This window comes from Myotis yumanensis, unplaced genomic scaffold (assembly GCF_028538775.1).
Source record: "Myotis yumanensis isolate MYYU_CA2020_CCGP unplaced genomic scaffold, mMyoYum1.0.hap1 SCAF_17, whole genome shotgun sequence".
NCBI classification, from domain to species: Eukaryota; Metazoa; Chordata; class Mammalia; order Chiroptera; family Vespertilionidae; genus Myotis; species Myotis yumanensis.
Window position 1 is genome coordinate 39,516,465 of NW_027223768.1, and position 66,567 is coordinate 39,583,031.

The following is a 66,567-nucleotide window of genomic DNA, read 5'->3' on the forward strand; positions in this document are numbered from 1 at the left end:
AACTAAGGTTCAGAGAGGTTAAGCGACTTGTCTAAGGTCACACAGTGATTAAGCAACAGTATTTGGGACCAGCCTGTCTGATCCCAGAGTCCAAGCCCTGACCTTCTGATCCATGGCACAGAAGACCGCCCGGGGGTGGGGAAAGGACACTGGCTTCTGAAAGATGTGAGTCAAGTGCTCAGCACAGGGCTGAAGGGGCCTCTGGCCTCGGTGAACGCTGCTACAAAGGCAGGTGTTGCTACTTTAAGGAACATGATTAAGCTGCAGTGGGAAGGGGGTGCTGAGGGGAGAGCTTAGGGGTCCTGCTCTGACTCAGGAATGAACCGTGACAGGGTCCATCCTAAGGGGCCTCTCTTAGGATGTGGGTGGTGCAACCTTCCAGGGGAGCGTCGTGCAGAGGGGAGCAGGAGGGGGAGGCCGGAGCACCCTGTTCCCAGCCGGACCAGGAGGCTAAGTCCCAGCCGACACGCTCCAGGTGTGCCTTGGGTGAGGTCCCCTCACCTGGCCCGCCACAGCTCCCCGGTCAGGAAACCCGGATTCTCTATCAGTCACAGCAGCAGGATGGAGGTTCACTGAGCATGTCTGGTTAACATGTGAAGCAAGGAGGAGTTTTGACCTTGCAGCTCTGGAATGGCTGGGACACAGACAGCCAAGCTGCTTCTCCAGGAGGCTGACTGACCCAGGGCGGCCCAGGCTGGTTTAGCGTCACCAGCGCCAGCCGGGCCTTGCCGTTACAGTATTGCCTTGCGGGAAGGAACAGGGACATGGCTCTGGCTGGCCGGCTGGGGCAAGGCGGTTTCTACCAGGCAGCTTAGAAGGAGGAGGCAGTGAGTACAGGACCTGCTGGAGGGCAGCCCCGCTCTGCCTGGGGACCACAGCCTGCAGGGGGGCTCGCAGGCCCCCAGGTACCGGGCGAGGGTGCGAGAGCAGGTGCATGCCTCTCACGGCCTCCTGAGGCCTCAGACTTTCCGTAGCTCACCCCGCCTTTGAGCAGGGCACCCACCCCTGCTGGACAGCTCACCTCTGTGTTTCTGCCGGGTGAGCAGCGGCCCTCAGGGGCAGCTTCAGAAGACAGAGAGATTACAATTTCAAACTGAATGGAGCCCAAGGGCACCAGGGCACCAGCGTTTATTATTCCTCCGGAGCCTTGAGTTCTCCTGTAATTTGCAATTAATGTTGCCAGTGACCTTGACTGAGTGAGCCCGGGAGCCTGACTTTGAGATGCACACCGGGGACCGGGAACCAGCTCTCCTGCTTAGCTCACCGGACCCCTGATTCCAACAGCCCGGCTGTAGTTGGCAATCACGTTCCTGTAGCCCCGATGCCGAGGAACAAACGCACTTTCCCTAATGCCTGGCCCTCGTTAGATGCTGCACAAATGCCACCACCAGCCCCCACCCCACCCACCGGACCGCTGGCAGCCTGCTCTCATCGAGGAGTCTGTCACCATTTTGCTTGTTAGTTCATTTTGTTCCTTAGATTCTACATGAGTGAGATCATATGGTACTTGTCTTTCTCTGACTGGCTCATTTCACTTAGCATAGTGCCCCCGAGGCCATCCATGCTGTGGCAAAGGGTCAGAGGTCCTTCTTTTTTACCCCCAAGCTGGGGGCGTGGGAGGAATGGAGGAGGGACTGATTAAAAAAGAAAAGAAGAAAAACCTCCCGGACATGGATAACAGTGTGGTGACTGCCGAGGTGGGGAGGAGGGAGGTGGATAATTCTGTTAACCACTGTTACCCCAATAAAATGAATAAAAATGGAAAAAGTGCCCCCAGTGTAACGAGTGGTGGAAAAGTGACAGTACCAACGTGGTCCTTGGGGTGAGAGTTTGGGGAATGACCTTTGGCATCCAGACAGGTGGCCGCTCTGTGGCTCGGCAAAGGCACAGCTGTTGGGGCGTCCGCATCGGAACTGCTCTACCGAGAAGGACTTTTAACTTCGCTGTCAGATAGCTCAGGGTGTTGGGGATCATTTCATTTGTTCCACAAGCATTGTCCCTGCCTCCCATGTGCAAAGTTTTCAAAATGAAGTCACTGCCACCCTGAGAGGAGAGGCGCAGCAGGGCTTCCTCACCAATTAGAATGATTGGGGGGGCGGGGGAGGTGGGGGAGGAGTTTGCCCTGCACGTTCTCCGGGGTTCTCTCCGCATTCTCCCCGCTCCCTCTCCTTCCTCCACGCCCCACTCCAGCACGGTCCTTGGTCTCCATGTTCCTGACGTGAATCAGCTCTTACCTGCCCTGGCCCATCGTCTTTAGTTTCCTCAACTCCCAGCATTTGCAACACACCCCCAGGTGATGCTGATGGTCCTAGAAGCACTTTGAAAACGACTGATTAAACCTTAGTTCTTAAAGGCCCAGGGCCTCTCGAGCAACCTGCGAACAACAGCAGAAATCCACACTGTGAATTCGTTACGCGTGTGTGTTAATATAGATTCCCTTATACATAGTTTATTGGGCAATTGTTTCTAAATTGTTATAATTTGTGATGGCAGTTTTGATGACGTGATGAGAGAAATCGCAGAATAGGAATCGGAAGAGCTGGGCTCATACCCTTCCAGCTCTAAGAATTTGAGCCAAAAAAGTCACATCCCAGTAATGCGCCACTGATGTACATTACAAGGGCGTGAGAAAGAGACTATGACGAGCCAGTTGAAAACGCAGAGTAAATTGTGACTGTGTCGGCTTGGGGAGCCGTGCTCTGCGGGGCCTCGGCAGCTCGCCCCAGGCCTCAGAGTTCGGGGCCCTGAGACGCTGCCTGAGTGAGCGCCCGTTCCGCTCTATGTCACTGGAACCTGCACCCAAACCAGCTTCAACGACCAAGATGCTTCCTCTGCACATTACCAGGCGTCCAGCCACCGGAGCGCTAGGCTGTAAGATGAGAGTCTGCAGGGAACGGGACAGGCAGGGCCAGGGCGTTGCTGGGAAATGAATGTGTAATAGAGACGGTGTTTACGATCATTTGCATTGTCTCTTGGAGCTCTTTAAGGTTAAGATGACTCAGAGCCAGACCCAGGACAGCATGTAACTAGCTGGGGAGCCTCAGGACCATGCATTTTAAACCCCAGAGCAGTGGGTCTCCGTGGGGGCTGCACGTGGGAACCACAGGCAGGTTTTAGGGTCCCCTTGTCTGGGCCCTGCTCCTCTGGTGGGTCTGGCTGGGCCTCAGACACTGGTGTTTTGCCAAAGTTCCCCAGGTAATTCTTTTTTTTAAAAGATTTTTAAAAATTAATTTTTAGAGAGAGAGGTTGGGCAAAGGGTGGGATTCATAGGGGGATCCCCCATCTTCACCCCCTTTCCATAATCCCTTTGAAAATCAGTTCTTAAACTTTGGTGTGAATAAGATTCACCTGGAAAACTTTTTTTTTCTTTCCAATTGCAGACACCTGGGCATCTCTCTGAGGTCTGATTTAGTAGGTCTGGAGTGGAGTCCAAGAGTCAGCACTTTAAACAGCTTCTTAAATGTTTAAGATACAGTGGACCTCAGTTCTCGAACTTAAATCATTCAGGAAGGCTGTTTGAGAAGCGATTTGCTCAAAAGCCAAACCATTTTTCCCATTAGAAATAATATAAATTGAATTAATCTATTCCAGACCCCCAAATGATCCCCTGTTAACCTTCCTTATATGCAGTACATGTCTAATGGACTGTTTAATCTATGAACAAACACTTCTTTTCTTACATTGATGGAACCACCCCTACCGGCCTCACAGGACTCATTTCCAGCGTTCATTCCAGGGGTGTCTCTCAGGCCAGCATGCAGCATCTTTGCTTGTTCACATATCACTGCTTCAGAAACGCTGTCATCTGCTCACTGCTTCTCCTTTATCCAAAGCAACAACAGACTTTCTACCTCGTCCAGTGCCTGTGACCATTGCTTCTTTCACACCCTGAGCAACATTAGCACTCTTAATGGTCTCTATGTTTTAAAATTGTGCTAATCCTTGATTTCCCCAGCAACAAAAGCATCTTCTCCTTTGTTGCCTGAGAGACACTTTTTGTCATGCTGATGTATCAGGAAGAAAGCGTTGTCCGGTTGAAAACCGAAGTTTGGTTTGACAACTGAGACATCGACATTTTTTCTATGAACAATTTGGTTAAGAACTGAATTGTTCGAGATGGGAGACATTTGAGAAATGGGATTTGACCGTAATTGATCTACCACCATTATATTAGTAGACTTCCTCAAGGACAACCCTCATGAAAAATGGAAATGATTCAGACTTAGGAGACTACCAAAAAACTCAAAAGATTAAACAGCCAAAGACATATAGTTGTCCAACAGACACACATGAAAAGTTGCCCAAAATCATTAGTCATTATGGAAATGCAAACCAAAACCTCATTGAAATACCACTAAAAAACTATTAACTTATTAAATGACTAAAATTTAAAAAGAGATTATGGCAGTTTTGGTAGGGAAACACAATGGCTCAGCCTCTAGAGATATCAGACAGTTGCTTAAGAAGTTAAACATACACTTACCTTATCACCCAGCAATTCCGCTCCCAGGTATTTGCCCACATGACATAAAAATTTGTTCATACAAAAGCCTGTTCCTGTTCCTCTAATCCTCCTCCCCCAACCCTCTGCTTCTGGTAACCATGCATCTGATCTCCTTTTTTAGATTTTGGTGGTCAAAGGGTTATAAATGTCCAGTAATAATATAAAAGATAAATAATACTAGGGATGTAATGTACAGCAAGCATGTCAAACTCAAAGGCTAATGTGGGCCAAATAAACAAGGCATGTGGCCCATGGGATGAGAGTTTGACATGCTTGATGTACAGCATGGTGACTATAGCTAAGTGCTGAATGACGAATAGGAAAGTTATTAAGAGAGTAAATCCTAACATTTCTCATCACAGGGAGGAACTCCCCCCCTTTTCTTCTTTCTCCTCTTTTTATTGTATCTACTAGAGTTCTGGTGCATGAAATTCGTGCACGGTTAGGGTCCCTAGGCCTGGCCAGCGATCAGGGCCAATTGGGGCCTTCCAGCTGATTGGCTGGGGCCTTCCTTCATTCCGTACCACCTCCTGGTGGTCAATGCACATCATAGTGAATGATTGAACTCCTGGTCTCCCGGTCAAATTCCCCAGGGGAACTTTACATATTAGATATATATATATATGAAGATGGATCTTGGCTAAGCCTATTGTGGTAACCATTTCACAGTATACGTAAATCAAACCATCATGTGATATGCCCTAAACTTATACAGTAATGGATGACCATTATTTCTCAGTAAAACAAAAATATATGAAGTTTAAGTATTAAAAATGCATACATGGATGTTTTTAGCAGCCTTATCCATAATTACCAAACACTGGGAAAGCCCAAATGTCTTTCAACAGGTAAATGGTTAACATGGTTAACACCTGTAATACAGCCGCACCATACCATATGTTCAACACAGAAGGAACGAAGAACCAACTGCAACAATGTGGATGGATCTCTAAAGCATTCTTCTATGTGAGAGGAGTCGGACACAAAAGACTACATATTGTCCGAATCCATTGATTTGACATTCTGGAAAAGGCAAGACCATAGTGACAGGAAGTAGATGAGGAGTGACCAGGGGCTGGGTATGGAGGACAATATGACCACCAAGGGGCATAAGTGGGCTTGGGTAGCTGATGGAACTGTTCTCTGTGTTATTATGGTGCTGATTGCATGGCTGTATGCTAAACATTTAAAAAGATATATCATACCTCGGGGGGAATGCTTAACGTGAAGGAAAAGAAATCACATGGAAGGTTAAAAAGTAGCTTCGCTCAGATTAAACTCATTAAGTATTTGAGAGCCGAGCCCAGTTCCTAGGGTGTGTGTCTGGCAGCTTGTGTTGAGAGATAATGGTCCATTGGCCTCCCAGGGGCCCACATCCTTCTGAAGGTGACTTGAGCATTAACAGAGCAGCCCTGCGCCCCGGGGGCCACGCCCATCAGCCACCAGGCTTCCAGCCTTGCCCAGATCGGTCCACCTGGTGCTTGAAATTACTCCGGACACCTGTGCAGTCCTGGGAGGCTACTTGGAAGAACAAATACCAGGGCGTGCTGGTGGGGGTCGGTGGGGCAGAGAGAGGGGAGGGGAGGGAAGGGGCCCAATGCACTGCTTCCTCAGGTGAGTGTTTCTAAGGAGTGTGAAGCCCTCGCTTTTATGATCGATCTGCAAGTCTGTTCTTTCTCCAAGGAGGTCCTTCCATTTGTGTGTTCCTGACATTTTCCTAGAATTCCACCTTAAAACGCGCTGGATGCACTAAGGCCAGCGCCGCGCAGAGCTTTGCCGAGACAGTGACGGATTGCAGTTGGAGCCGGCCCCGCACATCTGGAAGCCACATGTCGGCGGCAGCTGCATAAAACGGCCGGCCCAGCAGACCTGGGGTGACACTTCTTGCCAGGAGCCCAGACAGCATGAGCCTCGCTCTTCTGTGGGTGTTTCTGCCCCTGGTCGCCGTGGCTCGGGGCCAGTATGGTGGCTACGGGTACCCGTACCAACAGTACCATGACTACAGCGACGACGGGTGGGTGAACCTGAACCGGCAGGGCTTCAGCTACCAGTGTCCCCACGGGCAGGTGGTGGTGGCCGTGAGGAGCATCTTCAGCAAGAAGGAAGGTTCGGACAGACAGTGGAACTACGCCTGCATGCCCACCAGCCAAAGCCTGGGGGAGCCTACGGAGTGCTGGTGGGAAGAGATCAACAGGGCCGGCATGGAATGGTAAGGGGGTGCAGGGGACCAAGGGGATGCCCTGCCGCACTTGGGTAAGGGACGCCCCTGCACTTGGGTAAGGGACACCCCTGTACTTGGGTAAGGGACACCCCCTGCACTTGGGTAAGGGACGCCCCTGCACTTGGGTAAGGGACGCCCCTGCACTTGGGTAAGGGACGCCCCTGTACTTGGGTAAGGGACGCCCCCTGTACTTGGGTAAAGGACGCCCCTGTACTTGGGTAAGGGACGCCCCTGCACTTGGGTAAAGGACGCCCCCTGCACTTGGGTAAGGGACGCCCCTGCACTTGGGTAAGGGACGCCCCTGCACTTGGGTAAGGGACGCCCCTGCACTTGGGTAAGGGATGCCCCCTGCACTTGGGTAAGGGATGCCCCTGCACTTGGGTAAGGGACGCCCCCTGCACTTGGGTAAGGGACGCCCCTGCACTTGGGTAAGGGACGCCCCTGCACTTGGGTAAGGGACGCCCCCTGTACTTGGGTAAGGGACGCCCCCTGTACTTGGGTAAAGGACGCCCCCTGTACTTGGGTAAGGGACGCCCCCTGCACTTGGGTAAGGGACGCCCCCTGTACTTGGGTAAGGGACGCCCCTGTATTTGGGTAAGGGACACCCCCTGTACTTGGGTAAGGGACGCCCCTGTACTTGGGTAAGGGACGCCCCTGCACTTGGGTAAGGGACGCCCCTGTACTTGGGTAAAGGACGCCCCCTGCACTTGGGTAAGGGACGCCCCTGCACTTGGGTAAGGGACGCCCCTGTACTTGGGTAAGGGACGCCCCCTGCACTTGAGTAAGGGACGCCCCCTGTACTTGGGTAAAGGACGCCCCTGCACTTGGGTAAGGGACGCCCCTGTACTTGGGTAAGGGACGCCCCCTGTACTTGGGTAAGGGACACCCCTGCACTTGAGTAAGGGACGCCCCCTGTACTTGGGTAAGGGACGCCCCCTGTACTTGGGTAAAGGACGCCCCCTGTACTTGGGTAAGGGACGCCCCCTGCACTTGGGTAAGGGACGCCCCCTGTACTTGGGTAAGGGACGCCCCCTGCACTTGGGTAAGGGACGCCCCCTGTACTTGGGTAAAGGACGCCCCTGTACTTGGGTAAGGGACGCCCCTGCACTTGGGTAAAGGACGCCCCCTGCACTTGGGTAAGGGACGCCCCTGCACTTGGGTAAGGGACGCCCCTGCACTTGGGTAAGGGATGCCCCCTGCACTTGGGTAAGGGATGCCCCTGCACTTGGGTAAGGGACGCCCCCTGCACTTGGGTAAGGGACGCCCCTGCACTTGGGTAAGGGACGCCCCTGCACTTGGGTAAGGGACGCCCCCTGTACTTGGGTAAGGGACGCCCCCTGTACTTGGGTAAAGGACGCCCCCTGTACTTGGGTAAGGGACGCCCCCTGCACTTGGGTAAGGGACGCCCCCTGTACTTGGGTAAGGGACGCCCCTGTATTTGGGTAAGGGACACCCCCTGTACTTGGGTAAGGGACGCCCCTGTACTTGGGTAAGGGACGCCCCTGCACTTGGGTAAGGGACGCCCCTGTACTTGGGTAAAGGACGCCCCCTGCACTTGGGTAAGGGACGCCCCTGCACTTGGGTAAGGGACGCCCCTGTACTTGGGTAAGGGACGCCCCCTGCACTTGAGTAAGGGACGCCCCCTGTACTTGGGTAAAGGACGCCCCTGCACTTGGGTAAGGGACGCCCCTGTACTTGGGTAAGGGACGCCCCCTGTACTTGGGTAAAGGACGCCCCCTGTACTTGGGTAAGGGACGCCCCCTGCACTTGGGTAAGGGACGCCCCCTGTACTTGGGTAAAGGACGCCCCCTGTACTTGGGTAAGGGACGCCCCCTGCACTTGGGTAAGGGACGCCCCCTGTACTTGGGTAAGGGACGCCCCCTGCACTTGGGTAAGGGACGCCCCCTGTACTTGGGTAAGGGACGCCCCCTGCACTTGGGTAAGGGACGCCCCCTGTACTTGGGTAAGGGACGCCCCTGTACTTGGGTAAGGGACGCCCCCTGTACTTGGGTAAGGGACGCCCCTGTACTTGGGTAAGGGACGCCCCTGCACTTGGGTAAGGGACGCCCCTGCACTTGGGTAAGGGATGCCCCCTGCACTTGGGTAAGGGACGCCCCCTGCACTTGGGTAAGGGACGCCCCCTGCACTTGGGTAAGGGACGCCCCTGCACTTGGGTAAAGGACGCCCCTGCACTTGGGTAAAGGACGCCCCTGCACTTGGGTAAGGGACACCCCCTGCACTTGGGTAAGGGATGCCCCTGCACTTGGGTAAGGGACGCCCCCTGCACTTGGGTAAGGGACGCCCCTGCACTTGGGTAAGGGACGCCCCTGCACTTGGGTAAGGGATGCCCCCTGCACTTGGGTAAGGGATGCCCCTGCACTTGGGTAAGGGACGCCCCCTGCACTTGGGTAAGGGACGCCCCTGCACTTGGGTAAGGGACGCCCCTGCACTTGGGTAAGGGACGCCCCCTGTACTTGGGTAAGGGACGCCCCCTGTACTTGGGTAAAGGACGCCCCCTGTACTTGGGTAAGGGACGCCCCCTGCACTTGGGTAAGGGACGCCCCCTGTACTTGGGTAAGGGACGCCCCTGTATTTGGGTAAGGGACACCCCCTGTACTTGGGTAAGGGACGCCCCTGTACTTGGGTAAGGGACGCCCCTGCACTTGGGTAAGGGACGCCCCTGTACTTGGGTAAAGGACGCCCCCTGCACTTGGGTAAGGGACGCCCCTGCACTTGGGTAAGGGACGCCCCTGTACTTGGGTAAGGGACGCCCCCTGCACTTGAGTAAGGGACGCCCCCTGTACTTGGGTAAAGGACGCCCCTGCACTTGGGTAAGGGACGCCCCTGTACTTGGGTAAGGGACGCCCCCTGTACTTGGGTAAAGGACGCCCCCTGTACTTGGGTAAGGGACGCCCCCTGCACTTGGGTAAGGGACGCCCCCTGTACTTGGGTAAAGGACGCCCCCTGTACTTGGGTAAGGGACGCCCCCTGCACTTGGGTAAGGGACGCCCCCTGTACTTGGGTAAAGGACGCCCCCTGTACTTGGGTAAGGGACGCCCCCTGTACTTGGGTAAGGGACGCCCCTGCACTTGGGTAAGGGACGCCCCTGCACTTGGGTAAGGGACGCCCCTGTACTTGGGTAAGGGACGCCCCCTGTACTTGGGTAAGGGACGCCCCCTGTACTTGGGTAAGGGACGCCCCCTGTACTTGGGTAAAGGACGCCCCCTGTACTTGGGTAAGGGACGCCCCTGTACTTGGGTAAGGGACGCCCCTGCACTTGGGTAAGGGACGCCCCTGTACTTGGGTAAAGGACGCCCCCTGCACTTGGGTAAGGGACGCCCCCTGCACTTGGGTAAGGGACGCCCCTGCACTTGGGTAAGGGACGCCCCCTGCACTTGGGTAAGGGACGCCCCTGCACTTGGGTAAGGGACGCCCCCTGCACTTGGGTAAGGGACGCCCTGCTGCACTCAGCCTGGGACTGTCACAGCATGTCCCTCCCGTGGGGGCTGCCTGACCCTCACTAACAGCACCCACTGAAGCCTGGGCAAGTCCTACAGGAACCTCGCCACTGGAGCGCTGGGTGGGTTTGCCAGGCTGTAGTCCACTGCAGTTTGGGGAAATAGACAACTGGACCCTCACCAGACAGTTTGAGAAACGCTGATGTAGAGCAATGGATGGGGGCAAGGGGACAAGAACCAGGCAAAGAGAAGTGAAATCGTGGCTCCCTGCTACCCCGTTACACGTGCTCTCAGTTGCTGTGATGGAGGGCATGCCCGTCCGTGACTGGAGCGCAGGTCACCAAAGGCTTCTAGGGGAGCTGTTGCTCCCACCTGACTGGGCTCTGCCCCAGTCAACGGCCCGGGCATGGTCCCAGCCTGTGCTTCACTCGCTGTGGGTGTGACTGGCCCAGTCCTGTGCTCAGTCAGGAGCCCATCCCAGTAGCTACTAGGTGTGAGGCTGGTTACTCATGGCAACCTGGATGGAGGCAGGGCCACCTGGATGGAGGCAGGTGTGCGGATGGATGGAGGGTGGGGGACCCTGCCCAGGGAGGAGGAAGCCTGGATGACATGTCATGTGGTGCAGTGGGTTTGGGGGAGGTCAAGCATAACACCCTTGCAGGGAGGGGGGGTCACACTACCAGCAGACCGAAAATGATGGGCCATCAGGGGGAAGACGCTGCTGGGAGAAGGAGCCAGGCAAGAGAGGGGACCTCTGAGTCATACACACAGCGGCCATTTACTGAGCACGTACCCTGATTCTCTTACTTAATGCTCAGAGCAAATCTGCAGGTGACTTTGGTGGACGGACTGAGGTTTAGAGATCAGGGGTTTCCTCAGCTGGAAAGTGGCAGAGCCAGGATTTGGGTTCCAGGAGTCTTAACTCCAAAGCATTGGTGCTTAACCACAGTGCTGGGCCACTGAGGGCCTGCGGCCTGCCCCAGAGCCAGGGCCGCGGGACAAGGTCAGGACCACAGGGCTGGACTGAGGGCCACAGGACAAGGTCAAGGTCACAGGGCTGGACTTAGGGCCACAGGACAAGGTCAGGACCACAGGGCTGGACTGAGGGCCACAGGACAAGGTCAGGACCACAGGGCTGGACTGAGGGCAACAGGACAAGGTCAAGGTCACAGGACAAGGTCAGAACCGCAGGACTGGACTCAGGACTGGACTCAGGGCCTCAGGACTGCACTCAGGGCCATAGGAAAAGGTCAGGGTCATGGAACAAGGTCAGAGCCACAGGGTTAGACTCAGGGCCTCAGGACTGCACTCAGGGCCACAGGACAAGGTCGGTCAGGGCCGTGGGACAAGGTCAGAGCCACAGGGCTGGACTCAGGGCTGCAGGACTGGACTCAGGGCCGCAGTTTTCATCCTGGGAGGCCGGGATCTCAAGGTCACAGCCAAGCGCAGCTCTGGAAGGTTGAGGACCAGCTTGGTTACCATGACTGAGGAGGGGCTCAGCCAGCCAGTGGAAGAGTGGGGAGAGGGTCACACAGGCAGTGGAAGGTGGGGGACTGTTTACTGGGCCTTCGTCCTCCACCCCACTGCCTGTGGTGAGCAGGCATAATTATCCGAAACCCCTTTGGACCACTGCCTGCCTCAGAGACTGGCATCTCCAGGGACTCCCAGAAGCAGGGCCCGTCACTGGCACGGAGCCTGGGGAAGGCCTAGTTAAACTGTCCCTCTAGTCGCCCATCCAGGGGTGTCCTATGAGAGGGGCCCTCTTAGAGCCACAGCAGAGCAGCGCCCAGAGATGGCTCCTCACCCCCGAAGGAGGCGCCCGGGCGCTGAGTCAGGAGGCCTGGGTCAGGATCCTGGTTCTGAAGACAATTTGCCGGTGACTTTGGGTCAGCTGCCTGCTCACTTGGAAAATGAACATCCAGACGCAGGCCTGGGAGGGCACACCCCCGCTCTGGCTCTGCTGGGCCCTCACGGGCACTTGGACTTTCTTGCCTCTGCTGTTCTTGTTTGTCCTTCTGTTTAGAGAAGGCAAGTGATGTTTGCTTTTCAACTTGACAACTTGTGACTGGTTTGTCATTAACTCCCAAATGCCTTGCAGAGAAGGGAGTGGTGATAACATCATTTCATTTGGCAAGTGAGACGCTGGCTGGCAGGCTCTCCCTCCCCCTCCGCTCCCTCCTCACGTTGAGTGTGCAGAGTTAGAGTCCCCGCTGCTCCCCTGGGGAGCCCCCCTTGCTAATCACAGAGCACAGAATGCACAAACCTGAAACAGCCCCTCAGGATGGACACCCGCCACCCACAGGCTCTTTGTCCCTTAGATAATTATTGCTTTGACTTCAGACTCCAGTCTCAGTAGAAAGTCTGGAGGGAAGGACTGCTCAGTGGCTGGGAAGCAATTATCTCTCCCGTCCAGGCTCGTAATCTGTTCTGGGGGAAGAACGGACGATTCTGTGCAATTTGGCTGCCTCGTATAACTAAATTAGCCTGCAGGGTTTATGTTAAGAGGGGAGAGGAGTCTAGAACACCAGCAAGAAAAATCCAAGTGCATTTCCAGGGCCAAGTAGAGCTCAGGGACCGGGAGGCAGGGAGCCTTCTGGGACCGGCAGTCTGACCGCTCTTTTCTCAGCTTGGACGACAGTGCACAGGGTTTGCTGAGGACACTGGCTGAGTGGGCAGAGCTCTAATGGTGCTTCCACCGAGGCTGAGGGGCCCACGAGGCTGAGGGCCCATGAGGCTGAGGGCCCATGAGGCTGAGGGCCCACGCGGCTCAGGGGCCCACGCAGCTGCTCAGCTGAGACAGGATCCTGAAGTGTGCAGGCTGCTCAGCTCAGACGTGGCAGGAGGCTTTCCTGGGTCCCAGATGTGCCTCGGCAGTTGTCTGGAATCTTCTCTAGCTTGAGAGGCACAGGCTGTGGGACATGTGGACCTGCGTGGAACAAGATGGGGCTGGAATTTTCTAGGAGGTTAAGCTCTGGTCTTAGAACCAGGAAACCTAGCTTCACAGCCCGTTTCCAGCACCGAGTGGCCCTGTGGCCGTGGGCAGTTGGTTTCTCGTTCCAGAAAACAAGAAAGGTGTGGCACCACTCTAGAAGCTGTTAGGCTGCTGCTGGGACGCTCACAGGAGAAAGAGCAGAGCCTAAAATAAACCCCGATCTAAACTAAGTGCCCATGAAGGGATCCATCAAATAAAAACAAAACCCTCATAGACACAGACGCAGTGTGGTGACTGCCCAAGGGAAAGAGGTGGGGAGGGTCGGAGAGGGTGCAGGGGCGATAAACGGTGATGCAAGGAGACTTAACTTGGGGTGGACACACAGTGCAACACACAGGTGATGTGTTATAGAATAGCACCCCTGAATCTACATGATTTCATTAACCAACTAGCGGCCGGGAGCACGGACTCATGCACATTGAAAGGAAATTAATTAGAAGAAAGATTCGTGCAGTAATTACGTGACTGCAAAAAATTACATGTCAAAGTAGTATATATAATACAGAATTATAAAATTAAAGCAGTCATGCAATTGGAGCCAGAGAGAGCTTTATAGGTATCGCACATGTGCAAGTCAACATTTATTTTTAAATTGCCAGTGCGCATCATATGTACTGGCCTGTGTGTCAGTTGGACATACGTATGGTCAGTCACTTAGCCTTTTATATATGTAGATGTCACCCCAATACATTCAATTTAAAAAGAGACAGTTTAATTTCCTTATATTTTCAAGGCTGAAAACAAGCACAATGAATGCTGTAGAAGTCACTAACAGGTATCTGCTCTAACAGGTATCTGCTCCAGAGCAACTGGTAAATATTGAATAAATAAAAATAAATAAATAAATAAATAAATCTGACACCTGGCCCCTCACGGGCGGGAAGGCAGCCTCAGGGAACCCAGGATTGGAGGAGGCTGACTGGGCCCAGGGTCTCAGCGATGGAGGGACTGTGTCCTGTCTGAAGGCACTGCCTTTCCCCTGGGCTTCGGAGAGTCACCAGAGGCAATTCGATGGCAGCTCTGAGACCAAGGCGAGATGTAGGCAGAGTGACAGGTGCCCTCCATCCAGGCTACCTCCTCTCAACACGCCCCCCACACACCTGCTCAGTGTTTCCTGGGGGCCCCCTGTCATGTCCTGCTTGGTTTTGCATACTGTTTGTCTCCTCCCACGCAGAAGCCTGGTGAAGTTAGGAACTCTGTCTCATTCGCCCTGTGTGGATACTCCCCCAGTGTGTAGGATAATGCTGGCTCGTGGCGGGTCCCCCAAATGCACAGTGAAGACCAGGCCAGGCCAGCGGGAGCTTCAGGGGTCCTGTCCTGCCATCCTCCTGCAGGGGCACCACTTTGCCACACCTTTGGTCTCAGGGTTCCAGTGTCTACAATGAGGGCTCAGCTTTATGCTCACACCTCACTCTTGCTTGTTGCATTTGCCGCTGGGCGGGGTGGGCTTGTTAGACCCCCAGAGCCTCTGAACCATGCACAGAGCATGGCTGGCACCCTGTTATTAGGTTTCTGTGAGCCCTGAAATCTCACTGTCCCACTGAGGTTAAACTCCACTAGTAAACGTCTTATTTCAAAATCATAACGGCTGTGTGCCATGTGGTGTCCTGGTGCGTGTCCTGGAGCAGAAGGGGCATCAGTGGAAAACCGGTGGGTCTAATTCCAGCCTGGAGCTGAGTGGTGTCCACGTTAACTCCTGGGTGTGCGTGCAGGCGCCCAAGCTGTGAAGGCCGACCCTGCGGGAAGCGAGGGGGAGGTTCACAGGTCCTGTATGACCTTCACACATCTGTGAATCTTAACTTTTCCAAAATGAAAGGATTTAAAAGCAAACAAGGATGCCAGTGGCGGGGTGCATATTGGGAGTTAATGCAAACAGAGCATCACAGAATCAGGCTCTGCACTGCGGGGAGGGGTGGCAGGGGGCTCCAATTCACCCCAGAGCAAGGCCCTTTCCCCATAGACTAGGATTTAAGGCCAAGAGAGCGAAGCCATTGGAAAGCCAGGGGAATGTCACGTTAACTAGAGGTGCTAGTACCCCCAGCCCTCATTTCCGTGGTGCTTCGGAGTCATTAAATATTCCTCCTTCACGCATTCCTCTGCCCCTTAATTCACTCCCAGGTGCTTATTCTCTCAAACTGCCAGACCCCAGGGCAGTGACGATGAGGGACATACAGTCTCTGCAGAGTCACTCACAGTCGAATCGCATTTGATCTTCGCAGCCGTCCTGGGGGCAGGCACTGCTGTTTTCTGTGTGTTTGGTACGAGGGGCGAGGGGCCGCAGCTCAGAAGTGTTGGGGCTCCCTGCTCACAGCGCAACCCGCAGAGCCCAGGCCGGCGGCTGGGGCCACAGCGCTGTGGGCAGAGGTTACTATTACTCTTGGATCCCATAGTGGGTGCTGCGCTAAAGAAGCATCACGTGCACGTAGGGTGACCCCTGAGGACCAGGAGGCTGAGTGCGGGAGAGCAGCCAGCCTCCCCTCCACCGCCCTCCCCTGAGGACAGGAATCAGCTGCCTGGGGGAGCTCCGCAAACATGGATCCTGGCTATGCCCGAGAGCACGGCTGAGGCTCGAGGCTCCAGAAGGGGATTTGAGGGGATTTGTTCCTGTCTGGGTGCTTGTCAGACACAATCTTTCCAATCAGTTAGGTACTGCCAGAGCCAGGATACCTCTGTGTGTGTGCCTGTATGTGTGTGCGTGTGTGTGCATGTGTGTGCATGTGTGTGTGTGTGTGTGTGTGTGTTTCTTTGAGGTACTGTATACTGACGTAATGGAAAGATTATGAATTTTGGAGTCAAACAGAACAATTCCCAAAGGCAGCCCCACTGCTCCCTGTAGGCAAGTCATGTCAACTCTCTAAGTTGCTGTCTCTGCAAAGACCAGACCCCGGGACTGTGAGGTCCAATGAGGTGATAGGTATGCATCACTGCTCCGTGTCCTTCAGGGGCTTACTGACCTCTCCGAACCCGAGTGTCCTGAGAATGAAAAGGTGCTGGGGGTGGAGAATGGACTAGCTGAGCCCGTTCTGTGGGACAGTTTTGTTGGTGAAGTTAATGAATGTACACACAGGGCCTGGCACATGGTGAGTTCTCGGTAAAGCTGCTGACCTTCTAGCATGACGACGCTGTGGCAAGTGAAACTCAAAGAGATAACTACGACAGCACTGGAAAGGCGTAAGGCTGGAGTGGAAATACAAATTGCTGGATTGTAGCCCCCGATGTGCAGTGTTTTGTCTTGGGAACATGCAATTCCGTTACGATCTATAAATATTATGTGAGCATTAGGAGTGTCTCCAACAGCTCTCCTATTTTCAGGGAGACGCCGAGGTGGGTTACACTTCTTGGTTTCAACAAAGATTGGGATAATCGATGCCCAGGAGCTCCAGCGGTTGAGCCTGCGGTCCTGCACGGCCGGGGATGCTCTCGGGACTTACGTACCTCTCCCAAGTCACCTGGACCTTCCCAGGGCCTTCGGGCAGCCTCCCCCGCGTCACGGGGCGGGAGCTGGTGCTGGGAGAATTTGTATTTCTCTCTGCTCTGTTCTATGTCCTTCCACCCAGGTTGTCCCTGCTTTCCCCTCTTGAAACCTGGTAGACAGACAGCAGACTTAAAGCCTGGACACGGAGAAGGGAGCAGAGCCCTTACCCAGACGCGGGCAGGGGGCGAGCAGAGTGCCCGGCAGACAGCATTGTCACAGGGGTGCTCAGCTCCCACCACGGCAGGAGGACAACGCCTGCGTGTCACACGGTTAGAAAGTTCAGTGTCAGTGCAGGTTAGAGACCGTGTGTGAGGGTAACACCGTGACACGAGGAAGAAAACCAGGATGAGTTGGATGGTCAAGGCAGAAAGGCCTCGCGAGAAGCGAGGCCTCCGGGTGTTTTATCCTCTGATGCTACTTCCTGGGGCTCAGCCCGTTGTCCCACTGGGAGGGTTCGACCTTGACAATTCCTGTGCAGGCCCCAGCAGAAAGTGGCTTTTGGAGACGAGGATGTGGCTTCTCGTTCTATTTAATTATAACTATTTACGATAATATAATAAGAACCACTATTCCGCCCACCTTGGAGTAACATGTTTAGCGCTGGGCTCTGTGGTTGACACTTGACATACGGCATCTGTTGAACCTTCTCGTGGAACTCTCAGGCTAGGAATTGTCGCCCTGATTTTGCAGAAGTGGCATCCATGTCAGCGGAAAGGATGCGATGGGCATGGAGTCATTTTGTTCAGCTCAAGACCAGAATCCAGGACTTTCAGAGCCGCGAGACTGGGCAGACTTGCCCCAGGCTGGGTTTGTCTCTATGGGTTGTCACTCCCCTGACACGCCCCCCCCCCCCCCCCCCCTCTTACTCTGGCCTCTGTCTTTAATACCAATAGACTTCTCTCCAATCTCCGAGTCGTCATGGCATTGCTCACATACAGGTCTCAAGAAAGGCTTCCGGACCAAGCACAGCACCGGGCAGAGAGGAGGTTCCGATGAACATGTGTCGAAAGAGTCAACCATCCTGAGACTGTGGGCCAAGTTCTTCATGCCTGAAAGAAACCCAGAGTATTAATCTGGGGAAACAGAATTAACAGCAGCCAATGAATTCCTTAAAAGAATGAATCTGAGTGCAATTCAAGCTCTCATCAAGCCGGGTGGGGGAGAAACCTTAGGGGTAACGGAGGCTACGCAACATGGTCTCCCCCACACAGGGGTCCCTCGCTGGGCTGGACGATGGGTAAAGCTGCTCTTGCACCACCTCCGCAGTGGGTTAGGGATGGGCCAGCAGCTCTGGGCACAGACACATCTGTGTGTGGAGCTGGAAAAAGAGAGCAGCCCACCCACCTGTGGGGTTAGGAAAGCTCTCGACCAAGCTCTTGACCAAGCTCTCGACCAAGACGGCTCTGATTTCCTCCACCCCATCCTACGCCCGCCCCAGCACCACCCCGAACTTGCTAAGAGTTTGGGCTTTCGATATGTTTGGATGGCGACCAGCAAAAACTGGAGGGGAGACTATCATTCCCCGGAGGACCTCACCAACAAAACCAGTGTGTGCACACACAGTCCTGGCCTCCATCCCTCGGCCTGACCAACAGCCCAGACTCAACAAGGAACACAGAACACGGGGAGACAGCCTGGCCGGGGGTGGGCCACAAGCAGGATAATCTCGGGCAACCTGATGTACTCCCCGAGAGCTTGTGGACAGAAGCTCTGGCCCCAGAAAAATCTGAGCTTGAATCCTGGCCCTTCTTATCTCGGCCCTCACTTCCCTGAGCCCTCATGGTGCCTGAGGTGAGACCCCACACGGCTCATTAAGGTAGGGCTGGGACACGTCTGCTGGCTCCCCACTGGGGCTCCTTTTAAAACTTGGCTTTGAATCACGTGAGCAGTGCAAGCCCCTCCAGCTGCCTGAGTCTCCTCCCACTCACAGGTGCCCTCATGGTTCTCGCCTGCCTGGTGCCTGTGTGTGCAATCCTGCAGCTGGTGCCTGAATGTTTAGGGGAGTCTTGTTAAATAAGATGCTTTAAAAAAGTGGGGGTCGATTGGAAGGGAGGGGACCTGAGGAGAGAATGCCCGGAGCTGTATTCATGCTGCAGCCTCGTCCCAGGGCAGGCTTTGTCCGGAGGGAGAAGGTGGTGGGAGAAGATGGATCCCTCACTGAGCCCCTGGAAACCCCTTGGAGCGAGTTTCAGGGCCCTTCCTGGATTTGAGCGATTGTGCTGCACCAGCAAGGCCATGGGTGAACCTGGGGTAGTGGCGGGGGAGGTGGTGATGAAGGATTAAAGAAGACAGACAAGAGAATAAAGCTGGGGATAGGTGGGACACTACCCTCTGATTAGAGAGACAGTGTCATGGCCTGCAAGGCAAAGTAAGGGCGTGGTCAAGATGTTTACAAAGTTCTCGTGGGTTTTGAATCTACTCAGTTACATGCACCTGATCAAGCTTTGTTTACTTGCTGCACCTCCCATAGCCCATATCACTCAGCCACCTGGGAGCCACTCTCCACAAGTGATGAGCTCCTCAAAGTCAGTTCTGCCTCTGGTAATGGACGAGGCCCGGATCAGTCGCTCGTTCTTTCATTCTTCCATTAAACATTTGCTGGACCCCCAGTGCCAGGCACTGTGGGGAATGCAGACTGAAGATCTTTTCCCCTCACGGACTTCACCGTCTCCAGGGAGCCACATGTCACACTAGAGCATCTATGTCACAAAGCAGGTGTGTGTCAGCCCCTGAGACAGCCAACGCTGAGAGCTTGTTTTAAGGAACACCTCTCAGGAAAAGCCCTGAGTCCACAGTTCTCCACTCACTGCAGACTGAGAGCCCAAGGTGGCATTCACAGAGCATACTCACGACCATAGTCCATGTGGACTAAATGAAAGTATAGTCACAATAATAGAGAACTTACTAAGCCTTAAAAGACACTGTCTCCAGAATTGTATGTCTGGTCTTCAAAATAACCTTACTAAGTACTAGTGGCCTTGTGCATGGATTTGTGCACATTGAAAGGAAGTTAATTAGAAGAAATATTTTAATATCACTATTTGCCCTTTCTCTATAATAGAAGTGTCAACCAAAGTCATGATGGACAATAACAGGTCAAAACACACGTGTGCAATTGGCACCAGCAAGAGCTTTATATGTATCATGCATGCGCGAGTCAATGTTTATTTTTAAGTTGCCAGTGCATGTCATATGTACTGGCCGGTCGGTCAGTCGGATGGTTGCATTGATGGATGGTCGGTCACTTAGCCTTTTATAGATATAGATGTGCTATTATTATCCCCATTTTACAGATGAGAAACTGAGGCTATTAGAGGGCACGAAGCCTGTCAAAGTGACCCAGCCGGGAGTGGTTGGCGCTCCAGTCCAGCAGCATAGTCCATGCTCTTACCTGCTCTGCTACGCTGCTCCCACATAGTGGGGTGTGAAAACAGACCCCCTCAAAGATCCATTCTAGAAGGAATAATTCCACTGTGTTGGCCACTACCAAACTCCAGGGCAACTCAGTACAACATGTGAAGGCAAGGGCCAGAGCAGGGAGGGAGTTCTGTTCGCTTATCTAACTCCCCACAAGTTCTCAGTCCAAGGCCTGTGTCCAGTCTTCATGGGCAGCGTTATCTGAGATGCTGTGCAAGAGGGTCACACACTCACTGTCCACACAGGACCGTGGGGCCAGCTGCCTGCTGAGGTACCCTGGGGGGGCCCAGGAAGAGGCCAGCTTATCTCGCCAGGTTATTTTCACTTGTGGGAACTTCTGCCCTGGGAACACTCTTCCCTGAGGTGATCAGGGGGCACAGGACAAACCAAAACAATGGGACACCAGCTCAGGGAAACTGAGGCCGCTCCTACGGAAGGGTTGTTTTAGAGGACGGCGAGGACTGCAGGGACAGTGGGACTGCAGGGATGGTGGGACTGCAGGGACAGTGGGACTGCAGGAACATGAGAGAGAGGTTGCGGAGAGCACCAGTTTGTGCACTTTCTCACGTCAGGTAACTCTGAGAGCTTTGTACTGGCCTCCCCTCTCACTCGCTGCTGGAACAGGGTCAGAATAGACCACTGCCCACTATCCAGACCCTCGCAGCCCTTTCTGAGCAGGTGGAGATATCCCTGATGGGATGGGAGTGATGGTAGCACAAATGAGACTAGACCATCCAAGGGCAGGGGCCTCGATGCACACCCTGATTTGCGATATTGATCTATAGCTGAGCTCCCCTGACGTCTCAGGCTCATGTGCACAGGTGACTGAGGACCAAACCCATCCCTCAATTCTTCTGTCAGCACGAAAGCACAGCGATTGATAGAGAGAGTAGCCGAGACCAAATGTGCTGGAGAATGAAGGGAGGAAGGATTAGGTGCATATTTGAAGGTACAGATGCTTTCTGGCCAGAGACAGGAAACATATTCAATGTCGGATCCACGAGACCATTTCCAGGAACTGAAAACGAGATCAAGAAACCCCCAAACAAACATTTGTTTGTCCGCAAGACACCTCCCACCCATCAGCACAGGCACCTCTTACTTTACCTGCGGCATTTTCTGGAAACTTAACTTTACTTGGAAAACAGGGTTGCATTCCAGCAGCGGTCAGTCAGGCCTCGACACACACAAGAGGGGCCGCGGCCGGTGGCCAGGTGGGCAAGAGCGCTGAGGACCAGAGGGCTGAAGGCCTGTTCATCTGGAAGGGCTGTGAGACCTCATGCTTCAGGTGGGGCGGGTCCCCCAGGCTCCTGAGAGCAGCACCCTCTTCTCATGGAAAAAGTAGCAAACATCACGGTACCAGAGGAACTGGGGCAGGAGAAGGAGGGAGTCGTTTTGGAGACAGAAGGAAGAAGTGAGCACACTGTTGGAAGCCAGTGCTTAGACAGGGAGGAGCTGTGATGATCCAGGGGGCCCATTCCTAGACCCGCAGTGGCCCAGCCGGAGCAGCACAGTGAGAATTCATGGGCTACAGGGAGGGCTGTGGACCAGAGAGCAGGGGTGACCTTCTCTGAAGCCTTAGACTTGAGTCGGTAGCGAGGAGACTCCTGGGTAAGTAGGAACCCCTGGGGTGTGTTCCCAGCTCCCCACGGGCCGCCCCTGCCCAGCGCTCTCCGCGGGCTGTGCCTGCTGCTCGGGGCCAAGGAAGGGGGACCCTGCGCTCGGGCTCCAGGCTCTGCTCTTGAGCAGAAGAAAAGTTCATGTGAAGGTCACCCATTCACTGCCTTTCTCTTTGTCTTCTTTTAACTTTACAGTCAAGCAAAATGAAGTATATTCTCTTTTACTTTAAATGGCATGAATAATAAGACAATCTTGCATTTGTAAATTCTAGATACCTCCCCATCCACCCATTTATGCATTCTTCCACCTAACAATGTATTCATTGAGGGCTATCAGGGGCAGCGTCCCCCAATTTCCTTCAGTTGAAAGAAGCTGAATCGTTTGAATTTTAATGGTGAGCATATGTCATTTCTGCAAATACAGGAAAGTCTTTATTATTTGCATAAAAATGGAATAAATTGTTAGGAATCCAGGTCAGTGAGAGAGCGCTGACTCAGCCTCGGTGGGAGCCGGGCCTGGAAGGGGCTGCTGGCATGTCACTGTCCCTAGTTCACTGGTTTTTCTTTCTCTCCAGGTACCAGACTTGCTCCAACAACGGGCTGGTGGCCGGCTTCCAGAGCCGCTACTTCGAGTCGGTGCTGGATCGGGAGTGGCAGTTCTACTGCTGTCGCTATAGCAAGAGGTGCCCCTATTCCTGTTGGTGAGCTGGGGCCCAACACAGCCCCTCCTGACTCCTGGGGCTCGAGGGGAGCATGGGGGGGGGGGGGGCGGGTGCTCTGCTCTAGGTCTCTGCCTCCAGATAAGCCACAAACAGACTTCAAATGCAACAGCTAGCATATAGAATGGGTGGATGGATGAATGAGTGAATGAACGAACTAATCAATCAACCAACCAACCAACCAATGAAAAGGCTAGAAGAACATTCACACTGGGAGGGTCTCACAGGTCACCAACCCAATGCTCCTACAACCCTCTTTTGGTGGAAAAAGAAACAAACAGAACAATAGAGCAAGGCAGTCACCTGGCTGCTGCCTGGGGGCCTCTGGAGGGGGGGGAGGGCACCCATGAACTCTGCCCCAGTGCCTCTCCCTCTGTCTCACCGAGGTCCCATCACACAGAGGCTATGGACCTGCCCGAGAGCTGAGTTTTTCCTGCCGATCACAGGTCAGATCTGCAAACATCGTACATAAGCACAGACCAGAAAAAAGGCTGGTGTTTTCTGGATCAATCTGCAATTCCTGTCTGAGGCTTTGTTTCTTCCTCGCTCCCTGGCTGGTGCCAATGTCCCGCGCCAGCGCCACCCTGCCGGGGAGAAGGCGTATGCATTTAATTTCCCTGACAACCGACCCTGGGTGTTGACAGCGCAGCTTGTCCCGAGGTCTCCATGTGCAGACAAGCCAGGCATGTCTGTCTTGGACCAGAGGAGTCGCAGGTCAGCATGGGAAGGTGGCTCACTCCAGTGGTCTATCTCTATGCGGTGGTGCTTGCAAGGGCAGCCTCGTGGGTTATGCGTGTTCTCTGAGACCAGACTGCCTTGCTCCAGGGTCCCAAGGGGCACAATGTCCTGGGCACAGGCAGCCCCAAAAACTGAGCATGTTTCTGGTAAATTCAGAGCCCAAGGTAGCTGAGTCAGTGCTGGGGCTAGATCAGCCGTGGGGAAACTACTGCCCGCGGGCTGAATCCGGCTCATTTGAAATGAATAAAACTAAAAAAAAAAAAAGACCGTACCCTTTTATGTAATGATGTTTACTTTGAATTTATATTAGTTCACACAAACACTCCATCCATGCTTTTGTTCCGGCCCTCCGGTCCAGTTTAAGAACCCATTGTGGCCCTCGAGTCAAAAAGTTTGCCCACCCCTAGTCTAGATGATGGAGTGGCCGGGTGATGGAGGGGCTGGGTGATGGAGGGGCTGGGTGATGGAGGGGCTGGGTGATGGAGTGGCCGGGTGATGGAGTGGCCGGGTGATGGAGGGGCCGGGTGATGGAGGGGCCGGGTGATGGAGGGGCCGGGTGATGGAGTGGCTGGGTGGTGGAGTGGCTGGGTGACAGAGAGGCTGGATGATGGAGCAGGGGCCCCCTCCAGCTCTCCAAGGTGCTTCCACAAAGCCACCTTGCCCATGGGGCCACAGAGCAGGTGAGGCTGGGTGTAGGCTAGAACTGCCAATCAGACAGATGTCCTGCATCAGAGACAGGGATTCCCCGAGGTGGGCACAGTGGCAGGGGCGCCACCGAGCCTGGACCCCTCCCTTCTCCCCTCCCCTCCTTCCCCTGCTTCCTCCTCTCCCCTTGTACCTGGCTCGACTCTAGGAAGTCACTGCTCTTTCTAAGTGGCCTCAAGTCCATCACTTAAAATGATGGCCACCTGTCTGGCCGTAAGAATCTGAAAAGAGCTACAGAGTCTTCAGGAAAAAGGGAATGCACCGGAGCATGCTCACACTCGTTCACGGAGTTTCAGGACACGCTCGGGCCCACGCTGACACCCCGGGACTAGGAGACTGTGGAGGTTGTATTGCGCCCTAAAATGTCGTGACCCCAAGGGGCCTTTGCCAGGGCCAGCCAGACACCCAGTCTGTCTGTAAGTCAGGGTGAAGGTCCTGAGGACCAGGCCTTTGAGAGGGAGGAGGAGGAGCCTGTGACATCAGTGGCTAGGCCTTCCAGAACCTTCTCCTCCCTGCCCTGCCCCAGGGCTAGGCGAGCAACAGTCCACCCACAGTGAGGTCAGCCTCCCTTTGTTACCAGGCACTAAACACAGTTTGCATGTAAACAAATTGTCTGGAAGAGTAAGACACAAACGAGCACTCAGTCAGTTAATCCATCACCACGTTAGGAAGACTCCCCCTTAGTCGGGCTCCAAAGGGATCCACAGGGTGGGGTACCCTGGGCCATCCAGGGGGCGTGTTCTGGGAGGACAGGGGTGAAAGAGAAGTCAGCCTAGAGGAAGGAGGGGATGCCCCGGGGCAGCGGGAGGGCTGGGGTGGGGCCTGTCCGCTGCCCCTGGTGGGTGCCTGGGCCACAGCGCTGAGTACACCTCCTTGGACAGTGTGTGTGCAGGCCCTGCGGCCCTGTACTGGGCATGTCAGGAGAACATGGGGACCTTGATCATGTCCGCAGTGCCTAATCAGGGCCTAATCGGTGCCTAATCAGGGCCTAATCGGTGCCTAATCAGGGCCCAGAACGCAGTGTCTGCTTGGTAAGCATTGGATGGATGCTTGAGCCAATGCTTGGGGGGCAGGGGGATGCAGAAAAAGGTGAAGAGACCCCGAAATGCATCATTTACGTATTAAGTCTGCCTCCCCCTCCCCTCTTAGCCCTAGAATGTCAGTCGCACAGGCAGCGTCCCTAAGTAGTGCAGGCAAATAGCAGGCACGCAGCATCTGTGAGTGGATGGATGAGTGACTTCAGCCTGCTCCCCAGTTTCGTTGTGGGGATGAAATGAGATCCCATCTGCCTGGTGCTGCCCCTGGCTAAGGGGGCGCAGCGCTGGCCTGTCTGGCGGCCGAGGCCTCTCCCCTCCCAGCTGCTGCGAGACCCAGCTCCTCACCTACTAACAGGCCTTTTGAGGGGTCAGAGGTCAGATGACCTTGCAGGAAGCAGAGCTGGTGACTGGAGCTGATTATACAGAGGAACGAGAAACCGTCCACTGGACAGTGTGCTGGGGTGTCCTGACACCCCTCCCAGGCAGAGGAGGGGGGCTGGGGCAGCTGCATGGTCATGCCTGTGAGGCCTGAGGCCTCTGCCCAGATCCATGGGAGAGCCGGCCCCCTGGGCATCGCACTGTCACTGGCTGGCCACTGGCTGGCCACTGGCTCCTGGCCAAGGAGAAAACAGGGAATGGATTTAGGCCTAAGGCTTTGGTGACAAAGCGGGCAGGACACTGAGGCTCAGGGTGTTAGGAAAGTTGTCGAGCATTGGTGTGGGGGTGAATGGAGGCGAGGATGGGATGAGAGGAACTGTCCACACCCCCCAGAGCCCTGTATTCTGTGGCTTCTATGATCCGTGTCCCTACCCTGAGCCCCGCTGTTTGTTTGGATGCTGGGCCTAAAAGACTCCCAGGTCTTCATGTCTCCACATTCCACGACTTTCCCATGATGCCCCAGGCTTCAGGGTCCCTGGGGCTGGGCCCGGGCCATCCTTTAGAAACCACTTGTCAAGTTCCCGACGGGCAGCCCACCAAGCAAGATGCTAAGGACGGAATGAACATGGAACGTGGAGCTCTGTGTGTGGGAACAGCCCTGAGCGCACAGGCTGGCGGAGGGATGAGCAACTTCTCTTAAGTTGCCCGAGACCCTCGGGTCTCAGGTGACAACACTGGCCTTTGGTCTGCCATGGTCTGCCCACCCCAACCTGCACCCCCTCCCCACCTTGGTCAGCCTGCCCAGCGCCCAGGCAGGTCACTAATGGTCAAGAACCAAAGGATGGGGCCGGGGGGGGGGGGGGTACTATTTAGAAAGGCACAGAAGCCCCTTTGAAGCGTGTGCCCCTCAGGAGGGCTCCCGCTGCCTCTGTTCCTGGGTGTGTGGTGTCAGAGCTGGACGCTGCCATGGTTACCGAAGAGGATGGTACTTTCTCAAAGGGCAGCTTGGAGGAGCAGCTGAACGGGTGGCAGGAGCACCCTGTGCGCAGCGCCTGACCCTCCGTCCCCCTGGTGTCTAGACATTTCAGCGGCCTCTTCAGACGGCCTGAGTCCTGACGTTTCATGTCTTTCTAATTGAACAAAGCCTCGAGGCATCAATTAGGCCTATTTCTTCAGCATCTCAGCGTGCTGCCTGGCACCGGGTAGCCCCTTCGTAAATGTCTGCAGTGAGTAAGGCTGTGGCCGTTTCCTAGGAACAGTAACCATGGTGACCCTGACACTGAGACGATGTTGCTTTGTGCTGAAAAGGATTTCTTTTACATGCACCATTTTCTTTGACCTTCCTGACGACCCTCTGAGTGCGAACTGTTTTCCCACACTTCCCGCGGTGAAAGCTGCCCAGGAGCCTCCCTGTGAAAGCTCCCCGTTCGCCTGTTCACTGGCTTTGATGACCTCCCAGGGAGCCGGGGCATGTTTCTCTCCCCGCTGGAAAGCTGCTCTGCAGCGCGGAGCCCCCGGTGCTGGGAGCTGGCTGAGTGCGGCCTGTGTCTGTCTGGGAGCATTCGGGGCTCAGCACTAGCTCCACACTGTGCGATGAGCCAGCCAGCCAGCTCCCACAGGAGCGCGTTCATTGCTTGGCGGGACCAAGGTGCTGTTCTCACCTCGGTGGGTGCCGTTCTCCAGATGTGGCAGCCTCACTGCACTCTGGCAAGAAGGCGAATTCCTGACGGATGCGGACACGCTGTCACCATTAGCCCCACAGGGTTGGACACGTGTCAATTTACACGTAGTGTTTATGCATGACAATTCGAATTCTTAGCCCAGCCCGTCATCTGCAAACCACAAACACATGTTGCTGAGGAAGCCACAACCTTCGGAGACCACGTGTGACCGCTCCCAGTTTCCATACAGCACCAGCCACTGCGTGCACGTGCCGGACACCCTCACCCCCAACCCCACCCCCATTCTCACCCCCACCAGCATGCCAAGGCTATCTAGGCAAAGCCCTCGGGGCCAGGAACTCTCCGTTTCACACTGAGCATCAATTTTATTTTAAAATTGTTAGAAGTGTCCCGGCTGGCTGCTGCCTCCTCTCAAGGCAACAAAGTTTCAATTATAGAAGGTAAATAAACCCCAGATACCTGCTTCCAGTCGCCATGATCACAGAGCTGGAGTGAATAAAAACAAAACAAAAAAAGGAAAGGCTGGGAGCTTCGGTTGCCGGGGGGCTTGGTCAGTCTGAAAACAGCCATCAGCCCCTCACCCAGGCTGGCCAGGCACCCCAGTGGGGACTCCCACCCTGAAGGGGGTTTGGGCAGCCTGAAAACAGCCATCAGCCCCTCACCCAGGCTGGCCAGGCACCCCAGCAGGACCCCCACCCTGATCCAGGACAGCCTTCAGGGCAAGCCAGTCAGCCCCCACCCGTGCACCAGGCCTCTATTCTATATAATAAAAGGGTAATATGAAAATTGACCCTAACAGCAGAACCACTGGGAATGACTGGTCACTATGACACACACTGACCACCAGGGGGCAGATGCTCAATGCAGGAGCTGCCCCCTGGTGGTCAGTGTGCTCCCACAGGGGGAGCTCTGCTCAGCCACAAGCCACAGGCTCACTTGGCTTCCTCCATCATTGGGGCAATTAACAGACCATGGCAGACCAATATATTTTTAAATATATTTTTATTGATTTCAGAGAGGAAGGGAGAGGGAGAGAGAGAGAGAGAAAAAAAAACATCAATAATGAGAGAATCATTGATCGGCTGCCTCCTGCATGCCCCACACTGGGGATTGAGCTGCAACCCTGGCATGTGCCCTTGACTGGAATCGAACCGAGGACTCTTCAGTCTGCAGGCCGATGCTCTATCCACTAAGCCAAACCAGCTGGGGCTGAGCATCTATTTTCTATTCTAAAAGGTTTTTTCAGATCCAAGGCTTTTCATTTGGTTCACTAGATAACATGTTTTGACCCAAAAAGTAATGCCCGTCCTCAGAATCAACACAAGTGACCTTTCGTTTCTCCCTCCACCTGAGATTCTCAGACTCTCGAATGCCGCCTTCTCCACGCCCAGCTCCTCTCTCCCTTGCGCTGAAGTTACAACCCAGAGAATAGACTTGCGTAGTTCCCAGACTGTTCCAATTCACCAGCGCGACAACAGAACCAGAACATCCTTCTTCTCTCTCCACCCCAAAGCCCCAGATCAAAGCTAATCTTTAACTGCCACTCCACTGCTCAGGTTTTAACACAGATGGGGAGTGTTTGCACAGCCTTTCCCCACGAAACCCTGGCAGAGACAAGAACCACCTGCTGGCACCTGGTGGCTGGTGTCTCTCGCCGCTCAGGTGCCTGCTGTGGCATGCTCCCAGAGGCTGCTGGGAAGCCCGGCTGCCACGCTGGGTCCTCTGAACGAGTTGGAAGCTGTTAGTATGGAGATGAGAGGCCCACGCTGTGAGAAAACAGGATTGGATGCTATATTTGCAAGCAGTTTGCATTGAGTGTAGATACTCATTGAGGGAGGATGGCAACAGCACCTCTGAGCCTGAGCGAAACCAATCATCCCGTTCATCGGTCTGAGTGGCTGTCCCATTAATGGTGCTCTACTTATTATTTACAAAGGAATTGGCCGTCTGCATATCAGTGATGCCTCCCCCCTACACTCAGCTCTGCAAAGCAGACATTTCAGAAATGTGGCTGGTTGTCTAGTAAGTATTGTCTAACCCAAGGCCAGGCTCTCCCAGTCACTGAGAACAAAGCAAATCACAGTTACAGCCAAATTCGTTGCTTCACACCATCGTTTCCATTGGTTCTCTCGTATCCCTTTTACTGGATTCTAGAAGCGATCATTCATTCTGCCATTCATTAATTCACTAGAGGTCCAGGGCACAAAAATTTGTGCACTCAGGGTGGGGGGCGTCCCTCAGCTTGGCCTGTGCCCTTTTGCAGTCTGGGACCCCTCAGGGGATATCTGACTGATGGCTTAGGTTCACTCCTCAGGGGATTGGGCCTACACTGGCAGTCAGACATCCCTCTGGCAGCCAGGAGCCCTTGGGGGATGTCCACCTGCCAGCTTAGGCCCACTCCCCAGGGGATCAGGCCTAAGCTGGCAGCCAGACATCCCTCTGGCAGTGGGAAGCGGGCCCGAGCTGTTAGTTGGATATCCTTAGCGCTGCCACAGAGGCAGGAGAGGCTCCCGCCGCCACCGCTGCGCTGACCAGCCATGAGCCGGCTTCTGGCTGAGCACTGCTCCCCCTGTGAAAGCGCACTGACCACCATTGGGCAGCTCCTGTGTTGAGCATCTGCCCCCTGGTGGTCACTGCACCTCATAGCGACCAGTCGTTCCACTTTTAGGGTCAATTTGCTTATTACCCTTTTATTATATAGACTAGAGGCCCAGTGCACAAAAATTTGTGCACTCGGGGGGTCCCTCAGCCCGCCCTATGCCCTTTTGCAGTCTGGGACCCCTCGGAGGATGTCCACCTGCTGGCTTAGGCCCGCTCCCTGGGGGATCAGGCCCAAGCTGGCAGTCAGACATCCCTCTGGCAGCCCAGCAGCCCTTGGGGGATGTCCACTTGCCAGCAGGGAGCAGACCTAAGCTGCAGTCGGACATCCTTAGTGCTGCTGAGGAGGCAGGAGAGGCTCCCACCACCACCTCTGTACTGGCAGCCGTCAGCCTGGCTTGTGGCTGAGCAGAGCTCCCCCTGTGGGAGCGCACTGACCACCAGGGGGCAGCTCCTGCATTGAGCATCTGCCCCCTGGTGGTCAGTGTGTGTCATAGTGACCAGTCATTCCCAGTGGTTCTGCTGTTAGGGTCAATTTTCATATTACCCTTTTATTATATAGAATAGAGGCCTGGTGCACGGGTGGGGGCTGACCGGCTTGCCCTGAAGGCTGTCCTGGATCAGGGTGGGGGTCCCGCTGGGGTGCCTGGCCAGCCTGGGTGAGGGGCTGATGGCTGTTTTCAGACTGACCAAGCCCCCCGGCAACCGAAGCTCCCAGCCTTTCCTTTTTTTGTTTTGTTTTTATTCACTCCAGCTCTGTGGTCATGGCGACTGGAAGCAGGTATCTGGGGTTTATTTACCTTCTATAATTGAAACTTTGTTGCCTTGAGAGGAGGCAGCAGCCAGCCGGGAAGCTTGGCTTCCTCCATCGTTGGGGCAACCAAGCCTCCTGCTTGCTCCAGCTCTGTGGCTGCCGGCCGCCATCTTGGTTGGGTTACTTTGCATAGAGTCGCTCTGATTGGCTGGCGGGCATGGCTTAAGTCATAGTGAAGGTATGGTCAATTTGCATGTTTGCCTTTTATTAGTGTAGATTGTGTCAGCCAGTGAATGGATACAAAATAACTACAATTCATAGACTTTGAGTCAGCTCCCAATAAAGATGATAATAACTTCTATTTATTGAGCATCTACCCCAAGCTCATGTTAGCTCATTCACTTCTCACACGCAGAAATTATGACACTTCTACAGAGTTTCATGTAGAATTATACATGTTACATACAGAGGGAGCTGAGTGCAGAAGCTGTGACTTGTTCAAGGGTCCAAACTCAATTCAAACAGGTCCAGCTGCCTCTAAACCCTATGCTCTTTGCATAGCACTGAGCTCTCTCAATCTCGATGAGGAAATCAGACCAACCTAGAGGAAGTGGTAGGTGACGGCACAGCCAGCATCTCCTGTGAAAACAGGGAGGAGAGTAGTTATATCAGCTGGAGGGGAGGTGGAGGGGAGTTGTCCCCACCAAGGTCAAAACCAGGGCGACCAAGATGGATGTGACTGATGAAAGCCAAGCTGAGTCCAAACAACTGTGCTTGCTGACTGGCGTGGGCGTGGGCGGTGAGCTGGACACTCCGTGCCAAGACCGCAATTTGGAAAAGGCTCAGGGACTTTCCTCTGCTAATTTAAGCCACTGATGTCTCCGGAACTGTATTCCCTGCGTTGTGATACACAGTTGAGCTTGTTAAAATTTCAATTTCCAGAAGGCCCACGAGGAAGACATGAACACAGACGGTCTTTCTCACGCCCTGGGTGCAGGGTCTTTCCCCGGGAAGGGCACGTCAGTGGTGGCAAACGCTGGCCTTTCAGTCCCATTTGGCAGATTTCCCCAGCTCCTGGGGGGAAACCAAGCTGGCTGTCCCCTTGAGGGGGCGTTCCTCTGTGTGTAACTGCATTCGGGGGTTATGGGCTCATCTTTGCAAGAATAATTCACCCGATGCAGTGCCTGCTGTCTAACCTGAAGCATGCACGTGCCTTGTAGGTGACCTGGGAGAGCAGGTGAGTAAGGATCACAAACTGCTTGGTTTGTGAAGAAACTTCTCGGTGGTCCGCCTGTCAGGAAGGGACATCCTCTGTGGCTGGGTGGAGAATGCAGGCCAACCTCAACACCTCGATTCCACGGGAGCTGACACACTGCCCCCATGTCCAGCCCTGAGCAATCACAGGTGTGCGTGCCGCCACGTGCCAGTGCACCCAGATGCCCCCTCCAGGTGCTCTCTCATTGGCCAGCATCACGAAGCCGGGTGCCACACGGGATGCTGGCTTTTTAGCCAAATGCGAACAAGGTGGTGCTGGCGAGTCATCGACATTAGAATGGGACGTCTGACATACGGTGCCGACTAGGAAGTGGGGGAGAGGGGGTGCACCGAGGCAGCCCGGCTCCGGTGCCGAGCAGACCAAGCCTGACGCAGGCTGGGGAGCTCTCTGCTCACTCTTATTTCGATAGGAGCTGCAGGGCGGCTCCCCAGGCACCCCGTTCTGGCTTGTTAACGTGTGAGTACAGGGGTCCGTGGTGTAGGTGATGTATGTGTTCCAGTTTCCCACCACGGGGTCAGTGGAGGGTGAGGCGGTGGCTGGTGCGGGGCCTAGTGATTCCATGGCTGTTGGGCACTGTGGGCCATGTGGCCAGGGGGCTCCACATGCGTCCGTCGTCCCGAGTGCCACGGGCAGGCGTGGGGCAGACAGACCCGCTGCTGCGGAGCCTCACTCAGGCTCGGCCGCTCAGCCGCCAAGAGCAGAGGTGGCGTTTGATGAACTCGTATACTGAGTCGCTTTCTGTTGAGAAACAGGCTCCAACCCTCTCCTTTGCTAAAACTCTAATCAGTCCTCAGCCAAACCTGTGACATAAGTAAACCCGGCGTGTTTATCTAACTGAATCGCACCCCACTCCCCCGCTTAACACGAGTGTGGTGACACCCTCGGCTCTGTGCTTGTTCGGTCCCACAGCTCCCAGCTCAGTGTGTGGCCACACTGGTCAGCGTCAGGTACTGACTCCAGCTGCGTCTGTGGCTCATTTCAGGGCTTTAAGACCCTGGGATGCGAGGCCCTGGCGGGCAGCTCAGTTGGTTAGAATGTCCCTCCCGTACACCAAGGCTGTGGGTTCAATCCCCGGTCAGGGCACATGCAAGAATCAACCAATTCTCCTTCTCTCTCTGAGGAGCCGTTAACATCTTGCCTGCAGACAACAAATAGTGTTGGGAGGTGAGGAATTGTAGCTCAAATGACAGTGAAAGGAGGAACACGTGATCACCTGGGGGTAATTTCTATCACTGTCCACACTCCTTCCCTGCCCCTTAGATCTCTGTGAAATAGACTACACTTGATCTCACGGCGTTTTTCTGTGTGTGTTTTTGTGAATCCTCACCCATGAATATATTTTTCCCATTGATTTTTAGAGAGAGTGGAAGGGAGGGGGAGAGACAAAGGGAAACATTGATGTGAGAGAGACATCAATTGGTTGCCTCCCACACGCACCGGACCAGGGCCAGGGATCAAGGTCCAGGTACATGCCCTTGACCAGAATCAAACCCGGGACCCTTCAGTCTGCAGGCCGACGCTCTATCCACTGAACTAAACAGGCCAGGGAAATCTCACAGTTTTATAACAAAAATAAAACAAAACAACAACAAAAAATCAAGTAAAATGAAAAACCTGCCTGGGACTGCGATGGAGATGGACCAATGAGCACACAGCACACCTTCTCCAGGTCCTTCTAGAGCAGCGGTTCTCAACCTTCCTAATGCCGCGACCCTTTAATACAGTTTCTCATGTTGTGGTGACCCCCAATTTCATTGTTACAAATTAAACATAATTAAAGCATAGTGATTAATCACAAAAACAATATGTAATTACATATGTTTTCCAATGGTCTTAGGCGACCCCTGTGAAAGGGTCGTTCGACCCCCAAAGGGGTCGCGACCCACAGGTTGAGAACCGCTGTTCTAGAGCCTCACCAGACAGCAGCCGCCCCCCTCCCCCCAACCCCCCAGGAGGCCTCCCAGAGAAACTGTCCAGTTACACAGGGCCCTGTGTCTGGTCATCACCGAAAAGAAAGCAAGCAATAAAGATGCTTGTTAAAGAGAGCATTGGGTAGCCCTAGCCAGTTTGAGCTGGCCTGTGGACTGAAGGGTCCCAGGTTTGATTCCACTCAAGGGCATGTATCTCAGCTGCCAGCTCAATCCCCAGCCCTAGTCGGGTGGCATATGGGAGACACAATCAATGTGTCGCTTTCACATCGATGTTCCTCTTCCTCTGTCTCTCCCCCTCCCCGCCACTCTCTCTAAAAAATCAATCGGAAAATATCCTCGGGTGAGGATTAACAAAACAGAAAGAAGGACAGAAAGGAAGGAAGGAAGGAAGGAAGGAAGGAAGGAAGGGAGGGAGGGTGGGAGGGAGGGAGGGAGGGAGGGAGGGTGGGAGGGAGGGAGGGAGGGAGGAAGGAAAGGGTAACTTTTCCCTTGGAAGCTTAAAAAGTCATCATTTTTTAAAATGCAATCCTCTCTCTCCCACTTTATTCCAAATGTTTTTAACCCTCTGACTAATCTGAAGGTGGATCAGTAAAAAATTTAAAAAAGAAAAATCCTATCCTGATGATTAGTTAAATAGGTGGTTTTGGCAGTTGCATTTAGCCACAAGTAGAGTCTGCCTTAGCTCATGAAAAGAAGCCTGGCAATTAGCTTTTATACATCGTATCCAAGGAGTGCTCCGGGAGCTCTGGAAAAGATGTTATGTTCTCAGGAAGTGAGGACAACGCCTCCCACCCCATCTCTCTCAACCCCAATGTGCATTATTCACATTCGCAACAAAACCCCATTTCATTGGGCTGAGGTTAGTCCAGCATTTGTTGGAACCTTCGGGGATCGCAAACCAATGGGGTCCAAGCGAGGCCCTGTTAGGTCCACTTATAAGTCATTGAACGTTTTCTTTAGGAAGAGGAAGTCTTTGCCCGGGTCTCTGTAGAGGCACAGAGCAGATTTCCGACTTGGCAGAGCCTTACTTCCCGCGTGAGCACATTAAGCAGAAACACATGTAACCCCCACTGAGCTGGGCCTGCCCCCCTGACAGAGCACAGTCATGTCCTGAGAGGAGAGCCTGAGCCCCAGGACAGCGGCTCGGTGCGGGGAAAGGAAGGACTACGAGCCCGGGGAGTGGGCTGTGGGCTCACTTATCCTGATAACCAGGGGTCTTGCTGCCCCTAAGCCCTGAGATCCTCCTACGAGACCTTCCAGCTTATCAATCAGTCTTCCCAAGATTTGGTGACAGTCCTGGCAATATGACGTCTACGTAGCGGAAGAACTTCCTATCGTCAACATACAAGACCTGGTGAAGCCAGACCTGATGAACACTGCCCTTGGGGTGCAGATGAGACTTTGGGGGCCATTTCCTACTGGAAGAACTATTAGGGTCCTGCAGATCCCCAGTGGCGAAGCCCTTATGAAGCCCTTATTCCAAGGTGGACCACAGTGAACCCTAGTCACCCAGAGGCCCGGGGTTGACTTAATCTTGGCGGAGGAAGGAGAAGAAACAGAACCGCTCGCATTCAGCCCCTCCCACGTACCAGCCTCTCACACATATTTGTCTTCCGCCCACTGACGAGCCTGTCAGGGAGCTCTCACTCTCCTTCAGACCAGGAAGCTGAGATGAAGTGACCCTCCCAAAGCCTCATTGATTCAGCGGCTGCTCGCCACGTACCAGAAGCAGCCGTGGCCAAGGCAACCCCCCCCCGGGGGAGCTTACATTTCCTTCCATTTTTTCAAGCACTTTCTTATCATGCCTCACAGTAAACGGTACAGATCAAACTACCACATAATACATGCATCATAACACATACATACATACATGTAAACTACCACACAATACATACATCATAAAGCTCACACATACATGCATGTAAACTACCACACAATAATGCATCATAACACACACATACATACATTTAAACTACCACACAATAATGCATCATAAAACACACACATACATACATACATGTGAAACAAAGTTTTTACACATATACCCAAGAACTTACACTTCGTGTGTGCAATGAATTCACTGATGTTTCCTATTCTATCTCTCCTTTCTTAAAAGCACATTTGGCAAAAACCAATCACATTGATTTCATGATCCCTAATGAGTCGCTATCGGGTTTGAAAACACGGTTCTAGTTGACTTGATGGGATGAACTAATGTTGATATTAACATTTCTCCAAGGCCTGGGGAGGTATCGACATCTTTTTCAGAGTCTAGTGTCTGGCAGGAAGGAGGAAGGTGAGAGTGGAGGTGGTTCCTCTGCTCACAGCCTGGGACGGTTTGCGAGAGCCATCCACCTCCGGGCTGGGCACCCAGGCTCCCAGGCCTCCCTTCGCACAGTCTGCCCAATGGCCCCGCAGTCAGATGAGTCTTATCCTCCCTCTCACCTCCTGCTCCTCCCGCACAGGATGACGACGGAGTACCCAGGCCACTACGGCGAGGACATGGACATGGTGTCCTACGACTATGATTACTACATGCGCGGAGCGACAACCACCTTCTCCGCGGTGGAAAGGTGAGCTTCCCCGGGCCAGGGCCGAGGAGCAGCCCGAGCCACGTGCCAGGGCCCTGACTGCAGGAAGTCCGAGCTGGGGTTTTCACTCTTGTGGTTTCCCACTTGGTCCAGGATTCAGGAGAGACTGGGTGGACGATGGGAGGCGCTGGGAACTGACTTATTCTCACAAATGCGTTGCTTGGAGCCGCTCACCCCGGCCACGAGGGGTCCAGCCTGCTCGGGGCGGGACGTCCTCTCCTTGGTAGCCCATGATGCTCTAAGCTCTTCCCTTCACTCAATTTCAAAAAGCACTTCTTCTTGCCAAACGTCAGCAGAAGAGGGCAGCCATGGTTGGAGGCTGTTTCTCCACACGACCCCTTGGGGCTGTGGGAAGACGGAAGGGGAGGGGCTGGAGAGAAGCACACCAACCCACCAACCATATTTAGAAATGAAAGGGGGAAGTTTTATTAACATGAAAAGCACTAACTTGTTCATCCCCTTTCTCTCACCATCAGCTCCCAGTGCTACCTAAATACATCAAGACAATACAATAAGCAGAAAATAAGAATTCTTCTCCCTACTAACGTAGAGAGAGGGGTGTGTGGATAAATGCAGGTGTTCAAGGTAGATGTGATCTACTTGTGGTCAGGTGGGAATCAGGTCACCCAGCAAATGAGTTCCTGAAGTGTTAGTAACACACGCTCTGCAAAGAGAACAAAACTTACATCAACTCATTCAATTATGGACAGTGATGGGTTTGGGTGTGACTTATCTTCTGTGTATAGATGTTTGTAAATGAAATGACATCTCACCTAACTAAAGCTCACTTATTTAATAAGGTCCACAATGTAAACAAACAAACAAACAAACAAGCCTTAATTAGCTCTAAAGAGGCTTCCTGAACAAACACGTTCATGTCACTCATAAGGGACCTCTCAGTTCTCAGTCGGGATCATTTTTATTTTAGATACATTTTAACTAGTTAAGTTACCTGTGTCCTAGTAAAGTAAAAAATGAGCAAGGAAGATAGTACTTAGAACGAAACTTGCCTCAGCAGGGAGGAGCAACAGCTGAATGTTGTCACACACCACACACACACACACACACACGCACACACACACAGGCACACACATACACATGCATGCACACACACGCACACACAGGCACACACATACACATGCATGCACACACAGGCACACACATACACATGCATGCACACACAGGCACACACACATACACACACAGGCACACACAAATGCATGCACACACACAGGCACACACATACACATGCATGCACACACACACATACACATGCATGCACACACACAAGCACACACTCTCGAATGTGCTCACCTAAGAGAAGGAAAGACCTCAGAATGCAAAGATCACAGAAGCCAGTGACGTTCAACCAGTTGCGTAGCCCTGAAGGGCAACTGGGTAAGAGGAGAGCTGGTGCTCAATGTTTTTAATGATGTCTCCATGGCAACAAGAAAGTTAGTTCTGTGTCCCTGTGTAAGAAGTCAGGGGAATCACAGTAAAGAAAGAACACCATCTAAAATTACATCTAAAAAAAAGAAATGTATTTGGGCAATTAAAATGCCCACTTCCTCCACACCCCACTGGTCAAGGCTGAGCGAGTCCATGCACTCTCACACCCGCGCCCGCCCTCTAAGCAAACACGCGATCGATTCCTGCCGGGCAAGAAGGGCAGGCCTCCGCCTTTCCCTTTCTGGGTTCCAGGGGTTTCCTCGCCTTCATTCCCTGCAGTCATGTTTCCTGAAGGAGCGTGCAACAGAGTCAGAACTCAGTCAAAGAAAGAACCAATGAGCAGATGGATGGCCCAGTTAGGAGACGATTCTTCAAGGTGAACTGTGGATGGTGTTACCTACATGCTAGTGCTTCCAGCTGTTAGGGATGGAGCAGGGGGAGCTGACCACACAGCCAGCCACCTAGTCAGTCCCTTGCAGGGCCACCAGGGCTGGGTGAGGAAGTGCCCAGGACTCCTGACCTCACAGCCACCCCCGCCCCTCGGTCTTCTGGAGGCTTCCAGTCCTGTCCTCTGAGGGAGAGGGTTAGGTCCCTTCGGTCCTACCTGCTCCTTGGGGGGCTCATGGCTTTCCCCTCACAGGGCCCTTCCATGGAGTCCTTTCTCACCGCCTGCTCTCTCTCTCCACAGGGACCGCCAGTGGAAGTTCATAATGTGCCGCATGACCAACTATGACTGTGAATTCGAGAATGTTTAGATTTGCCGCAGACCAGATCGGGGTGAAGGGGAGGGGCCGGAGGCCCGAGGGTGTCCACCTGTGTTAACTCCAGTTGGATCCTGGGAGGTTCCTGCCACTCTTTCTCCTCCCTGAGCTGGTCAGTGGCTGCAATGCCAGCTTGCTAAGCCTTTCTGACAAGTATCACACTTATAACCAAACCCACAATGAAGCCACGTTTCTCACTCCCAACATGGTCCATAGTGACTGTTTTATAGGACTGACAACGGCTTTCCACAGGCCACGCGAATGCTGTGCATGCTCACAGCCGGAGCACCTACTGTGCGCACCTCACCGAGGCCTGAGCACCTACTGTGCGCACCTCACCGAGGCCTGAGCACCTACACTGCGCGTGCACGGCCTGAGCACCTACAGTGCACGTGCACGGCCTGAGCAGGAGCCTGGTCCCTGGAGCACCAGGGCTGAGAGTCCCTGGGAGCTGAGCGCAGGGCCGGCTGAGGAAGGCCACAGGGAGGGGTCCCTGCAGGTGGGAGGCCGGGTCCTCTCAGAGGACAGACCTCCCCTTGAGGGACACACTGGCCTGGAGGTTCAGGGCACAGCTCTGTGCTCTGGGTGAGGGGACTGGGAAGTGAATTGGGAACCGGAGTGTTGGGATGGACCTGAAAGACAGGACTGGAGATTCCTGGAGTGGAGAGAGGCTGTCAGCACACCCAGAAGTGCAAGGAGCACGGGAATCAGTCTCCAGTCAGACAAAAAGGGGAAGAAGAGAAAGGCCTGAGGCTGGAGTCCGGTTAGGATGGCGGGGGGCGGGGGCAGGTTGTTTTGGGAAAGGGACCGTCTTTGCGTCGCTGGCACCTGGAGGCTCGGCCAGGACTCCTGGGAGGCCACTGGCCCCCTCACCGGACAGGCCCGATTTTCTGGATGGGAGAGGCTGACCTGAGGGCCCACTGCCCCCCAGTGTTAGTTTAGGGGTATCTTTGGCAGAGGCGGCACCATCTCTCCTCTCCTGTGATGTGTCTGTCCCCAGCCTTTGTATTCTCTTCATGATAAAAGGAATAAAAATATGAGCATTCCTGAGCTGCAATGGTGAGCGCCAGCGTTTGCTCCCCTCTCCCTCTCCAGCTACTCAGTCATCCTTTCAGAAAATACAGCTTCGCATCGGGTCTGTGCCACGCGCCGTGCAGGGCACCAGGGAGACTATGACGACAGTGACAGGAGTGGCTGGGGCCCGTCTGGAAATGCGTGCTGAGTGCATTCATCAACGATTGGATATGGGGTGGGGACGCAGCTCTTTGCCTCTGACTCGATCCTGGCTTGTCCTCAGCCCCCGTCAGCCACCTCCCCTCAGTATGCCACAGGCAGCCCTGGCAGCGGCTCAGCTGGTTGGAGTGTTGTCCCATACACCAGAAGGTTGCGGGTTCAATCCCTGGTCAGGGGGGTACAGGAGACAGCCGATCAATGTTTCTCTCTCTCTCTCAAAAAAAAAAAAAAAAAAAAAACCCAGTGAGGATTTAAAAAAAGAATATATCACATGCGTTTTTAACCACAGGAGCCACTCTTTCCTTTAGACACGGTTAGCCTTTTGTTTGCAGATCTGTGCTGCCCTGTGGGCTAGGAGAGCAGGCAGCCAGGAGGAGCCAGAAGAGCAGGTGGGGCCAGCCAGCGAGTTACGCACCCACCAGACGGCCAAGAAGATGGGTCTGGCCAGGGGGCTGCCAGGCCGGGAAGATCCTGGCACATGAAGGGGAAGGCAGGGCTAGGATGGCCTCCTCGGCCGTAACTCGAGGTCCTTTCTCAGCCAACGGCGCTGCTGTGTGGTCTCCACCCCGTTGTTCCCACCCCTCTCACAATCTTACTTTACAACAAGCCTCGCCGAGTTATTTTTCACAAAGGGAGCCATTAATATTTTAGTGATTGTAGCCCTGGGTCTGGGGGCCACCAGGAAAGGACTGTGCTGTGGGGCGAGCTCAGCTGGAAGGGGAAGCAACTTAGCTGGCTGACTTGCAGCTGTGATGTGAACAAGAGGCCAGAGGTAGGGGTGGGGTGGGGAGGGGAGGCTGGGGGGCCGGGGGGTGGCACAGAGCTGGGACTAGCGGCCCAGGAGACAGCGGGCAGCACAGCTCTGGAGGAAACAGTAGAGCGACCCAATCAGAGCCTGTGCCGAGCAGAACAAACGGAGAGGTTTTCACTCAGAGGAGAACTGTCCTCTACACGTGGACCAAGGATGACGACAGTGCAGACATGGTCCAATCGGTTCAAACCTGAGGAACTCGTTCTTTCTATCATAGGTCAGTCAGTCAGTGAGAGCTAAGTCGGACCAGGGCTAAATCCCAGATCGCTGACCACAACTCCCTCTCAGTGTTTCCATTGCTCCGATCCTTCCGCCAACTTGCTCCACAGCCTTGAATGAGCCACCTCCGCATTTTCCGGGACATTTACCTCGGTTGTTGTTGGTTCCTAGCTGTCCTAGGACCCTGTGAGCTCTATCATCCGGCCTAATTATTTACTAGTATAAAGGGCTTGCTGAGGTATCGTCTTCCAGAGGACATGCCAGATGGAGCTGAGAGCCTGGGCTCACCCCTGCTCTGACCACGGGTGGTTGTGTCCCTGGCCGGGTCCCAGGCCACCGTCTCCTCATCTGCCTGGTGGGGACAGGAATCCGCTTCGCAACAACTCCCACGGCGGCAGCCACGTGGAATGGGAAGAGGAGACGTGAGTCCCACCTCACGGGGCCCAGTCTCGCAGGGAGACGTGAGAAGATAGACAGTGAAGACGTGGGTCCTGCAGAAGCCCAGGCTATGCTTGGCCCTGAGGGACACTAGGACTCCCCCCACCCCTGCCCTCGCCCCAACACCAGGGCCCGGGAAGTCCCCTCTCCATCCGGGCTCTTCAACAAATATCGTCCTTATGGCCAACGGCTTTGGGCCAGACATGGAAGTCAACTTCTTTTTAGTTTCCTTAGGAGACTGTATTCTCACAAGAGACTCCGTGAATGTATTAACTCAAAAAGAGCATCTTCCATGGAGACATTTCCTTCCTCCACAGTCTTTCCTGTTCGCCAAGCAGCAGGGGCTGCCCTGTCTCTGGCTCCCCTTCTCACCCTCCCAGACCCGTGCCCCTCTTCACGAGGGTCCAGGCAGCCACAGTGTCAATGGTGTCAATGGCGTCCACTCTCCTTGGACCAGTTTTATTAGTAATTTAGCCACTTCTGTTTCGTTCTGTTAAATCCCGCCGCTCTGCTCAGGGTGGTACCTGAGCCTGGTTACCATTCGGGGACCAGGAAAACCCTTTGCAAACAGTTCCAGGACCTCCATTAATGTGTAATCTATTCCTTTACGAAGCGAGATAAGAGCACACACCCATTTCAAACGTCCTTTTAAAGAAGAATAATCATAAAACATTTACACAGGGCTCAGATTGTCACAGAACTCACCACTTCTCACAGAGTGGAATATCCATTTTCTCCTAAAAGCTGGAAACCTATTAATTTTAAGACCTGCTTATTAATGCCGCTGTGCTTGCTAAGCCTGGCGTCTCTCATTGGGACTTTTTCCTCCTCCAATGCCTGGAGTGCTAATCATGACATCCTCTGGATTGTGGCATTACTGTTAATTATTTTGTTCTTTTTTTATACTTTTCTCCTTCCCCTACCTTTTATTTTTTTAAAATCCTCACCTGAGGATATTTTTCCATTGATTTTTAGAGAGAGTGGCAAGAGAGGGGGGAAGAGAGAAACATTGATTGGTTGCCTCCCACACGAGCCCAGACCAGGGCCTGGGCCAGGGAGGAGCCTGCAACCAAGGTGCATGCGTGCCCTTGACTGGAATCGAACCCAGGACTCTTCAGTCCGAAGGCTGATGCTCTATCCACTGAGCAAACCTGGCCAGGGCTCCCTCCCTTACCTTTTAAAGACAATTGCCCTTGACTGTGTTTATAATCAAAACAGAAAAGTAATTTCGAGCTTATGGAATACGGTCACCAGCTCCCAGCAAGCGTTTCTGCCCGGGCCCTCACTCCAGCTGAGAGGTGATCATGTGGTGGCCTCGTGGGGAGAAGCAGGTGCTATCCCCAGGCCCTTCCTCTCCCCAGCCGCCGGGTGGCTATAATTTAACATGCAGCCCTGCCCACCCTTTCCCAACCTCTCCATCCCCAGAGACGGTGGGACAGTGTTCACTCCGCCACAGGCCAATGAGCACAGCCTCCCAGCCTCCTCCTCCACTCACCCCAGCTTACTTGTCCTTCACGCCAAGCAGGGACCAGCTTCCTCGGGAACTGTGTCTCTAAGCCGGGTTTGGGCCCTCCCCGCACCCCCTCAGGACTCTGCCTGCGTCCCACTCTCCCGAGGGAGGGTCCTGTCTCTCTGGTTCATGGTAGATTCCTAGAGCCTCGCAGGGTGTCAGTGAGCATCCAAGGCACTGTTGGCAAGTTAATCTGGGCCCAAGCAGGGTAGCTCCATGGGTTAGAGCATCATCCTGATACACCAAGGTTGCAGGTTCGATCCCCAGGCAGGGCACATACAGGAATCAACCAATGAATGCATCAATAAGTAAAACAGCAAATCCATATCTCTCTCTCTCTCTCTCTCTCTCTCTCTCTCTCTCTCTCCAATAAATTTTAAAAAATTAATCAGGAATTTTCATTGGTTTTCACTTTATATTGGAAAGACCCATAAAAACGCTAAACAATTAATTGAAAAATATGTAAGTGCTTTGAAAATTATGAAGTTCTGTTAAGAAGCCTGTGTCATGATGAGGCAGTGGCTTTGGTGAGTTATTGCCATTTTCTCTCTCCTTTTCCAGCACCATTAGGTAGAGCATCATTTACTTCATCCTATAAAGGGCTGCTCACTAATCATCATCATCATCATCATCATCATCATCATCTATATGTATAAAAGCCTAAGCAATTGTTATGACCAGTTGACCAGTTGCTATGGTGTGCACTGACCACCAGGAGGCAGATGCTCAGGACAGGAACTGCCCCCTGGTGGTCAGTGCACTACCACAGCCAACCTCCTGTGGCTGGACAACCTCCCACAGTCCTTCCCCCAAGCCAACCAGCCCCTATTGGCCCTGGTAGCCAGCCAGTCCGAGGGACCCCACCCATGCACGAATTTGTGCACTAGGCCTCTAGTAATAATCCTATCTAATAATAGACAAACATGGTAATTAACCATACCTCTGACATGCTTCCCATTGGCTAATCAGGGTGATATGCAAATTAACTGTCAACCAAGATGGCGGCCGGCAGCCAGGCAGCTGAAGCGAACAGGAGGCTTGCTTGCTCCAGTGATGGAGGAAGCCAAGGTTCCCTGCCTGCTGCTGCCGGCCTCTGAGCTGCACTCTAAGAAACAATGTTGCAATTATAGAAGCTAAACAAACCCCAGAAACCTGCTTTCAGCCAGCCGGGCCACAGACCTGGAGCTGCAACAGTGTTTCAATTATAGAAGCCAAACAAACCCAGATACCTGCTTTCAGCAGCCGAGGTCTCAGAGCTGGAGCCAAGCCTCAGAGCTAAAGCCGGCTCTCAGCTCCAGTGATAGCCATAGAAGGTAAATAAATCCCAGAATTAAAAAAAAGAAAAAAAAGAAGAGGTTGGGAGCTTCAGTCACCCGCCAACCTGAAAACGGCCCTCAGCCCCTCACCCAGACTGGCCAGGCACCCCAGTGGGGACCCCCACCCTGAAGGGGGTGTGACCAGATGCAAACAGCCATCAGCCCCTCACCCAGGCTGGCCAGGCATCCAAGCGGGACCCCCACCCTGCTCCGGGACACCCTTCAGGGCAAACCAGCTGGCCCCCACCCATGCACCAGGCCTCTATCCTATATAGTAAAAGGGTAATATGAAAACTGACCCTAACAGCAGAAGGTCTGGGAATGACTGATCACTATGACCCACAATGACCACCAGGGGGCAGACGCTCAATGCAGGAGCTGCCCTCTGGTGGTCAGGGCGCTCTCACATGGGGGAGCTCTGCTCAGCCACAAGCCAGGCTGACAGCTGCCAGTACAGCGGTGGTGGTGGGAGCCTCTCCCGCCTCCTCAGCAGCACTAAGGATGTCCGACTGCAGCTTAGGCCTGCTCCCCACTGGCAAGTGGCCATCTCCCGAGGGCTGCTGGGCTGCCAGAGGGATGTCTGATTGCCATCTTAGGCTCAATACCCCAAGAAGCAGGCCTAAGCCAGCAGGTGGTCATCCCCTGAGTGGTCCCAGACTGCGAGAGGGCACAGGCCGGGCTGAGGGACCCCCCTCCCCCCCAAGTGCACAAATTTTTGTGCACTGGGCCTCTAGTAATAATAATAATAACAAAAAGAGCTACTCACTAATGATGGGTGAGTTGGAAAACACACCCACCTCGTCACAATTGCCACTTACATGCTCAGAAAGTGTATGTCACCATATTCGGTACCTGAATGCCAATTTGGGTGTTTTTATGGCCTCTGGGCTGTGAGCAAATCAACATCTGAGCGGCAGCCCAGGACTAGGCACTGGGTGGGCAGTGTAACCCTGTGCGCATTTGGACGCTGCTGTTTTTTACCAGCATACCATCCCAGTGTGGGAACAGGGGCAGTGATTTTGTTGGCTACGTCCCCTGCACAACAACTACTTCATGATGAATAAGGCAGAGCGCCAAGACAAGCCCTGGCACCAACTCATGAGCGCAGACTCAATGCCCCTTGTTTCCCTTGTCACGCCCACGGAGAGTTTGCTTGCGGGTCAGCTGGTGCTGCCTGGGGCAGGGCAGTGAGGCCGCTGTTCTGAGCTGGGTGTTTCTTGACACACGGTGCCTGGCGGACACTCATGGACTCTGTGACTGTGGACTCGGCTGACGTGGCTGACTCCCTCGGCCGTGGACTCGGCTGACGTGGCTGACTCCCTCGGCCGTGGACTCGGCTGACGTGGCTGACTCCCTCGGCCCCTTTTATTGGCAGACGCAGCAGTGAGCTCATCAGCCATTACTCCTCAGAAACATGTTCTTGGAAATCACACACGCTCTGAGTCACGCTGCCTGTCCCTCGCCCGGACAGTGCCATGTCGGGCAGGTTGCTCGGCCCAGGGCTTCCGGGGGGAAGGGGCTGAGGGCTCAGCATCAAGGAGCGCGGCGGGTGGAGGGTTCTCCCACGGACACGCAGAGGGAGGCGGCTCTCGGCGCTCCACGTGCACAGGCGGAAAACCCACAGGCGTCCGCATGGGGGCAGGAAACCGGGAAGGGGTGGGCAAGTGGATAGTGGGGGCGGGGGGATGCACCTCTGCTTGTTCTAACCCCAAATCTCCACGGCGGTGCCTCTGCACATAACCTGATGAGGTGTCATTAACCCCCTACTTTGTTCCTGCACAAACTGAAGGAGGCAAGAAGCACACAACACACTCTTTTCCTTGGGGGGGCGGGCGGGGGGGTTGCCCCAGATACGAAGACAAAAAGTAAAATCCAGAACGTTTAATACATGAAGGAAGAGCTACGACCCGGGGCAGCGAGCGATGCCCAGGCAGGAGGGTGGCTGCGGGCGGGGAGAAGAGGTTGGCGCCTGGGGGGGTGGGGGCTGCCTGCCTGAGCAAGCCATGGAAGTGGGGTGCTCCCAAGGCCCGAGGGAAACCTCGGGGACCGCACGTCCCACTGCCACATCTCACCATGGAGGCTGGACGGAAATGCCTCGCCCAAGGACACCGGGAGGAGTGGCAGAGTCCTGTCCAGAATTCGGCTCCGGGGTCTGAGCTTGGAGATGGTCTCCCCCAGGCCCTGTCCGGGGTTTAGCGAGCGGGCAGGACAGGGGACTGGGGCTGGCACCCACGCGCTGTGGTTTCCGTGGCACCCGCAGCGTCTCTGGGCGGCGCCTGGTGCAGTTACGTGGGCAGGTCTGGAGGTTTGTGGTTAGAAGGCCCTGCTGCCCATGTCAGGGTTGCCCCAGGACTTTGAACCCCGACTGTTCCCAAAGCCCAGTTTCTCTGCTATGTGACCTGGAGTTGGGGTTCCACTGAGCGAGGGAACGTTTCACTGCTTTTATGCTTCCAAGCCACCTGCTGCCCAATGAGGAGGACCCGCAGGCTCACCCCAGTGTCTGACCGCTGCCCTCGGAGGGAGGGGAGCATCTCGAGGTGAGTGGGAACGTGTTGGGGTCAGGAAGCTCCTGGACTTATCCCTGGTCTCCAGCCGGTCCCCACCCCCATCACCCAGGCAGCCAGCGTCTCCTGCAGTCACAGCAGCCCCGTGTCTGCTCTGAAATGGCTCCTGCTCTAACCCCCAGGCCCACGAACGCACTCTGAGCCAAGTGAGCAGCTCTGACCGTGGAGGGAGAGCCGCTGGCCTGGAGCCCAGCCTCACGGCGCCGGCTCCACCGAGACTCGCGGCCTCGGCCCTGGGCCGTGTGCTCCGCAGCTTTCTCCCCGGGGACGGGCTCCCTCACACGCACCCTGCCCTCCCGGTTGAACCCGGCACCTGCTCTGTGGGCAGGACTGAGCGAGGCTGATGGCAGGCCGCAGCCACCTGCTCTCGGGGGCTCTTCCCAACAGAAACCAAACTGGCTGCTAGGAACTGGTAGTGACAACCAATGCAATGACATAAGTAGTTTTTTATGAGCGCTGACCCTGGTGAAGGGATTTGGAACCCACAGAAGGAGGTGGAGTGATGTCTTGGGCTCTATGCCGCGCTGTGAGGCTCTCACGGCTGAAGGGTTCCATGCCAGGGCCCTGGTCTCCTGGGGTGTCCACAGTCACTGCAGAGACAAGGCCTTCCTTCTCGAGGGGCTTGGGCTCTGAGAGAGGATGTCACACATTGAGGACCGTGTGCCGTTCATTCATTTGCAGCTACTTATTCAGAATCACTTTGTTCCTGGCACCATCTTAGGGACTAAGGAGGCAGCAGCGAACAGTGTGGCAAAAAACGCCTGTGGCAGACCCTCCCATAGGCTCTGCGAGAGGCGGAAAGACACACGGACTGGAAAGCAACGAATGGAGAAAGATAGTTCTTGGAAAGGGAAACCGAAAATAAAGCTGGGGTAGCAAGACTTACACCAGACAAAATAGACTTTTAAAAAGGCTTTAAAATAGACTGTAAAAAGGGCTGTCACAAGAGACAAAGAAGGTCCCAGCCGTCCCACATCTGGGTATTTATCAAAAGAACCCGAAACACGATGTGAAAAGACACGTGCCTCCATATGTTCAATGCAGCGTTATTTTCAGCAGCCAAGATATGGAAGCAACCTACGTGTCCATCAAAGGACGGATGGATAAAGAAGCTGTGCATGTGTACCCTGGAACATGACTCGGCCATAAAAAAAAAAAAAAAAAAGATTGAAACCTTGCCATCTGCAATGGCATGGATGGACCTAGGGTACTGTGCTGAGTGAAATAAGTCAGACAGAGAAAGACAAGCACCACATGACTTCACGTATATGCGGAATCTCAGAAGCCAAATAAACGAACAAGCGGAACAGAAACACACTCATAGCGACAGAGACTATTTTGACTGTTGCCGGTGGGAGGGGTGCTGGGTGGAAAAGGTGAAGGGAGTGAGAAGCACCGCTTGGCGGTTACAGAACAGTGACGGGGAGGTCAAGTGCAGCATCGGGAATAGAATCAATAACATTGTATTAACTGCAGGTGGGACCAGGTGCCGGCCAGCTTTATCGCGGGATCGCTTCTTAAGTTACATAAGTCTAACCGCTGGGTTTGTACGCCCGAAACTAATATTATATTGTGTGTCAACTGCAATTGAAAATTTAAAAAAAAATTATTTTAATGCCGGTAGCCATGGAGCTTACGTTTGAGATTTGAGAGCCAGACACAAAGTACTTCACGGGCAGTAATCCCCGCCCATCCCTACCAGGGGGGCATCAGATGATCTCCCCTCCAAACTGCAGGGCTGCCCATGGTTTGCGTGCAGGTCTGCCTGGCTCCAGAGCTGGGACCTTCCTGTGGGAGAGAGGCAGGGGGAGCAGGAGCCCTCGGGGGAGGCGAGCCTGGCATGGAACCCAAGTGACTGCAGTGCGGGAGCAACCCACAGTCTCACAAACACCGGACCCGCAGGCTCCCTGCCAGTCTTGTAAAGGCCTGGGAAGCTTTCTATGGCCTTTTATTTTGTCTTACAACAAAACCACCACTGCCCTCTCATTACACTGTTTCTCCGGGGAAACTCCGTCCTCTGCCTGGCACAGGGATGCGCTCCCTCTCTCTGGAGACGGCAAAGCGCGCCGGCCTGGCTCCGCGGGGGTGGTGCTGTGATGGATCACTGCGGGTGCTGGACAGGGAGGCGGCGCCCACAGCTGCTGTATCGATCTTTCCATCCCTCTCTCCTTTCTCCTCCCTGAGTCATTGATGAAGGAAACTTGGCTCAGAATCAGGAACCAGGCCGCTGTCCCTGCTTCCTGGACAGTTAGGCCTCCCAAGCCCCTTGCTCTCCGCACGGCTCCAGCCGGCCACCAGGGGCCTCTGAGCCTGGGTTCTGGAAGGACTTGCTGCGGAGTCTGTCCTCAAACTCCTGGTAAGACAATGCACGTTGGAGTCCGTGGCTAACCCGTTAGCTGGCACCGCCTGGCCAGGGACCACGTCCCTCCTCCGTTCTTCCTGTCCCCTCCTCCCACATCTGTTGCCCAGCGGATGTCAGTGGGTGTGGTTTCCTGGGATACTTGTGAGAGGTGTTCAGTGAGAAGGTGAGTGAAAACCACTTCCCAGTGTGGCCCTGAGGTGGGGATGGGAGTTTGCCCATCCCAGTGACATCAGGGGAGGAGAGTTCATGAGTGACTGGATTACTCCTTGGCCACGCCACACGCTCCTCAAAGATGCCGTGTTCCCTCCCTCTGAGGGACATCTGCACATGGGGTCTCGTGTCAGGAACAATGCCACCCCCAAACCCCACCCCAGCTCCCCTGGACCAGTCATCTCTGATCCACCCACCAGCTCTCAGCCCCAATCCCTGGCCCCAGGATGGGCTCTGATGCCCACACCTTTGCCTCAATTCTATCCCCGAAGCTGCCAGCATGTTCAGGCTCCCGTCTCCTCTGTCTCCGCCGTCAGCTCTGTGGGCAGGTGCGGATGCATCTCTGCTCCTGGGAAGCGGGCACGTGAAGGGGCACCAGGCACCCTCCCAGGTGGACTGTCCCACACACCACTTTCCCCAGTTCTGTCTCCCCAATTCAGTCAGCGGGCGAAGCGGAAACCAGTTGAGGAATGAAATACCAACTTCTCTTTGTGCCAAAACCACAAATTTTTCTGATTCTTGGACGTTCCTCTTCATCTGCCTGTGTGCTTCCCCAAGCACCTCGCGCCCCAAGGTGACCCCTCTCTGCTTCCAGTCGTCTGGCTCTCATATTGCCAGGGGGGCAGGGGGTGGCAGGAGAGTGGGATCTGAGCTGGGGCCTGGGAAAGGATGTAGCAGAGCCTTGAATTAGAATGTTGGACACTTAGAGCCTTTTGTCTTGTCTTTGGCTTTAGCCCCACCTCAGGATTTAGCAAAGCCCATTCTGTGTCTGCTCACAAGTACCATAAAGGAAGAACAACTGAAGTTTGGGGGAAATCCAGATTTACCCGTGGATTTTCACCTGCACAGGGGTCAGTTCCTCTAACCCCTCCGTTGCTCAAAGGTCAGCTGTATATATGTTCTAGTGGTAGCAGGCTCTCAAAATAGGCGTTACAACCAGGTAGATCCATAGAGCAGAGGTGGAGATTCTGAACAGCGTGAAAGAAAAAAGGTCCTGAAAGTACAATGACAGGAAAATGACACACCGCTGTTTGACAAGAGCAGATCCCGTTAGGACAACTCACACCCAAGCAGAGGTCACAGGAATATCACGGCGCCAGTACCTGCTCAGATGTCGATGTGCGACAGCAGTTCATTTGTCCTGGCCCGGAGTGAGAGATGGGGCACTTGACTTACGTTAAATGCTGGTTAGAAAGCCCACAAAAAAAAATAGCTGTTAAAGACCACTTTATGTCTGAAGATCTTTCTCATAAAAATATCTGTGCCTTTGGCATTTTTTGGTGACGTTACATTAGCCCGAGGACCGAGGCGTTTGAGGCCAGTGTGGTACCTCCTTCCAAGCTCACTAACGTTGGCTCTGTTACCCAACCGATGTTTAATTTATCCAACAAATGCTTATTGTGAGCATGTACCACAGACAAGATAACATGCGGGTTATTCTGGGGCTGCAAGGATGAGTCAGAGGTGGGCTGTTGACTCCCTCAGGGGTCTGATGAACCAGAATAGACACGGCAGGCACAGGCGGACCGCCTCTCGAAGCAGAAATCGACGCTCCTCCTGACGTGCTCGTAAAACGTTATTGGAGCCCTGAGAGGGGGATGTCGCTGTGTTTTAAGTTTTCATTTATGATGTAGCAGGACACAAAATTAACACCCGGAAACCGGCAGCATTTTTTTTTTAAGTTTTCATTTATGTGTCTGACTCCCCCTGAGGGATCCAAGGGCTTTATCCATGCGTGTATCTACAAGGGCAGCAAATGTTTACCGAAGGGGTGAATGAATGAAACTAAAAATTCTGGCGTGTTTATTTTTCAAAGGAAGGCATAGCTCATCCTTCAGTTGTATATTTCATATTAAATAAATGAGTATTTCCTTGAGGCAAAGGACCATGTCTCATGTTCTATTCTTCACAGAACCTGGTGGGTACCGTTAATACACAAGAAGTATTTCTTGAATAAAATGAATGAGTTCATCCAAAAGGATGCTTTCACAATGCATAGCAAATGAATAACAAAAATGTATTTGTCAAAACCCACAGAAATATAAACAAAAAAGGGATGCATGTTAATGTATATAAATTTACCTGAGAAAAAATTTTAAAAACTCTATGAAGTTTAAACAATAAAAAAGTTCATTTCACCACAAAGCAAAATATATAGAGGTAGGATGACAGCTAGGTCAGTTGATCTTTTAAAAAAATAGTTTACTGATTACCCGGCCAGTGTGGCTCAGTGGTTGAGCATCAACCTATGAAGCATTGAGCCCAGGAATCAGGGCAAGAGGCAGCGGATTAATGATTTTCTTATCATTAATGTTTCTCTCTCTCTCCTTCTCCCTTCCTCTCTCTGAAATCAATAAAAATATATCAAGGGAAACATTGATATGACAGCACACTGATCGGCTGCTTCCTGCACACCCCATTGGGAATCGATCCTGCAACCTGGGCATTCTCCCTGACTGGGGACCAAACTGACAACCCTTTGGTGCGCGGGACGACACCTAACCAATCGAGCCACACTGGCCAGGGCAAGGCCAGGGACTTAATAGCTCAGCAACAGTGCTAACGACTCAAGTTCTCTCTCTCTCTCTCTCTCTCTCTCTCTCTCTCTTCTGCCATTTCGGTGGGTTTATGTGTCCTCACGGTAATTCTTCTCACGTTTACTGGATTCTATAGTGTTTCCACCTGTGACATCATCCAGACGTAAAAACATCCCGAGGAAGGAGACACCATTTCCTCTCTGTGTCTTCTCAAAAACAAGCTAATTTCTTCTAGGAGCTCAGACACCTTTCCTCATGTTTCAGTGGCCAGACCCGTCATGTGTGCACATCTGGACCAAAGACTCCTGAGAGGACAGAACCACATGACTGACTGAGAACGTCAGTGTCACCTTCCTCCCCTACACCCCCACCCCCGGCCGGCCCTGGTCAGCCTTCCCCAGAAGAGGCTGTATATCCTCACAAAATCAAGTCCATTAGGAAGTAAGAATTTGAGGGGGGAAAAGGATATAAATTAGGCAACCAACAGAAATGCATGGATATAGACTTTTAAGTATTAGGTAATTAAATTGTCATTTGTGAGAACTTGAACCCAGGTAACATAATTTTTTGACATTCCCCACATCACCTCCATCCAGATGTTCTACCCTTAAGCAACTCCCTGTCGGCCCAGGACACACCCACCTCCCAGGTGCCTCCACTCCTAGGTCCAGGCCTCACCTACACCTGCAGCCAGTACTTCTATCAAAACCACCTAGACTCGCACCTCTTTTTTAGGGTCTGTCCTCAGCACTCTAATAGCTTATTTGGTTTCTAGCACTTCCTTTTAAATCGTTGTCAAGAATCCTGGTCATGCTGTGTAACCAGACACATGTGCATTTTTGTAAGATCCTATGGAATAACAATGACCATCAATTCAAAAATAAATCTCATTTCTTCTTTGTTGTTAATCCTCACCCAAGGATATTTTCCCATTGATTTTTTTTTTTTTTTGAAAGACAGTGGAAGGGAGAGGAAGAGACAGAGAGAGAAACATCAGTGACTGGAATCAAACTGGCAAACTTTCAGTCTGCTGCAGGCCGACGCTCTGTCCACTGAGCCAAACCAGCGAGGGCAATAAACCTCATTTCTAAGGACAGTGTGCTGACCCTGAGGGAGATTGAAGAAAAATTGTGGGAAAGGAAATTTTCCTACAGGCCCTCTGGCATGTCCACATCATCTCTCCCATCGCTGTCTTTCTCTTTCCTGGGCTCTGTAGAGTCTGCTTTTCTTGTATCAAGATTAGGTGAGGCCCTAGCCAGTTTGGCTCAGCGGATAGAGCGTCGGCCTGCAGACTGAAGGGTCCCAAGTTCTATTCTGGCCAAGGGCACATGCCTGGGTTGTGGGCTCGATCCCCAGTGGGGGGGCGTGCACGAGGCAGCCAATCAATGATTCTCATCATGGATGTTTCTATCTCTCTCTCCCTCTTCCTTCCTCTCTGAAATCAATAAAGAAATATATTTTTTTTAAAAAAAAAAAAAAGAGCAGGTGAGGTTTTTGTGACATTTATACAGCTGGAAAGCTGTGGGGAGAGGGGTGAGGAAAGAGTGATTGTGGGAAGCAGAATGTCCCACTGCCTTAAATGCTGCGGCTAAAGGTGCTGCGTGGCTCGGCTCCCCCTACAGGACGCCATGGGACATAGCAGCCCACGCTTGGAGGGTACCATTTTGTTACTGTCCTGGCCCCTTGGTTTCATTCACCCTGTCCTGAGTGATGGTATAAGAGCTCACAGTCATGGCACCATCTCCAGCCTCCCTACACCAGAAACTTCCCTGGCCTCTCTTAACCTTTGCCAACAGAATGAAATATCTGCCAATAAAATGCTTTCAAAATTAAAGAAATGAGCTGGACGCATTGCCAAGTGGTGAGTCGCAATGAAAAACTTCCAAGTCTCCTTCCAGCTCTGAGATGCCAGTGCCCTTCCTGCCAGGATCCAAGCTGTTCAGTAGGCCCTGGCCTTAGCTCACATCCGACCTATAAAAACTTCAGCGCCTCCGTCATTACACGGAAAAACAACTGCTGAATCTGGGACAGAGGGTAGGAGGCGTGTACGTCACTCAGGAAGTCTTCAGGCCGCCAGGCCCAGAGGTTCCCATTTCTTGTTCATTCCAAGAAAAATTTCACACAGCCGCCCACATGTGGGCGTATCAGAGGGAAAGTGAGTGAGAAAGCAATAGTGAAGAGGATGCGCTCTGGTTTATGTTGTAATATACTAAACTTAGAGGAAATGCAAGCGGCACAGAGCGAATTTCCTATTCCAGAAACCTCTTCCATCGCAGACTGTCCTTGGGCAGCTGGCAGCGCCACCTAGCTGTCACTACCAGAGCCTGACACCCTATTTCCAGCCTGGTTTCGGGGTGTAGGATTAGCCACTGGCCCAATCAGACAGCTGATTGCCATTTGATGATGACGAAAGCACGAAAAGTCCCCTAAGGAGGTTTATGTGTAATAATAACTTATACTTAGATGGTGTTGTCTACAGTCCAAACCACCTTTTCACTAAAAATACCTAAACTCACATCTTCCTTGTTGAACTCAGGCTGGCTGCCCTGCATTCGTTTAGTTAACCAAACTTCCACACTTTGCATAGGTAACCTCCTGTCTTCTTTGGAAAGCTGTCAGCGGGCAGCGTCAGAGACCAGGCATCTGAACTCACTGGTTTTGCAAGCTCCCAGGATGTGTACAAAAAGCTCTAGGGAGGACAAATGGTAACATTTCATTTTGAGTCACTCACCTTCAACAGCACAGCTGCTCACGCAATATTTGCAGGAGGAGGCACAAGAGAGGTCCTAGCAAATAAAATCATGAGTGATGTCATGCGTGCAGAAGACCAGAGATCCTTGCTGGAGGCATGATCCAGAAGAAAGCCTGAGACCTGCATTGTATGCTGCTTCAGATAGGAAGCCCTTTACTAAAGTAAGCAGTTGTGGGGAATTATTCCATCATCCCTGTGCTGGCGGGCGGGGGGCGGGGGGGGGGGGGGGGCGGGGGACGGGCGGGCACTAGATGTTAAAGGGGCAAGAAGGCCAGGACTGGGTGTCCTTCCTCTGATGCAGCCTCCGGCGATACAGACCTGGGCAGAAATATTTAAACATGGTGCTTCCTAGATGTTTGGGGGAATTAACCTCCCTGAGCCTTTTCTGTGTTATTGCAAAAAGTAGGGAAGATGATGTTGTAATTTTTTTTTTTTTTTTTAGTAAATAGTCTTTATGATTCTAGGCAAATCCTATGAGAACATCCAGGAGGAGTGGAACTGTGTCCGTTGCCTATTTGGATCCAGGGTGAGCTGGTTAAGATGCGAGCTGGTGACTTACGAGGGGTGAAAAGTTCCCCCTCGTGTTACCTCTCCTCTGTCATCTGCTTCCCGAAACAGGGACGGTGCGGTCCAGCAGCCGTCGGGTCTGGAACGGCTGCTGCGCTGCGTGAGGGTCAATGTCGAGGTGCGTGGACCTGAGCGAGCCGTGGACTCAGGAAGGGGGGCCGGTTCCGTGGTGCAGGCCCCCTGCTGGCTGTCACAGGAGGGGACACCTGGACCCTCTTTCTTTTTTTTAAAATATATTTTATTGATTTTTTACAGAGAGGAAGGGAGAGGGATAGAGAGTTAGAAACATCGATGAGAGAGAAACATCAATTCAGCTGCCTCCTGCACACTCCCCACTGGGGATGTGCCAGCAACCAAGGTACATGCCCCCGACCAGAATCGAACCCAGGACCCCTCAGTCCGCAGGCCAATGCTCAGAATCTATCCACTGAGCCAAACCGGTCAGGGCTGGGCCCTCTTCTTAAGGGCACGTCAGGGGCTCAGTCTTCCTATGTCCACTCAAAACAGGGCTGGGACCCCAGGCAGCGGCCACAGGGAACCAGCAGCTCTGCCCAGCATCAGGCCAGGGTGGACACGATGACCGGCCACCTGTGTCCACGCTGTGGCCGAAGCCTCTGACCTCGGTGAGGTGTGCACGCAGCACAGGGTGCTGGCCCACTGAGAGGGTCCAGCTGGTGTGGGGACCCAGGAGCCTTCTCTGCCCGGGCTCAGGGAACTACGATAACCTCCCCTCCGTGAAGGCCCAGTGGCAGCGGGCTCTCCCCCCTGGGTCTGTGGAGACGAGCGAACGGGAGGAGCCCATCCAGGAAACTCCAGCGGTTTACACGCTGACAACCTGCAGGGCAGGCGAGCGGATGGACCCGAGCCCGGGGACAGGCACGATGCAGCGAGGTGGCTCCCGGTCCCCGGCACGTGGGTGGCTGCCACAGGTGCGGCGGGCAGCCTGCCAGGAAGACACTGCACTGAGCAGGGTTCGGGGCTCGGGCATGTCAGAGGCTTTGCCTGCTCCACCTGAGTTCCCACGGGGGCGGGGCCGCCGGGTAATTGGCAGCTCCCGGGATAGAATGATTTCTCCTCTGGGCCAATATCTGCCCTGCAGCCGCCAGTCCTGCCTTCTGAGAATCCAGGTTCCTCCACTCTTCTGATGGGCAGGACTGAACTCCCTCTAAGAGCCGGGACAGAGGAAAACCTCTCTGAGCCTGAGATAAACTGTCTATTTTCTGAGAAAGCAGAAAAAGGAACGGTTTTACCTGTCCTGTGGCATTTGTACTGAGGGATCTGGCAGACGCTGACTGAGTTATTGCGGACAGATGCTGGACAGACGTGGAATACTCACCTCGCAGGTGGAGAAGCAGGCTTTCCCTGTCCCGTCTCCCTGGGAGGGGCACCCACCTCCCACCCCTGCCTGCACACGCGCACACGCTAGGCTAGCGCTTGAGGACGAGTCGGTCCACACTGAGCATCGGCGGGCGCCAGGCACTGGCCCAGGAGGCACTCTGAAAAGGACCCTGTTTCTCCGGAGACACCTGACACCCCCGGGAACACCTGATCCGAGCGTCTCCCAGCAGAAGGGTTTTCCCGAGAGAGAACGGGTTTCCTCCTGGACCGAGGCCGGCAGAGAACCGGTGCCGCCAGCTGAGCTGAGGAGCTACGTAAAGGTCATGCCTTTCGGGGGGTGGCTTGGTGCCAGCTGTCCCCCGAAACCCTTCAGCATCACCTCTACCCGAGCGCAAGCCTGTGGATGCCCCCTCTGCTCTCCGCGTCATTTTGTCATCTGCCTCTCCCCGCGACTCCGCCATCTGTCACTCCTCTCCGGGGGGTTCCAGGGGATGTAGACAGGGCCTCTGCCCAGCAAACGCTTACTCCTCCTCTGCCCTCCCGCCACACCTTCTCCCTCCTCGCGGGACCTGCTCGGGTCTCCCGGTGCCTCTGAGCTTTCGGCCGGCGTCTTTCATCTCAGTTCTTCCAGGTTTGAGCCAGGACCTGTCACTTTACATGGATTATGGGTAAAGGTCTTGAATGAAAGAAATACTAATGGAGTTAATGCACAATAAAGCACTGAGAGCAAGACCAACAACAGACTACTAATTAGGAAAATGTTGTATAGCAAAGGTTTCTGAGTTGGTGGCTTAGAATCCCAAGCACATTCTCTCGATGTAAGCATGTTATACACGTCATGTGATGCAGTTGCAACAATGTAATCATTGCCCTGGTTGGAGTCAAAGAGCCCCTGGGAACCGTCCTGAGTACCTGGTCATCCTCTCTAGCGGGACATACTCTCCCAGGGGACACCCTTCTGTCCTTTCTCACCATGACCTTTCCCTGCAATGGAAAGCATGATTGGTTTTGCTTATTTGTGTAGGACAAGAGAATGAATGAATAAATGCTGTTGTTCATTCCTCAACTGTTCATTAAACACCCACCATCGTCAGGTGCTATGCAAGGTCCTGGCAATAGAGTTAGTGCTCACCATTAAGGAAGTCACAGGTGAGAGAGACAGATCAACAAACAGAGTATCAGAATGTTGGGGGATGGCGGTAGAGATGCCGAGAGTAAGAGAGTGAGCTCAGTGCAGAAGCAGAGACCCTGTGGAATGCCACTAAAGGGGCTGATGGGGAAGAGGTTGCTGCCAGAGGAACTGGAAGGGGTGAGAGAGGTCGGAAGACAGGCTGGCATCACAGAACCAAGTAAGAAGAGCGCTTCATGGAGTGAGGGCTGAGCGCACCTGGTCTGTTCAGGTCTGTCACCTCTTCTCTTTGGAATGCATATCTCCAGCCCAGACCTCTCCCCTGGACATGGAGCACCGCCTGCCTGTTCCATATCTCCACGTGGGTGTCTAACAGGCTTGCCATCACAACGCCAACAATTAGGAAGAACATCTGGCGAGTGTAAGAGAGTTGATGTTTACACCCCTATTCGTAAGAGCTAGAGCAAAAACCTGAGGTGGGGCTGTCGGGAACGCTTGGGGGAGGTGAGCTATAAGATTTGCCTTTGGGTGGCTGTTAAAGATGAAAAGGGAGGAGGCACTAATTTTGCAAGAGTGGATACTTGAACAGGTCTGTCCATTAACCAAAACTTGACCAGTTTGATGGCACACATGGTTTAGGGGAAGACCCTAGGTCAGTGATGGCGAACCTATGACACGCGTGTCAGAGGTGACACACAAACTCATTTTTTTTTGGTTGGTTTTTCTTTGTTAAATGGCATTTAAATATATAAAATAAATATCAAAAATATAAGTCTTTGGAGGAGAAACCAAGATGGCAGCATAGGTAAACACCGGAAATTGCTGCCTCTGACAACAACTTCAAAAATACAACGAAAAGACAAAACGGACATCATCCAGAACTACAGGAAGGCTGGCTAAGTGGAAATTCTACAACTAGAAGGAAAGAGAAAGGCACACTGAGACTCAGAGGAGCTGCGGAAGTAAAGTGCAGAGATACGGAGGCTCAAGCTTGCGCGAAAGGGGGTTGGCACCTGAGGACGCGGCTGTCTTTTTGAATCCAGAGGGTATCACAAGCTCCCAACTGCTCTGAACTCCAGTTCCGGGGAATCTCTGGGGACCCAGGACTCATAGGGGGAGAAACTGGACTGTCTGGCAGCAGGCTGAACTCGGAACTTGAGGGCGGCTTTCCCTCAGAGGTGCTTGCAGCAATTACAGGGACACTGAGACACTGGCCCCCTTAGGGCAGGGCTGAGGATCAGCCATATCTGCTTACTCCACCCTGTTGATTCTGAGACCCCGCCCCACCCAGGCTGCAGCAGAGACTTTTGCATATGAATGCCCTGGCCCTTTGCAATATGAAAATTACCTAACAAACTGCAGCTGGGCCAGACAGACCCAGAACTTCCAAGAGAAGGCCCAAGGCCCCACAGCAGCTTGCATTGCTTCACAGCTGGGCCTCACCTGGGCACCTCCAAACCTCCAAAAAAGGAAGGGGAATCTGCAGATCTCTTCGTAGCTCCTGCTGGGTAGCCTCAGGCAGAGGCTAAATTAACACCTCCTTAGATCCAAGAGCCAGTGTACCCAGTGGTCAGAGTAAGACCATCCAGATTACAACTCCTCAGATCCATAAGGAACACACTCAAGGGGCAGACTCAGTGAGCACCAAAGCCCCACTGAAGAAAGTCTTGCCCCAGAAGGGTGTCTTAAGCACAGAAGTTCTCCCACTGCAGACACAGCTGATTCTCACAGCTAATTGGCCTGGAGGTCAATTCCTCCCAGTGATACCTACAACAATCAAGGCTTAACACAACAAGACTGCACACAGCCCACCAAGGGGTGCATCAAGAGTGTCCACCTCAGGTAATTGGGGAGGCTGAGCCACTGGGCCCTATAGGACACCTAGCACACAAAGCCACTCTACCAACACAAGGAAGCATAAAAAATGTGGAGACAAAGAAACAGGTCACAAATGACAGAAATGGAGGACAGCAAATGACTGGATATACAGTTCAAAACCACGGTTATAAGGTTTTTCAAGAATTTTCTGGAAACCGCCGATAAATTTAGTGAGACCCTGGAGGATATGAAAAAAGACCAACTAGAAATTAAGCATACACTGACTGAAATAAAGAATAATATACAGAGATCCAACACAGACAAGAGGATCTCAAGAATCAAGTTAAAGATTTGAAATACAAAGAAACAAAATATACCCAACTGGAAAAGCAAAGAGAAAAAAGAATCCAAGAATATGAAGATAGTGTAAAGAGCCTCTGGGACAACCTCAAGCATACCAATATCCGAATTATAGGGGTGCCAGAAGAAGAGAGAAAGCAAGATATTGAAAACCTATTTGAAGAAATAATAACAGAAAACTTCCCCTATCTGGTGAAAGAAATAGACTTACAAGTCCAGGAAGTGCAGAGAATCCCAAACAAAAGGAATCAAAAGAGGACCACACCAAGACACATCATAATTAAAATGCCAAGAACAAAAGACAAAGAGGTAATCTTAAAAGCAGCAAGAGAAAAAAAGTCAGTTACCTACAAGGGAGTACCCATACGACTGTCAGCTCATTTCTCAACAGAAGCTATGCAGGCCAGAAGAGAATGGCAAGAAATATTCAAAGTGATGAATAGCAAGAACCTACAACCAAGATTACTTTATCCAGCAAAGCTATCATTCAGAATTGAAGGTCAGATAAAGAGCTTCACAGATAAGAAAAAGCTAAAGGAGTTCATCACCACCAAACCAGCATTATATGAAATACTGAAAGGTATTCTTTAAGAAGAGGAAGAAAAAAAAGGTAAAGATAAAAATTATGAACAGAAAATACATATCTATCAACAAGTGAATCTAAAAATCAAGTGAATAAAAAATCTGATGAACAGAGTAAACTGGTGAATATAATAGAACCAGGGGCATGGAAAGGGAGTGGAGTGACAATTCTTGAGGGGAAACGGGTGTGGGGGGTGCAAGAAGAGACTGGACAAAAATTGTACACCTATTGATGAGGACAGTGGGAGGAGTAAGGGCAGAGGGTGGGGTGGGAACTGGGTGGAGGAGAGCTATGGGGGAAAAAAAGAGGAACACCTGTAATAATCTGAACAATAATGATTTAGTTAACATATATATATATATATATATATATGTACTAATAAAAGAGAAACATGGTAATTAGCGTACGACCGCTACCCTTCCCATTGGCTAATCATCATATCCTTATGCAAATTAACTGTCAGCCAAGATGGCGGCCGGCAGCCATGCACTGAAGCAAGCAGGGAGGCTTGCTTGCTCCAGTGACTGTGGACTCCAACGTTCCCCGCCTAACTTGCCGGCCTCTCAGCTGCAACTCTAAACAACTATGTACTATGTTGCAAATAAGAAGCTAAACAAAACCCCAGAAACCAGCCGGACTGAAAGCCAGCCGGACCGCAACATTGTATCGATGTTTTCAGCAGCGAGGCCTCAGAGCTAAAGCTGGCCCAGAATAAAAAAAAAAGAAAGAAAGAAAAAGAAAACAAGGAGTGGTTGGAAGCTTCAGTCACTCGCCAGCTGGAAAACAGCCCTCAGCCCCTCAGCCAGACTGGCCAGGCACCCCAGTGGGGACCCCCACCCTGATCCAGGAAACCCTTCAGGGCAAACCAGCCAGCCCCTACCCATGCACCAGGCCTCTATTCTATATAGTAAAAGGGTAATATGCCTCCCGGCACCAGGAGCAGCGGAGCAGCGAGGCTCCCAGCACCGAGATCAGCGTGACAGGGGCCAGCGCCCAAACCCCCTGATTGCCCTGCGGCTCTGTGTGTGACAGGGGGCGGGGCCAAAACCTCCCTATCCGCCCTGCTCTGTTCATGACAGGGGAAGGCGCCCCAACCCCCGATCAGCCTGCTCTGTGCCTGATAGGGGGGAGCTCCCCAATCCCCTGATCACCCTGCGGCTCTGTGTTTGACAGGGTGCAGCGCACCAACCCCCTGATCAGCCCTGCTCTGTGTGTGACAGGGGGCGGTGCCCCAACTCCCCTATCGGCCCTACTCTGTGAGTGACAGGGGGGAGCTCCTCAACCCCCTGATCGGTCCTGCTCTGTGCATGACAGGGGGAAGCTCCCCAACCCCCTGATCGACCCTGCTCTGTGTGTGACAGGGTACGGAGCCCCAACCCCCCTGATGGGCCCTGCTCTGTGAGTGACAGGGGGCAGCGCCCCAACCCCCTGATCGGCCCTGCTCTGTGCATGACAGGGGGTGGCACCGCAACCTCCCCATCGACCCTGCCTTGAGTGTGACAGGGGGCGGTACCCCAACCCCCCAATCGGCCCTACCCTGGGTGTGACTGAGGGTGGCATCACAACCTCCCGATCTGCCCTGCTCTGTGCATGAAGGGGCAGCGCCCCAACTCCCCAATCGGCCCTGCTCTGAGCCTGACCAGGGGCTGCACTTAGGGATTGGCCCTGCCCTCTGCCGCCCAGGAGCAGGCCTAAGCCATCAGGTCATTATCTCCCGAGGGGTCCCAGACTGCGAGAGGGCACAGGCTGGGCTGGGGGACCACCCCCCAGTGCACAAATTTTTGTGCACCGGGCCTCTAGTATATATATATATAAACCCTAACTTAACTCTGGTGCCATGTCACATATAGAAATTTTTTGATATTTGTAACCATAGTAAAACAAAGAATATACATACATCTTTGTTTTACTATGGTTGCAAATATCAAAAAATTTCTATATGTGACATGGCACCAGAGTTAAGTTAGGGTTTCTCAAAATGCTGACACGCCGAGTTCAAAAGGTTCGCCATCACTGCTCAAGGTGGACAGGCATTTACTGAGCCCTCCAGGGGGAAATCTTCCCCCGTCAGGTAGCATCCTGCTCCGTTGATGGACAATTGCATCAGCACCAATAGGCCGGCTACCAGGACAAGTGGCGGAGGACAACAGGCACCACTGGTGCCTCTTCTAACCACTTATTCATAAGGATAAAGTCTAAAGGAGCCAAAGACTCCCCGCCTCCCACATGTGTTTCATGGAAACCAGGAAAACCATCCCTGAACCCTCCTGTGTTGGGTCGGAGTCCAAACTGTTTAATTGAGAAACTGAGGTACGGCAGGTGCGGGTGACATGTCCAGTGGGAAGCAGCTTGCTTCTCCACAAACACACTTAATAGGTTGGAATCAGGAGGGAAGTAGATCTCTGCCCGGCTGGCATGGCGCAGTGTGTAAGTGTCGACCCATGAACCAGGGGGTCACGGTTTGGATCTCGGTCAGGGCACATGCCCAGGATGCTGGCTCGATCCCCCGTGTGGGGCGTGCAGGAGCAGCCCATCAACGATTCTTTCCCATCATTGTTGTTTCTCTCTCTCTCCCTCTTCCTCTCCCTTTCTCCCTCTAAAATCAATTAAAAAGTAAACGTAAAAAAAAGGGAAGTGGATCTCAACAGTCTTTCCTCCAGGCAGGTATCCAAAGGTTCATATTAAAACATTTTATGTGACACCAAATGATGGAACAGTGCCATAGACAGAACTTTATTTCAGACCAGTGGTTTCTTGATTTCGTCTGTTTCTTCCCAAAGACAAGGTCTGTGCAATCCAGCCAGCTCTATCCCTGCCCCAGGCTCTGTGATGGCAGACAGCCCTGAGGTTGCCCAAGAAACTCGGCTAAAACTGTTTGGTTTCCCTGTGAAGGTGGCGCCTGTGAAGATGGTGCCCATGAAGATGGCGCCTATGAGGATGGCACCTGTGAAGATGGCCATGAAGATGGCACCTGTAAAGATGGTGCCAGTTAAGATGGCTGCTGTGAAATGGCACCCTTGAAGATGGCGCCTGTGAGGATGGCGTCCATGAAGATGGCACCTGTGAAGATTATGCCTGTGAAGATGGCGCCTGTGAAGATGTTGCCTGTGAAGATGGCGTCCATGAAGATGGCACCTGTGAAGATGGTGCCCATGAAGATGGCTCTTGTGAAGATGGTGCCCATGAAGATGGCGCCTGTGAAGATGGCGCTTGTGAGGATGGCACCTGTGAAGATGGCGCCCATGAAGATGGCCATGAAGATGGTACCTGTAAAGATGGTGCCCATAAAGATGGCACCTGTGAAGATGGCGCCTGTGAAGATGTTGCCTGTGAAGATGGCGCCTGTTGTTGGGGTCCAACCCCAGCAGGTCCAGGGGTCCCCAAAGGTGTGGACGGAGTCGGCAAAGAAGGAATGATACGAAGACAGTGTTCAGTTGATCAGCAGCCTAGCCAGGATCTCTAACCAGGATCTCCAGCCAAGTTCTGTCCAGGATCTCCAGCCAAGTTCTGTCTTCTATTGTCTCGTTATATCTGTATTTATACCAGTTGATTTTAATCCTGTCAATTTCTATTCCAAAGGTTAGGGCATTTCTTATCTACATTCCAGGGAGTAAAGATTATGTAGCTTAAGGGTGATTGTTTGTAGTTAAAGTGATTAACTACCTGCCTGGCACTTAGTTAAGGGATTTTATTCCCTCCCTAACTTCAGGGGAAAATCCCTACCTGGGGAAACAACCTTTCTCGGAGAGGTGACCTTGGTTAAAACACGTAGCGCCAAGAAGGTGAGCAAACATATTAAGAACAGTATGCCATAGACGCCAGGTCCCTTGAAACATATGCTGTGCAGATGTTTCTTCCCTTCAGCGACTGTGTCAAGCAGCAAGGATGGACCGGCTTCCGGCAGCCTGTGAAGATGTTGCCTGTGAAGATGGCGCCTGTGAAGATGTTGCCTGTGAAGATGTTGCCTGTGAAGATGGCGCCTGTGAAGATGTTGCCTGTGAAGATGTTGCCTGTGAAGACGGCGCCTGTGAAGATGGTGTCCATGAAGATGGCGCCCATGAAGATAGTGCCTAGCAGATGTGATCTCTTCCCTGGGAATGAGTCAGGAGGCCATGACTCCTGGTTTGTGTGTTCAAACGTTGTTTTTCCCAATGTGGTTAGGTAGGTCTTGGCCATTGACCGTGGACTGACATTTCTACCAAAGGTCAGATCTATACCATCTCCTTGGAGGTCAGAGGCATCCAAGTGTACTTTTCCACCGTTATTGTCTCTGCTCAGGGCACACTGAGAACTGCTGGTGTTCTTGCCAGGATGTGACTATATCCAACCTTTCACCCCACATGAGACACCGAGGCCTGGTATCAACCACAGTGAATGGGAAGTCATTCGATGGGATGCCTGCTAGATTAGCCTTCTTGCCAAGAACACTGACACATGAAGGTGGGGTGAGTGAAGATTATCCACATTACTACATATGAGGGCCCACTCAAGAAAGGCCTAGCACAGTGATGGCAAACCTATGACACATGTGTCAGAGGTGACACACGAACTCATTTTTTTGGTTGATTTTTCTTTGTTAAATGGCATTTAAGTATATAAAATAAATATCAAAAATATAAGTCTTTGCTTTACTATGGTTGCAAATATCAAAAAATTTCTATATGTGACACGGCACCAGAGTTAAGTTAGGGTTTTTCAAAATGCTGACACACCGAGCTCAAAAGGTACACCATCACTGGCTAGCAGGAGACACAAAAAATTAAGACTCAAGTTGGTTCTGGAGGAAAGACATTGAAAGTTCACATAAAAATAGAACCACACTGGCAGAATGTGATGATCTAAAAACTAGCATCACAGCCTTGCCACAGGCCAAGGCCAGCATGTCCTGGGCACGGAGACTGGCACTGGGTGGGCGGGTGCCTCAGGAGCAGCCACTGCAGAATGAGCAGGAAACAATCTATCAGGGGTGATGGGCACATGGAAAGAGGTTGGCACTTAAAAATGGGAGGAAGGAAGCAAAAAAACATGGGTAGAGGAAACCGCAAGGCAAAGGCTGTGCAGGGAGCATCAACCCAGGAGGAAGCAGGTGGTGACAGGAAGAATGGCCGTAGAGTAGAAATCTGCAGATGTCTGCAGCTGAGCAGGGAGCAGAGAACCAGCTGTTCCAGCTCCGCCAAACCTTAGTGAGCGGTCCCTAACCCAGTGCTCACGTGGCCTGGCCTCCTGCCGCCCCGACTTCTACAAGGCTCACGCCATGCAACTTCTCTGTGCTTGGTTCCTGGGTACACTTAGAGCAGACACCGTCGCCTGACAAACTCTAAATTGTGTTGTGAGCGGTCAGAATCCTCTTTCTCTTGGTCCATTTATTAATCGTCATTATTTTTAAAAATCCAACAACACTTCCTGAAATTAAAACCAAACCAAAACAATATATTGACTAAATGAATCAACATGATCATAGCCAGATTTGAAAAAATGAGTTTTATGCAGTTGAAAAGACACCAAAAATAATATTCATAAACTCTTTGACTTTCAGAGCCCCTAAGGACACTCAAGACACACAGATGACACATAACGCAAATCTCCAAAGAGTGGCACCCCCAGAAGGGTGTTGGGGAGTCTATGAATCTACCAAACACTGGGAATTCACATGCTTTTCTTTCATTCATGAACGTCATCAGATTCTCCAAAATCACTGACTTAGATGTGCCCTTCTGACTTCTGGCTGGATTTTACACATTTTATCTTCTTTTATTGGCCACCCCCATAGCCTGAGCTTTAATCCTAATAATGACACTCCATTCCTACCCCTCCCCAGGCCACTCTTCCTTTCTCGTTTCTGATCTCTTTCCATTGTCCGCTGCCCACTCTAACTCCCTCTCCCATTTCCCTCTCTCCCACAGTTCATTTAAGCTACAGGTGATTTCCATGTTTCTCATCTCCCAGAGCTAAAGAGGATGCCACTTCCGAGTTTAAGCTACTTCACCTAAGTCTTAGTCTTCTCCTCCTTCCATACTTTTGTACACCCATCCCCACCCTCTCCCTCCCTCGGTGCCTGGGGAGTCCCAGGGTGAGTCACTGTGATATTAATAATGCCCTCGGTGTAAGAGGAGACATCACTAGTCACCATCATGCGACTCGTGCCCCTGAGCGATTTGCTCCATAGTAGGAACCAGCGGGCATTGGGATCTCCCCCACACCCCGCTCAGTGCCCCTCGGAACAGTCGCAAGCATTTTCTAAACTGAGATTAGGGGAACAGAATAGGAAGAAGCCAATTTCCCGTCTCCTGAATCCGTGGCGAGGAGGGTCTATAGGGGGCCAGTGCCCAAAACTAGGAGCAGTCAGAACATTTTAATTCACATTTATTCTGCTCATGGTTCGTTTTTATTATTCTTTTCTAATGGGAAGAGAAGCTGGTGTCAGGTACTAAAGTCTTCAATAATAAAGGAACCAGTTAGTGAGCACAGGCAGGTTACATCATCCTGAACCCTCCCAACCACCCATCCTCAGGGAA

The 66,567-nt window shown here is 53.0% G+C and overlaps 1 protein-coding gene across 1 annotated transcript; it reads left to right on the forward strand.

Annotated features, from left to right (window-relative positions):
* Nucleotides 1-6,341: 6,341 nt before the first annotated feature.
* Nucleotides 6,342-39,034, forward strand: DPT (dermatopontin). Its single transcript, XM_070397696.1, has 4 exons — nt 6,342-6,713; nt 22,262-22,387; nt 35,970-36,077; nt 38,233-39,034. Exons 1-4 carry the CDS (start codon nt 6,409-6,411, stop codon nt 38,297-38,299), a joined length of 606 nt encoding a protein of 201 aa, XP_070253797.1. The 5' UTR covers nt 6,342-6,408; the 3' UTR covers nt 38,300-39,034.
* The last annotated feature ends 27,533 nt before the right edge of the window (nt 39,035-66,567 follow it).

Coding starts and splice junctions, on each gene's coding strand:
- DPT (XM_070397696.1), top strand. CDS start 6,409: ATGAGCCTCGCTCTTCTGTGGGTGTTTCTGCCCCTGGTCGCCGTGGCT. Junction 22,388..35,969: donor AGGTGCCCCTATTCCTGTTG/GTGAGCTGGGGC, acceptor CCTCCCGCACAG/GATGACGACGGAGTACCCAG. Junction 36,078..38,232: donor ACCTTCTCCGCGGTGGAAAG/GTGAGCTTCCCC, acceptor CTCTCTCCACAG/GGACCGCCAGTGGAAGTTCA.